Genomic DNA, 72,089 nt, shown 5'->3' with positions numbered 1-72,089 from the left:
TTTGCGATTGTTTATAACCCTGTGTTAGCTAGTTAGTAAATGCCTTGCATGCCGTTTCACTTGACTGATTTGCACATCGGCCCTGCATGTCTTGGATAGGATCAACAAAGGTGTTTATTGTTATTGTTTATTTATTTTACTTATTATAGTGAGTGTATTAAAAGCATCTAAGTCTGAGCTGGAGAGATATTTGGAGGAAACACATACAGATTCAAAAAGGCAGGAGCCTATGTCAATTCCTTCAGACATCCCACCTATCAATCCACCAAATGGAGGACTGTGCACCTAAGTGGAAAGAAGTAGAGCAAGCGATGAAAAAAGCAAGGGCATCATCATCTCCAGGGCCTAATGGAGTTCCATACAGAGTGTACAAGAGTGCTTCAGGAGTTATACGAATCCTTTGGAAATTGATGAAAGTGGCATGGGAAAAACAGATTGTACCAAGAGCATGGCGCCGAGCAGGTGGAGTCTTTATACCAAAAGAAAAAGATTCTACAAGCATCAGTCAGTTTTGCCCTATTTCCCTATTAAACATAGAAGGCAAGATTTTCTTCAGCATTATTGCTCAGAGATTGTCAACCTACCTATTAAAGAACTGCTTCATTGACACTTCTATACAAAAAGCGGGCATTGCAGGTTTCCCAGGATGCTTAGAACACATCAACGTAATCTGGCAACAAATTCAATCTCAGAAAAGGAGAGAAAGGACCTTCATGTGACATTCATGGATTTGGCTAATGCATATGGTTCAGTTCCACATGAATTTCTGGGCAGCATTTGATTTTTTCAGCGTACCAATGATAATAACAAATTTAGTTAAAGTTTCAACTTCAAAATTCAACAGTACATGGCAATACTTGGAATAATGGCAGGATGTATCATTTCTCCACTGGCTTTTACCATGGCAATGGAAGTAATTATTAGGGCATCAAAATGGGTAGTGGGAGGAGAGCGTTTGGCTTCTGAAATGTGACTACCACCAATTCGAGCATACATGGATGACATGACAACACTGACTACAACAGTAGCCTCCACTAATCGGTTATTGCGCAAATTAACCAATAATATTGAATGGGCACAAATGCAATTCAAGCCCACTAAATCAAGGAGCATCTCTATATTTAAAGGTAAAGTAGTAGATAAAAGGTTCTACATTAATGGAGAGGCAATACCAACAGTGTCTGAGAAGCCAGTGAAAAGTCTAGGGAGATGGTACGACAGGGATCTAAGGAACACAGTTCATGTGGGAGAAGTTAGACAACAAGCAGTGGAAGGGTTGAAGAGCATAGACAGCAGTGCTTTACCTGGCAGACTGAAACTCTGGTGCTTTCAGTTTGGTCTACTGCCAAGACTGCTGTGGCCACTGACTGTGTACAAGGTTTCCTTGACAACAGTTGAGAAGCTGGAGGCTTTAATCAGTTCATATAACAGGAAATGGTTGGGAGTTCCACACTGCCTCAGTAGAGTGGGACTTTATGGTAAAGGAATACTGCAGCTACCAGTCTCTGCTCTAACCGAGGAGTTTAAGTCCGCCAAAGTCCGACTGGAAATGACATTTGTAGATTCACGCGACAAATGCATAAGGGAGGCAGCACCTGTGTTGAAAACTGGAAGAAAATGGGCAGCAAAGAAAGCTGTGCAAGATGGTAAGGCTGCCTTTTGGATCAATGATATTGTGGGGCAAGTTCAGCATGGAAGAAGGAATCTTCATCTCAGTTCAGCTCCTCCTACATGGCCCAAGCAACCCCAGCTCAACGGAGGAAGCTGGTCGTCAATGAGGTGCAAAAGCAGAAGGAGAGGATCAGGTGTGTACAGGCCATTTCCCAGGCCAAGCAGGGAGAATGGATGACATGGGAGAGTTGGAACAACGCAAGATCGGTTGGCAAGACCTATGGACAATGAAACAGACCAGGATCAGTTTCCTCATCAGATCAACATATAATGTTCTCCCATCTCCACAGAACCTAAACCTAAAGGTAGGTGAGGATCCCTTATGTCCTTTCTGTTCATCACCTGCAACATTAAGGCACATTTTAACAGGATGTAAGGTGGGTCTTAGCCAAGGACGGTTTACTTGACGCCATGACCAGGTGCTGTGATGTTTGGCCTTAGCAGTGGAAGACAAGTGTAACCTGACCAATAAGTTGCCACCAGTTCCATCAAAGCATTACACACAAAAGACAATATTCCTCCATCCAGGAGAGCAACCACCAAAAAAAGGTGTTAAAACCAAGCCTCGCCCAGGACAACTGGAAGCTGCTAGAGACTGGAAGATGTTGCCAGATGTTGGTCAACGGCTTATTTTACCACCGGAGATTGCAACCAGTAACCTTCGACCAGACATTGTCTCGTGGTCTGGATCAGCACACCTTGTTTATCTGGTAGAGTTAACAGTTCCATGGGAGGAAGCTGTGGATGAGGCTTATGAGAGGAAGAAACTTTGGTATGCTCAACTAGCTGCTGAAGCAGAACCCAGTGTAGGTGAGTTGATGAGGATTTGTGGCACACTCTACAACCTGGTTTCTCAGAGATGTTGGGTTCAGTGGCCAAGAGTGGTGTCGCACAGTGAGAAACTTATCTGAAGCAGAAGAAAGGAGCAGCAACTGGCTGTGGTTGAGACGGAAAGATTCTGGAATGGGATCTCAAGCACAATAGAAAGAAAGCAACGCTGATGTACAGTTAAGTAAGCTGGGCTGAGTTGAGTGGGAGACGGAGGGGGGTGATGCTGGGATGCCAGAGTCACTGTGGAGCCCACTTGAGGTGTCATGGGCTAGTCGACGAAACACAGAGGACAGAAGGTGCCTACTTAAAGACCCCAGAGATGTATCCTACTTAGCTCAATCCAGACGGTTGTCATGCCGATGCGCTGAGGAGACCTCACTTTGGTTGATCCCCGGAGCCAGCATCGCAGCCATTGTGTGGGCTGATGCGCTGGGGAGGCAAAATAAGCTGATCCCTGGAGCCAGCATTACACTTCAGCAATCAACACCAGGCAGAAGGATATCTAAATCAACAGATGGAAAGAAACACAAATGGATGGAGATGCAGATGGATCACATTAGTTTACTATAAAGCTACGTCTTAGTTGGTGCTTATCTTGGCAATAGCCGAATTCAAATCAGTATTAAGTTTTTAACATTTACTCTTATCTAATGGAAATCATTACTTTAGTTGTGCAAACTGTATATTTTACCTTTTTTGTTACGCATTTCATGTATCAATATTAGGTTGGGTGAACAGATTTTCAAAGCTCAAAACCATGACACATGGTTAAATAATTGATAAAACTTATTAAACAATTTAAATATAGATTATTTTAATGATTTTTAAATAGCCACCCTCTTACTCTTAGTACTGTTTTATTTTTAAGCAAATTTCAGTACATTCCTGTGTGTATAATTTGTGGCTGATTCGTTTAAGTAGTCATTTTGTGTTATATACTGCAGTGTTTTGCAAGAGGCAGAAAACAGGAGAGACTCTTGGTTTCTTTTCAATCCCTTATTTGGACGCTGTCTTTGCACCCACCCACCAAATTTCATAGATCTGTCAGCAACACATGCTCCCGGAACAGTGACACAGAATGCTGGGCACAGACCCTTTTTATACACTTGGCTTCACTACCGTATGGAAATCAGGGTGCAGAGCTTACACACATCCCATTGGTTCTCGGCCTCACACTTGGGACCAATGGGAACACACACAGACAGCACCAATCACAGGGGAGACACAGAACACAAACAAGCAGGCTGATTTACACAGACAGAGGTAAACACAGTGACGGCGGGAATACAGAGAAGGAAACCAAATATAGCGTGTAAACACTTTAGAAACAGTGGGAATACATGGAGGGAAACACAAACACAAAGACTGCTACAATACGTATTGCTACTTTTATATTGAGTTAATTAATTAATAATAATAATAATAATAATAATAATATAATAATAATAATAATAATAATAATAATAATAATAATAATAATAATAATAATCATTAAAAAATATATATATATTTTTTTACTCACTGGGACAGGTTCTATTTATTGATGTTGTTGATGTGGTTTAACCAGATGGATTCAGGTGCTTGCAGTCCTGCCAGAACTGAACAGCTATGAAATTATCACTAAAAGTGGTAACTTATGTTATTTTGACAAAAGGTATTTAGGTACTATGAAGTGGTTGAAAACCAGGACTTTTAAAAGATTTTGAGCAAAAGGTCGGGACACCGGGACCTTTGATGGAAAACCAGGATGTCTAGTCACCCTAATACTCACTTGAACAATTACAATAATTCTCACAACTGATACTGTCTGGCTTTACGTGTATATATTATGAATGTGTGTAATGGAAATATTGTACAGCTGTTTTCATAATGTTTTGGTATTTTGGACTGTAGTGAAGTTCAACGGGCAGTCAGCATGTGATTAGGCTTCATAAAGGGAAGGATCCTGAAAAGGTCAAGAAGGAGGGTCATTTGATATCCCCATGCTTCACTATACTTCACACTCACATACAAGCCACAGCCACGACTCACAGCCACTACAGTGTGTCACTTCTACTTTTCATAAGGATTGCAAGGGAAATAAAATACATATCTCAAAATGGCATTGGAAGCTATTTACTCCTACTCTCAACATTAGATATGCTAGGTCATAACTATCTATAGATTTTAAACAGTACCAGTCTTTTAATTACATAACCTAAAACAATGTTTATGTAAAGTGTGATGAAGGATAGAACCTGGTCGGACCTCCTCCTGCTGACCCTCAGCAGGGTAGAGTGAGAGCTTCATCCTTGCCAGCATGCTTTCAGCTACTTAAGCAATTATTTTATGAGGTTTCTACCTTCCTGCTAAGTCCCCTATGGCAGTTTATTCAAGAGCATTCGTCAATAAACAGCTTAAATTTGCTTTCGAAAGGTCAATAAAAATAGCTCTGTTTAGAAGCCCCCAAACCAAGCCTCTCATCGGGTCACTCGGCTTCCAGTAGACTTTTATGATATAATTTTGTCTGATTATATGATGTTAAATAAAAGATCAAAATTATATTCATATAGTTCTTTTTTATTATGTCTCAATCCTGAAATTCTAGCTGATGCAAAACCTTTGGCCATAGCTGTTTATAAATTATACCCCTTTCATTTCTTTTTTCTAACATAATATACCAGCCAGGGGCTTGAGGGAGATCAATCAATCAATATATATTTTATATAGCGCCTTTCATAGTGGATCAACTTCACAAAGTGCTTTGGCTTATTCCCTGGAAACCGCAAATAGATTTCTTCAACAACATAGCACAGTTACATTCACTATCACACAAAGAAGATACTGTATTTGCAATAATTGACAGTTTATGGGTACTACTGGAATAAATGACAAGGCTTTTATTGCTTGTGGTAGAGTGACCAGGTGTCTCTGGAAGTCAGGAGGCAGAAAGGAGACTCAGAACTGCAGGTTTATTTTAGTAAATAAAAATTAACAAAAACACTGCTAAACTAGCCAAAATAAAAAAAAGGTAAACAAAAACAAGTTTTCCTAACAAAAATGAAACAGAAACCCTGTCACCCAAGTCCGTCACTATCACGGTGAGGTCTAAAATAAAACCAGATATTCGATTTGGGAGCAGCCACATTCTCACATGTTTTTAGCAGAGACAGGAATTAACCCCGTCCCTGCCAACCACCACCAAAACACTGCACTTTATTTACAAGCTTTGCTTTTAATTACATTGCTTTTAATCACATTAAACTAATGTAAATATTTCATTGTTTATTTCCTTTAAAAAAAGCCCCTCATCAATTTGGTTTGATGGTGCATTTGTCTTTCTTTTCAGCTTGGATAAGTCCCAGCTAATTTTATGTTTCTTGATCTACTTAGGGCTCCTTCAACTTAAAAGACCCTGCAGCTAAACCCTTCTTTCCAGCCATTTACAAAAGTTAGTCCAGGCTTCAAAAGTACCGCATGAAGCTGGCACACTTATACTGGACCTCCCCACCCATTTATACCTTGGAGGAGATGGTCCAGATGAATTTGAAATCTAGGAGGTCAGATTCTTGGTTTACTTCCCATGTTGCATGAATAGAGGACTTTCAGTTGCAGTCGTCCTCTATGGAATTCTGAGAAGGCTTTCCTGGAGGTGTGTAAAGATGCCGTAGGAGCAATGGGATGCCAATCTTGGAAGTAAACAGGCGCTCTGACCGTCTTGGAGGTCAGGCAGAGGGGAAAATAATATGGGCTTGAGTAGTTCCTTGGGACAGTGACTTGAAGTTGCAAAACCTGAAAGAAAAAATAATATATCTTTTGTTAAGTTTAGGAAGAGGAAGTGTTATCTGTTAACAAAGCAGTGTGATTAATGTAAATTAAGCCTGATGATAAAAACAGGTAGTGTGTTTTTTTAATATAGTGCATTTAGTACATCATCTCTTACAGTGCTTACAAATATGCATGGAAACAGATTTAGAATAGGGTTGCCAATAGGGCCAAATAGAGTGTTACAGGGTATAGATTAGGTAGGGGTAACACAAGATTCATATCATGTGTTTTGAAGGATGCTCTGACCCTCCAAGAGGGGCTTGACTCAAATATGTGACTAATCTGGACATTTAAATTTAGGCCAAATTGTTGTATTTGTTTGGATATTTATCTGGAAGGTTTTTATGTCTTGTTTGCAGTGGAATAAAGGAGTCTTTCTGTAGAAGTCTTCAGGGAGCTGAAAGGTCCATTTTTTTAGGAGAAAAAACTAAAATCCTATCTATGAAAGATGTAAACTGTGCTTGACAGATTGTTTTATGTTTTTGACATCATAAATAGTACAACTGACAACCAATCTTCAGACAAAAACTAGTATTTAAATGAAAATGCTGGTATACAATAGGGTATGAAATTGTTAACCCACCTGCCAAATAGAAAGCCAGAAATGGCCACCAGTCAGTCACCTTTGATCATATTATCTCGAAAACAAATCAGTGCACCTTCATATGAATAGTAATCACCTTGAACATCCCAAATGATTACCAGACAGATAAGAGTTTAAGGTTAAGGTCATCTGACATGTTTTCCCATTTTTGCCTTATCATTAGGAACATTATTAACAGATTTATTCAACATAGTCTAGCAGCCTTTGAAAAAAAAATTGCATCCCAGAGAAAAAAGGTAAGATAAATCCTGCTATCTGCTATGTGCTGCACTGAATAAGGAATTGCCTGTTTTCCCTCTATAACATTGTGACAGGGTAGCGTCACGGCCTAGGCTGTTACCGGCAGAGAAGAGACCCAGAGAAAGTAAGCTGCAGTTTAAACGCTGTGCACACATTTATACACAAAACAGGAACAAAATAATCTGGCACAAAGGCTAAAATAAAAGATTCAAAGAAAATAATAAATCACTTGTAGGCTGGGCATTAGCCTTAACTACAGATACAAACCCAACCCAACCCAACCCAACCCAACCAAAACAAAACAAAAACAAACTCCTCCACCAGACAAAGGATTTCTTCATCCTTATTTATGTGTGGCCACTCCCCAATTAGCACCAAGAACGGGAATCACGCCTGTGATTGATGGCATAGATAGGTTTAACTCTACCCCTGCCAAATTTACATTCCCACACACACCCACTCTTTACAGCAGCAGTGCTTCTGCATGCCACAATAACCAGTGATAATCCATACCCACAATTTAGAATGGGTACAGTTCACTGTCCCAAAGGCACACACATTTAAAAATATATATATATATATATTTTTTATGTTTCATTAGTATAACAACATGTTACCCAGTGCCTTTTTATTAAGGATTTTATTAAATCTCTCACAACATTGTTCCAGACACCCTGAGAATGTGAGATAATATTTCAGCGAATTAAATTATTTTGCAATTTCTTTTTATTCAGCTGTTTTTTTTTTCCCCTATGGGGTTTATTGTTGGTTTCACACATTCATATCATATTACAAACCATGTAATATCTGAAAGTGACGCTTATGAATATAAGGGATGGATCATTGTGGTGTTTCAGGCAGTTCAGTTTTTAAAAGCCATTTCTGAATCAAATCAGACTTTTTCTCCTTGTTGCTCTTCCTCCCTGCACTCTGGCTGTCAGCCGTGGAGCTGAGCTGGGTCTCTGAGGTAGATGCATAAGGATTCTTCTGGCTTCTCTTTTGGAGACTCCGATCCTGCATAACCTTGAGCTTGCAGTAGAACACCCTACAGCTGAAACCCTCTTCCCAGCCTTGCTCAATGTGGGACTGCCGACAAGCCAGGTTTTCAAAATACCGCAGGCATGCAGAGCATTTGTACTTGCTTTCTCCACAGACATACTCCTTGGCAGTGACTGTACGCATGAACATGGGGTCCAGTGGTTCCCTTGCCTGGTGTCCCTTCACTGTGCTGCTAAGAGGAGAATCTGAGCCTGATTTGCTAGAGACACATGTCTCTACCTGGATTGGTTTTGGGGGATGGTGCTGAGAGAAGGTTGCTTCACAAGTCCCAGGAGGGCTTTCAGGTAAGCTGCGGTAAAAGGGAGAGCCCAGCTGGCTTGTTCCTACAGTACAGAGATATTCAGAGTGTCTTGGAGCTATGCCAGGGGTTGAATAATCAATGGTCTTTGATCTACTGGGACTAGTAGAGTAACCTGTCGAGAATTGTAAAAAATAAAATAAAAAATTTGGCAAGTCCCAACTAATTCATTTGAAGATCATTTTTAGTTAGTTCAGTATACGCACTCAAAACAACTGAGTCCCTCCCCCCTCTATAAAAACAGACAGCAATCCCACCCAAAAAGTATCTAGAGCAACAAACTCTTTATCCACATGTTAAATAATATTATATTATATTATAAGTTTTCTGTGGCTACTTGTAATCACGAAGAGAGTGGATTCTCATGTACTCTTTGTAGTAGAGATAGAGTGATCTGATTATACAGCATAAGGACCTTTTTGAGGGTGATTGTTGACACTGAGAATTAAAAAATAAAGCTTACCGTTACTTGCAAAGTCTTTCTCTCTACTAGAAGAGCCTTCCTTAAGTTCTCTTGAATTTAAATTATATGTTGGACAGTCCATTTTTCTTACAGTGAAATTTTCTTCTTCACTTTCTCTGAAAGATGTTATGTGTGCCTGCAAGCCTTATTCCATGTTTGTAAAGGCGAAGGTTTTTGGCAGTTGTAATTGCTTATTTTATTAGAAACCAACATTACAATTATTTACAATTTCACCAAGTGGCCTCTCTGTGGCATCATTGACCAGTACAGTGACATCATAAACATTGCTGCTGACATGGTTGTACTTGTATGAGGTCCATAAATCTGATTGCTAAGCCCAATACTTCATGCACAGGGACGATAACCGGCATCCACACACACCAAAACCAGACACCCACTGCACAAGAGTTACTGTATTGAATAGAAATGTCATGAAAGCAAATGTGTTGCTAATGTAAAACCAGTTTGCTGGAAGTGACTTTGTCATAAGTAGAGTTGCTCAGGTTAATTAAAGTTATCATGATGAGTGATAAAGCATGTGCAGAAATATATGGGAAAGGAAAATATGGTAAACAACCACAGTAACGTATGTTCTGAGCCTACTATAGTATAAATACCAGGCATACTGAAGAGCCATACACAGGCAGAGAAGCTACCAATACCTCTAGGATCATCATGGATCATCACTCTATCAGTCTCTCCAGGGGTTAAGGTAACTTAATCAATTGCCTATCTCTGTTAATACTAGGGACACGTATTGTATCTGAGCAATAAAGTTCAATGTAGAATGCATGACAAAGTAATTAGTTCCATGTTTAATTTATAACCCTTAGAGCAGGTGTGTTTTCTCAAGCGGTTTTAATGTTTTTAAGCTCATCTAACTAGCAGGCATCACAAAAAATTACTGTTACATCAATAATGTCAACTTCTATTTTGTGTTTAATATGCAACTAACATTTTTATCAGTAGCTTAACCCAAAACATCACACAGAGCTCAAGAAGGGAGAGTCTGATGTCTGGAGGGCCATATTGGCTCAAAGCCTGGGTTTTGCTGTTCCAAATGTCATTTCATCATTGATAATAAGCATTACATTTACAAACATGAAAACCAGTTCTTAAAACAAGGGACTTCTCTGAAAACGCACTGGTGTGTGTTTGTGTATAAGGCAGTATCTGGTTTTCCTCCATAGAGCTACAAATGCCATTTAAATAGAATTGTTATGCAGTCCTTATCTTTCAACTCTGATGACTCCAGCTTCTGCACTGGGTGGAGGCAAGAGTTAAAAAGTCACAAAATGATGGCTCTTCATGAAATTCTCTGCAAATCAAATTTTTGAGGAATGTACCTGATGACTAAAGGTGTGTGATTTTTAATGTTATTTATTTTAATTGTGCGTCTGTAACATTGAGTTTGAAAGTGTTAATTAAAAAATAAAACCTAACTGTGATCCTTACAGTAACCCTAATGAATTAGCGGTGCATAGTGGTGTATACCATTAATATGCCTGTCAAAGCATTTGATCATTTTACACATAGACAATGCTGGTAAGGATAACACTACAGCAAGTAAATGGCTCATACGAATGTAAGGTTTGTGTAATAAGTGGGTTAACTGAGAGGGCCTTTATTGGGAGAGCACACGATATTAGTAAGTGCCATGCTGAGTCTGACTTACACTTTCTACCCATGAAACCCTCCTTCTCACTTCCTGTATCCCGTACATAAAGCTCAAGCCTCCCATCAAAATGCGAGAACCCATACAGTGTAAATGCCAACAATCGTTCATTCAAATCCATAATTTAAAGGTGTAGACGCACATTTTAAAATTAGTGTAACTAATGTAAATGACTTGTTTTCTATCCTATATTAATGTCTGGTTCCACAGATCCCAATTAACCCCAACCCTAAACTTAACTCTAACCCTATCCTTAACCCTAACACTACTTTACTTCAAGATTAATAATAATAAAAAAAAATGCGTATGGGTCTATAAAGTAATTTAAACAGAACAACAAACTGTTACTTGTAAGTTGTGATAATACCAGGGGTATGCTTACTTCTGAAAAAAACACCCACTATATCTGTTATTATATATATATATATATATATATATATATATATATATATATATATATATATATAATAAATATTTGGGTGGCCAAATGTGGTTTACAATGCATTTTAAAATTTTAAACTGACGGAACTGAACAAATTTGCCATATATATATATATATATATATATATATATATATATATATATATATATATATATATATATATATATTTTTATATTTTATTGTTCATTAAATACAATCATATCCTACTGTATTTCATAATAATATAATAAAGAAACATTAGAGGGCACCAGTAATCATTGGTATGTGTCAGGTCCTTCCACTTTCAACAGCCATTTCAGAATAAAACCTGCCACGTCCGGCTTTTTTCTGTCTGGTTCCAGTAACTCCACACTGGTTTTGTTCTTCCTTCCTCCACTTTGGGTATCACTTTCATTAGAAAGGGAATGGCTCTGGGTGTCTGTGGTCGACCCCTGGCTACTCTTTTGTGCCCACTTCTTCTCCTGCATTTCCTTGAGTTTGTGGTAGAAAACCCTGCAGCTGAACCCTTCCTTCCAGCCCTGAGCAACGTGGAGCTGGAGGCCCGCCAGGCTTCCATGGAAGCGAAGGCAACTGGAGCACTTATACTGGGTCTCCCCACCCATATATACCTTGGTGGAGACAGCTTGGATGAATCTGGGGTCCAGATGATGAGATTCCTGGTTGGTCACCACTGTGCTGCTGAGCACAGGTGCACAGCTGGACTTGTGTGTCTCCTTAGAGTTGGAAGCTTTCGATTTCCAGCTCTTGGTGGGTGTTTCAGGTGGTCTGTAGATCTGATGTCCACGTGACCCTGTGAGAGTAGAGCACTCTGGCTCTTTTGCAGCCCTCCCAGGGATGGTACAGTCACTAAGGCTAAGGCTTTGTTGGAAATCATGTATGGGAGTTTGAAATCCTGCAGGGAAATTAGAAAATAAAATGATAGCTTTTAAATAAAAATACATTTTTGTACGTTGAATAGGAAGTCTACAAGTGTGAAAAGACATAGCATTGAATGACTATCATATACAATGCAATAGAGTGAACTGTACTGAATCTCATTTTGAAATCTGTCTTGCATTCATTAATTACTGGAATGGTCCCTGAATTCTTCTATTTAATTTAGATTTAAACATACTTTCCATTGTAGTTACAAACAGAATATTTTATTAATGCACACAGAGAGATATGCATATTTTTGTAATGAATGACTGAAAATGACCCACTCATCTCCTTTGAGAGTTTGTTTCTTATTTGACCATCCTCATGTATTTAATTAATACAGTAATTCAAAGGTTCATGGAGTTTCCTGTATTCATATAACAAAAGGAATCACTCAGCCATTCACTGATAACAAATCGTGTTATCCTGTGATAACATGACACAGTACAGTTTGGATAAACAAATGTCACACAGGGTCCCATAGTCAGCACAGCTAAAGCAGCCCACTGCCTTGCCGAATGGCTTATTTGGCTGAAATCACATTCAGACTGGAAGCAGAAAATAAATTAAGCAGACTTAATTTATTAAAATTTAGGACAGACTGAAACATTTGTTTTATAATAGCCATAACAAGATGAAGCAGGAAATGTAGTATCTAACAGCAGTTATCACCTAACTAATAACATTCCAAAGATATTATTTTTGAAAAATCCCAAAGCATTAATAATTTGCTTTTTATTGTTTTAAAACATGTTTGCATTCCTATATTTGTGGGGACTTCTCATTGATTATATTTTAATTTATTATTTCTAACCAGTCAGACAAAACTTCACACAGGTGAAAGTTGACAACAAACTTAAGTATTTTGGCACTTTGCACACACACACACACACTGGTACAAAAATAAAAACCTACCAGCAAAGTCTTTCACAGGAAGAGAGTTCATTTGAAATCATTCATTTGAGGTTTCACTAGCTTTGTCTAAAAAGATCTATGTTATTCTTTAAATTGTTTGGTTTCTTGTTTCCCTGGAAACCAAAGTTCCAAATTGAATTTCTTGTTTTCATGGAGACCAAATGTTCAGAATTCTAAAACCAAACTGTGTCATGGTGGACCAGTGCAGTGACATCATAAACACTGGTGCAGATATAGGATGTGTTAAGTAACACATGTTCAGTTCCGCTCCTCCTGAGCAGCTCAGAGTACTGCTGAGCAGGTTTCATCAGTGATACGAGTGAGCGGTAAAATTTTCACTCTGACCACCCACAGAACACTTATCCCCACAACATAAATAAATAATAATACCACGCATCAATTAAAATCATAGATGCACCTGAAACGTATCTTTACTGTACCTAGTGCCATTCACATGGTTTCTCTGCAACCACCGATAAGAGTATGTAGGGCTTACAGAGTTGAAAGGTCACATTGTCACATGATTTGAATGGAATGAGGAAGATTGTTTATTCTTAGCGCACTTAGGATCTGTAACTCAAGTTTAGAGCAATCAAAGCCAGGTAAAACATTTAAAAAGGATTTATAATAGCTCAATAGAACCCAGAACCTAGAATGATTGCAAAATAGTAATGTTAACCTAGTAAAGAAAGGTAATAGTATTTTAAAGCATATATGGCCAGTTAAGGCACCTACAAAATTAGGCCAAAAGAGGGGGTGGCCTTACTACTTAAGGTATGTGTTTAAAGATGTATTTTAAGTGGATCATTATTACTAAGCAGGTAAATCAAGTAACTGATTCAGACCAGAGGAAAACACAAAATGGGACTACTTTGTTGGTAAGCAAGATTTAACACTTTTACGCAGTTTAAAAAGTTTTAAATCGGGCAATGTTATTAACAGGCCATGTGATAAAAAAATCTGTTTACAAATCAACTGATGTACTGCAAGAGATTAAAAAACTACAATATTATTCCAGGGAATTAGAGATGCACAAACATTCTCTTAATATCGATCATTCTAGTCCATGGTAACTCTTTGATACTTTGCTACTGCCAGTGTCTGATTTCTGACCAAAGAAACAAAGCTGCTGTGTGTCTATTCTATTGTTCATATATATATATATATATATATATATATATATATATATATATATATATATATATATATATATATATATATATGTCTATTCTATTGTTACATTTGGCATTACTGTCATTATACAGCACTGTATTAATGCTTAATATTCCATTTTACGACAATACTCTGCACAGCATACAATTGCTCAGGTAAAAAAATAAAATGTATATATATTTGAACAGTTGATTCTTCAGATGTAAACCCCAGGGATTAGTAATAACAATTCAACGGCTTACCTTGGTCTTCTTTGGGAATTGCCCACTGCACTGCTGAATTGTGTGCTGGTTTTGTGATGTGCACTATTGTACATTCCACGAGATACAAATGAATCTAATTTTATTTGTAACAGCACGATTCAGATTGAGGACTCCATAGAATGGCTTGTGCATTACCTCAGTGAGCCATCCACAGTACTGGCTAATGTCTGGTTAAAACTGTTACTGTTACTGTTACCTTGTCATTATTAGCTCTGATGGGGGAAGTGTTGCTGTCTTCATGTTTCTTTGAAGCAGCGAGTCAGCACTCATTAATATTATGTATTACTGTTAACGTGGGAGAGTTCAATGGAATAAAGAATCATGAATAAAAGGATACTTTTAAAAACAATTTTGCATCACATAAAAGAAGAAAATAACAATGCCATATCGAGTTTCATCACAATTGGAGGAACTGATGTTATACTGATGTCCCAGTTATATGGATGTAGCACACTATGATAATGTGTAGACTTGAATTTTTTTTTATTCAGTAGTACTTCAAATGCACCTACTAAATTGCTCCTGTGCACAAATATATGTTCATGCCATGAGCTCTGTGAGAAAGACAAACAAAATGAAGACAAAAAACTTTTCAGGTGGTTTTATTTTTTTTATTCAAGTTTCAAAATTAGTCTTTTTAAAAATCACCCAATCTACTACCTGGAAGTAAATAAAATCTGTAATTATTTTAGTCTTTGCATGTATTACCCAATAAATTGGGTATAATTTCAGATATTAAAAAAAAATAAATAATAAAAAAAAAATAATATCTAGTTAAGCTTAAATACCTCATATCTGTTAAGGCCACTTCGAAAAACAAAACTATAAATATCACAGCGAAACGGCAACAAATCACACTTGCATTTCCTGTTTGCTTCAGGTCGAGTATCCTCACTTAAACATAGTGCACAGGATTAGTTAAGAAGCATTAAGTTCAGTTGCAGGAGTGTTTTAAAAAAGAAAGAGTAGAAACCAGACCTTTCACATACAAACTCAAGTTCACATTACACCAAACAAGGAGTACACATTCAAAAGCAACAAACGATTGCTGTATTGCAAGAAACATACTTCAAATACTCAACGAGTCTATTTGAAATTATTTAAATACCGTCACCTGTTTATCTCCCACTTATTATCTGCAATATATTAGGTTTAAAGGTTTTAGGATGCTGGTATTTAGATCTGCAACAGGCATTTTATCACCGTATATATACTTTTTATGTTGAGAACTAGACGTCATGATTTTAGAAATGCTTATGGACACTGCATCTGTGTGCATGATTAACAAGATTGATTATCGAAATACATTTGATCTGATTTGAAATGTAGTCAAAAACAATGACAGGCATTGACAATTAATTTTGCCGAGATACAGCTTCAAAAATAGCAAAAAAAAAAAAAAAAAAAAAAAAAAACACAACAAATCAATGCTCTCGCATGGAGTGCAGGATGTGCCCTATACACTGGACGTCGCTGGTTCGAGTCAGCGTAGGGGTGGTAGTGGTGGGAGAAAAATGGGGTCAAAATTAATTGGCAGTTACTAAATTTAAAAAAAATAATTAAGATTGCATCATGGTGGCCATACAGGATATTTAATACACAATTTACAAAGTTACACCCTTTAACAATGCAACCATATTTTGGTGGTCAGGAAACACAGATCTCAATTACACTCAATGTGTTTTTTTTGACAAACTGATGATGTTCAAGAAGTCGTTTTTTTTTTTTTTTTTTACCTCTGTCCCACCTAACTGAACAAATGATAACTGGAAATACCCTGTGAAAACGATGATGAGACAATATAGTATTCTAACAGAATTCATAAATGCAAGGGTACACATAGGAATTATTCCACACCATTCAGACCAGACACCACTACAAAAAAATCATCAACCCTTGGCTGAAACAACTCTTTGTTCAGGTGTTCAAGCTTTGATTCTCCTTAAATGAACCTACTGAGACCCTGCAGTCTGTGTTTGTATTCAGTAAGGGTCAGCTGGGGTCTGTGATGTCACAGAATAGGGATGAGGTGAAGACAGGGATCTCCAACCCTGGTCCTGGAGAGCCACAATTCTGCAGGTTTTATAGGTGGCTACAGATCTGGAACACATGTTAATCCTGACTATTTAAGCCAATAACTGGTCCAATTAAGTAATTGGTTGGAATGAAAACCAAACGATCCTGTGGCTCTCTAGGACCAGGGTTAGAGACCAGTGGGCTAAGATACCTGGAAAGTGCAATTACAAAACTTTTCAGTCAAAATTCAGTAGTGTGTAGTAGTATAACACCAACTAGATCTTTATCTGGGCCCAATTGGAGTGCATTACCTCCCCAAAAATAGCAGTGACAACACAACACAAGAGGAGGAAAAGATGGCCTATTCCATACAGTCCATCACAAAATCTTGTGTTCTTTTTTTAACCAAATGCTTTTAATGTGAACTGATCCTAAAAAAACTTTTTTAATAATAAAAGTTCACACTAATTATTTTTTAAAAATTAGAAGTGCCTGTAACAGGGGCTGGACTGACAGCATAGACGACTTGCATAGAGATTCAACTCTTTCAAAAGGCATTTTCCATAAGATTTGCTCCTCTAAGATAATGCTACGATTCCCGATATTGACAGCTGTTCTGTAAACCTTGCTGGAGATTAGAGTGAGCCTATTATACCCCATTCCCAACCCCAAAATCAGTTACTTCAAAATGAATTGTACTTGCTATCAACATAACTAGCCCTGCTGAAGACAAATACTCCATATCCCTCTACTAATTCATCAATAATCACAGCACCTCTTTTCTTTTGCTAAATAATCAGAGTACAAAAAGGATGTGGCTCCCTACCTTAAACAAACAAATGAGCTAAACATGCACATTCGTAAGCACAATACACTGAATGACAAATGTATTTTAGTATAACTAAATATACTGCCATGGGTGTTTTATAGTTCCGAATGAATTACCCATATTGAACGTACATTCTCACATATACTCTTGGGCTTTTATACCCACAAAGAAGATATGGTAATGAAAAATGTGTAAAAATATGTAAGAACAAAGACTGTAGCTGCCATTTCATGTACACAAACCAAACAGCATTAGGATTTAGCTCCTCTGAGCTTGCATTTGTTTGCAAGGAGGAGTCCTTGTTATGTTCTCTCCTGGAAAAACCATTTCTGCAAGTTGGAATCCGTGCAGGGCTGCAGTACAGGAGTCGGGCTACCTTTGTATGACTTATCAACAGCTTGCAGGCACTTCTTGGTCTGGACGTGGTAGAAGGTGCTATCCTAAAAATAATAAAGGGATATTTCAAACACACACACACACACACACATATATATTAGTGGTGAAGCCCCTCTAGTCAGGACAGCCCGGGGCTCTATCACCGCTTTTGTGTCGGTGCGCCAAGAAAGTCTCAGAGTCAACATTTACATTTAAACGTAGTTTGCACACTTTTATTATTTATAGATATATGTTTTCCCCCACTCAAACAAAATCAAAACAAACATAATCTTAGCTCCTTTGGAGCACTAACTAACACGTTGTTTCTTTTTAACCCTAAATCTAAATCAGGGAAGGCGAACTCTTTTTACTCTGTAAAATCAAACCACATAGCTTAGAGAACACCTTTCTTTGCTTAAGTTTCTCTTTCTCCAGGAAGCACACCAAACCTCACACACATACAGTTCAGTATTTATAGTCACATTGACTTTGACCAGATTTATTTTCAACCTCATTTGTTATTTTTTGTTTATTTTTAAGGGCCAATTTAATATTATTTTGTTGTGTTGTTCATTACATTTGTACATGGTATTCTGAATGCAAGTGTTATTACATGACATGGCTTTAAAACTTCACATAGAATTTATAAACAAAGGAGTAACACTACAACCAATGTTTATAACAGACAAGATATCCCAAGATTGTGATACTGTTAATTTACTCACATTTAAAATGAATGTTACCCACATGGATAGCATATGTTATCCCTACAGTTATGAAGTACTCCCTGATAACATTTTTACATTTATATGTGTAACCAGAGAACCGCTTGTAAAAATTACTGAGAATCTCCAAGTATCACTGCCTCCTCATCAAACCCTCACTTTACTTAAATCACCTATCTTGATCATTGGACCACTTTCTACAACGAGGACTATCTGTATAGACGGGATAGACTGCATTTAAATAACAAGGGAACTAGTCTACTTGGAGAAAAGATCCTCGAGCAGGTTCGGAAGCATTTAAACTAGAAAGGAAGGGGGGAGAAATCAACAAAAAAACAGAAGGGAGACCGCATCAAAACAAGAACAACAACTCAGGTAAGACAACCATTAAATGTATTTATCTAAATGCTAGAAGTATCAGAAACAAAATTCTAGAACTTGAAGCTACTGCACTAACAGGTAACTATGATGTGATAGGTGTTACAGAAACGTGGTTATCTGAGAGTGATGGGGACGAATATAATATTTGTGGGTATACACTGTATAGGAAAGACAGGCAGGACAGACGAGGAGGAGGGGTAGCGCTATACATAAGAAACAGTCTTGAAGCCCAGGTGTTAAACCTGGACAAAGAAAATAAAACCGAATCAATATGGGTCAGAATAACAGACAAAAATTCAAAAGGCATAATAATAGCAGCATGCTATAGACCGCCAGATTCAGACGGTGAGCACAATAATCTGTTATACAATGACATTAGAAATGTGTGTAGCAAAGGAGAAGCCATACTAATGGGGGATTTCAACTTCCCCCAAATAAAATGGGAAAACCCGGTGGGTAGCGCGAAGGATGAAATAGAAATGGTGGAAATGACAAATGACTGCTTCCTAACACAATTTGTGAAGGCACCCACTAGAGGGGAGGCATGCCTTGATTTAGTCTTTTCAAATAACGAAGATAGAATAACTAAAACAGAGGTCAGAGAACCACTGGCAAACTCAGACCACAACATGGTCTCATTTGAAGTGTTTTTTAAATCCTCAAAAGTAAAGACTAAAGCTAAGGTTTACAATTTTAGAAAAGCAAACTATGAAGGCATGAAACAGAGACTAACAGAAGTAGATTGGAGTAAAATAGAGAAAACACCCACAGAAGAAGGATGGTTGTTCTTCAAAAATGTAGTACTAGAGGCGCAAAACAATTACATCCCTAAAGTAGACAAATCTAAATGTAAAACTAAATTGCCAAAATGGTTTAATAGATCAATTAAAAAAAAATATTCAGCGAAAAAAGGCACTTTACAGAGCATTAAAAAAGGACCAAAAAGAAAGTACACAGAAAGAGTACACAGAACTGCAAATGCAAGTCAAAAAGGAAGTTAGAAAGGCCAAGAGAGAAATAGAAATGAACATTGCTAAGGGAGCTAAAACCAATTCCAAAATGTTTTTCCAATATTACAACAGCAAGAGAACATTCAAAGAGGAGATTAAATGTTTAAGAGATACAAATGGCAAAATCGTAGAGGAAGAAAAAAAAATAGCAAATATGTTAAATGATTACTTTTCACAAGTTTTTACAAAGGAAGATACTGACAACATGCCCCACATGTCATCCAGTTCCTATCCAGTTTTAAATAACTTTAGCATAACTGAGGCAGAAGTGTTAAAGGGACTAGGAGCTCTTAAAATAAACAAATCCCCTGGGCCGGATGAGATCCTCCCAGTAGTACTCAAAGAAATGAAAGAAGTAATTTACAAACCGCTAACCAAGATCATGCAGCAGTCTCTTGACACAGGGGTGGTACCGACAGACTGGAAAATTGCAAACGTAATACCGATCCACAAAAAGGGAAACAAAACTGAACCAGGTAACTACAGACCAATAAGCCTGACTTCTATTATATGCAAACTTATGGAAACTATAATAAGATCCAAAATGGAAAATTACCTATATGGTAACAGGGTCCTGGGAGACAGTCAACATGGTTTTAGGAAAGGGAGATCGTGCCTAACTAACTTGCTTGATTTTTTTTGAGGATGCAACATCGATAATGGATAATTGCAAAGCATATGACATGGTTTATTTAGATTTCCAGAAAGCTTTTGACAAAGTCCCGCACAAAAGATTAATTCTCAAACTGAACGCAGTTGGGATTCAAGGAAACACATGTACATGGATTAGGGAGTGGTTAACATGTAGAAAACAGAAAGTACTGATTAGAGGAAAAACCTCAGAATGGAGTGTGGTAACCAGTGGTGTACCACAGGGATCAGTATTAGGTCCTCTGCTATTCCTAATCTACATTAATGATTTAGATTCTGGTATAGTAAGCAAACTTGTTAAATTTGCAGACGACACAAAAGTAGGAGGAGTGGCAAACACTGTTGCAGCAGCAAAGGTCATTCAAAATGATCTAGACAAGATTCAGAACTGGGCAGACACATGGCAAATGACATTTAATAGAGAAAAGTGTAAGGTACTGCACGCAGGAAATAAAAATGTGCATTATAAATATCATATGGGAGATATTGAAATTGGAGAAGGAATCTATGAAAAAGACCTAGGAGTTTTTGTTGACTCAGAAATGTCTTCATCTAGGCAATGTGGGGAAGCTATAAAAAAGGCTAACAAGATACTCGGATACATTGTGAAAAGTGTTGAATTTAAATCAAGGGAAGTAATGTTAAAACTGTACAATGCACTTGTAAGACCTCATCTTGAATATTGTGTGCAGTTCTGGTCACCTCGCTATAAAAAAGATATTGCTGCTCTAGAAAGAGTGCAAAGAAGAGCGACCAGAATTATTCCGGGCTTAAAAGGCATGTCATATGCAGACAGGCTAAAAGAATTGAATCTGTTCAGTCTTGAACAAAGAAGACTACGTGGCGACCTAATTCAAGCATTCAAAATTCTAAAAGGTATTGACAGTGTCGACCCAAGGGACTTTTTCAGCCTGAAAAAAGAAACAAGGACCAGGGGTCACAAATGGAGTTTAGAAAAAGGGGCATTCAGAACAGAAAATAGGAGACACTTTTTTACACAGAGAATTGTGAGGGTCTGGAATCAACTCCCCAGTAATGTTGTTGAAGCTGACACCCTGGGATCCTTCAAGAAGCTGCTTGATGAGATTTTGGGATCAATAAGCTACTAACAACCAAACGAGCAAGATGGGCCGAATGGCCTCCTCTCGTTTGTAAACTTTCTTATGTTCTTATGTTCTTATGTTCTTAACTGGGCCATCAATATCAATATATAAATCTTTAGGTCAATAACTTGCTGGTGTGCAAAAATATATACCATAAACCTTTCTGGAAACATAATTTACAGTCCCCTCTCCCAAGGTCAGACACTCATATCATATGAAGGCCCTGCACATTCGAGTGGGCTTCTCACCTCTCTGAAGATAAACTTCTGATCCTCGGGGACAGCCTGCTGAGTTGTTTTGCACAGCTGCATTGTCAAGTAATCCGTCCCAGAATCCACTGCGACACAACCAGCTGGCTCCCTGGTGTTGTACCGGATCTCATTGTAAGTCGAGTATTCAAAGAACTGTTGAGGGATAAAGAAATAGTTCTGAACCGTTTTCTCTTTGTTCCTTTCACATATGCAACAATGGTAAATCATGTGTGAATTTAGACATGCTGCAGAAATAATTTCACATGCAGTAAACCAAACACCTCCATCATCTTTATACTTCTTAAAGGTAAAAATAGTATGTTTGTTTTTTTAATGTATTATATTATTTTCTTGTTTGGTTTCACATTCAATATATCCCTGTCTTACCACATTCTAGCAACTACATTTCTTATATATTTAAACTATGGTCCTGCTTGTGCAATGGTAAGATGCTATATTAGCAAGCACCAGTTACCAAGTTTGCAACTCTGTCCTCCATGTGAATTGGGTTTTTTCAACCTAGTCCATCACCATGCTGCTCCTCTCCTCTTCACTGCTTGAGTGTCACTTCCTAGGCATGTCTCTGAAGTGAGCACACACCACCTGCCACTCACCTGGTTCTGCCCCATGCCATGACAAGGATACAGGATAACTCTCTGACCAGCAATGTTGTGATCATCAGGGGGGTTATAGTCGAAGCAATAGCTGACCATCCCTTTGTTCTTCAGCTAAAGAGAAATCAAATTTAAAAAACTGCAATTTACAATTTATAGATATTTATGGGTTTTTGACTTAAACTTAAAACAAAATTTTACAAGACTTAAAAACAAAATCTAACCGAACCCTAAAGTAGAATTAAGTTTTTTTTTTTAGTTTTCAGTCAGAAGAATAATATCAGTGCCATGGTAGTTTTTCCATTAGGGTACATGTATGGATGGTGTTCAATTAGCTGCACAGAAATACTCTCCATGAAAGAAGATAAACATAAATTCACACCTACCATGCCAAAAAATCCTGGTCGGTCTTGTGGTACATGGATATCTGGGTAAATATTTTCTAAGTACCACTTAAAATCTTTACATTCAAGTTTCTCTTTGAGTTTTTTTCTCTCGGTTACATCCCCGAACGGCTCCTAAAAAAAATGTAATTTATTTTAAGAAAATAAAGAAATGTTTACTTCACCGTGACATATGGATGGCTATGCTATTCCTTATTTAAATACATTTAAAAAGCAGTACTTTGCTATGTTGGATTGTGAAGTTCATTAGAAGTGATTTAGCTTTTTCACATAATTTCTTTATCTTTAAAGGTTTAACCAATTTTGTGTGCAGGTCCTTTTATTTTATCATACCATACATTATGAAACTGGCTACTTAAAGCTTGCAAGGGTAAATTCCATCAAAGAACCCTTCATGGGAAGTACGTTTTTAGGGCGATGTTTGCAAACCTCCCCCTAACTGAACTTCTCTCCAAGTTGATCAACTCAACCTCAAGCAACTTCGCAAAAATCCCAGAGTTAGACATTTTTTTTTTTTTTTTAAATGTGAAAAAATATCACAAAATTATAACACTGACGACACAGGGGCAGACAGACATGCACATATATTTACAATAGCAACGCACCTTATAGCAGTAGTCAGTCACTCTCCACCTTCTCCCCATCCACACCCAGCAAACACTGCGACAGACAGAACAGATAGAGACAAGATAGATAGACATAGATAGATAGATAGATTATCTGATAGATAGACAGATATATAGAGACAGATAGATGTATTCTGTTACAAAAACCTTAATGCAGAACCTCTCAATCAGGCATGAAAAAGCCCAGAATTACACTTTACCAACTTAATAAACTAAATGTAAGCAGGAACAAATCGTGGACATTCTTTGCTCATGTAAAATGTCAAGTACAGGGCCCTTTATATGCAAGACATCTGCCAATGCGAGACGTTTTGGAGCAAAATTAGTCTATAATAAGAGTTCAGGGATCAGAGGCGAGTTACCTATCCATTGGGCTACTATGTTAGTCGGAAATCAAGACACTGTATACAGCATATCTGCACAGTGCATATATTAGTGGCTAGCCATGGATCTGAATTCATCCTGTCCATATTTCGTTGTGGTATGTTTTTTCAGTAGGACATTCTTTAATGTGTAACAATGTTATAATGCTAAATGAGAATATTAAAATAAGACAGGTTAAGAATGAAAAGGGAAACAAAACAAACTATGGCAACATTAAATAACTCTATTATAACAGCTGCCTTGACAAACAAACGGCTTGTTATTCTGGGGAGTGGTTTTGAGAAAAACCATGCACAACACTTGACTGTTCTACTACCAATCAGCATATCGTTTACTTCGATAAACTTTCCTGATCTTCTCTGTAACTCCCTGGTACTCCCAAGGTTGATTGATTGCATAAGTTAGTACTGGGAGGTCTAAAGGAAGTTAAGGGTGGGATGTTTCAGCGCTATGCTGCAGGGAAGTCAGTTTCATCCACTTGCCCTGTAAGTCTCCCTATGCCAGCCTCTACTACAACAATATCCAAATTACCCATGCAGTTCTATTAGGGACCACAAGGGGACCTCACAGTCACATGGCTGAAAGCATCAACAGCTGTAAGAAATGAACAGTGAAATGTTTCTAAAGTAGATGAAACCCTGCCTAAAATGATATCAAAGGAGACTGCACTTGGTGTCCTAGACAGATTTGTTACATTCCACAGAGTTGCCTTAGACAATTACCGATGGTTTATAAACTGGCACATTCTCCCTTTTCAAACAGCATATTGTACTCATTGAACGTTCTGTATTATTGCCAAATAAGCCTACCCTTTGGGAGTCAAATGCCCAATTTAACAAGCCAAGTATAGACTTGTAATATTCAGCACTGCCATGCACTTACTGAATTAGATTTTTAAAAGGCTGTTAGAGCAAAACTATTCTTGTTATAAAGTATTAAGAGACTTCGTAAGACTAGGAAAAATCATGTGCAATACTTTCCATCTATTTTAAAAGTACCATGGGTACCTAACTTTGTTTACAAAAAAGTGTGTGTGTGTGGGGGGGGGGGGGGGGGGGGGTGGCAAAGGTAAAGAACAACTTTTCTGCCAAGAAGCTCTGGTAAAACACATTTTTACTGTTCAACCTTTTTCAAGTTACTGTTTTTGTAATAGTAAACCCACAAAATTGAACAGGTGTTTCAGCATAAAATACAGACTATTTACTAACTGAGCATTTATTAAGTATAAACTTCAAGTATCACCAAATGGCAGAGTTAGTTCTAGTGGCATATCTGCACAATGCTGTACAGCACCTATCATTCCAACACGCGGCTTATTAAAGAAAAGAGCTAAACAAACAATAACACGTACAACGTTATGTTATAATATGGCTTATTTATTGGTAGATATAGTGACGTATGTATGTCAACAGTTAAAATATTCCTTTGTTTTAAATGTAGTGCTGGATGCCAGTTTTTTACGTTTTTCATCAGACATTACTGAGCTCAATTACCACAGTGAAACCAGTTGCTACGAGACTTTTGGAAAGTAAATGCCCCCTATAGAAGGGCAATGTGGTGCTGATAGGTTGAAACAATATGAACCCGCACTCACATGGCAATGCTTAGTGCTAATTGGTTGAAACACTAAACGCCTGCCCTCACACAGCAATCCTAATTGGTTGAAACAGCTAATTCATGACAGTGCAGATCAACTGTACACTGCTCTTACATTAACAAGTGTACAGTTGTATGTTTTCCCACATCATTAGGCACCCAAATAAACAAATAAATGAAAAACCTGTATGAATGTAAAATGTACTTGCTCCAGACCAAAGAGATTTCATTGTTTAATCATGAGCTACACTGGTAAATACAGAGTCGTCCTTTTTATCAATCAGCATTTATTCCTACATTTTTTAGTCATTCAGGTACATAATATACCGAAATGTTTACTATCAAACGAATGCGAGCTTAAATTATTATTATTTAATTATTATTAAAATTATTATTGAAGTTAAAAAATAAAAGATTTTGGTGGGAATTGAACCTGAACTCGTCCATGGCCCTGCAGGAACATTAACCTACTAACTTCTTATTCCATTTTTAATAACGGTCTCTCTCTCTCTCTCTCTCTCCCTCTCTCTCCTCTCTCTCTCTCTCTCTCTCTCTCTCTCTCTCTCTCTCTCTCTCTCTCTCTCTCTTCTCTCTCTCTCTCTCTCTCTCTCTCTCTCTCTCTCTCTCTCTCTCTCTCTCTCTCAGCTTTTTTCAAGGAGTTTTTGGTAGTAATAAAAACCCTTCATCTCTCTTGACTGCCGTTCCCACCACTCCCTTAATAAACAAAGTTTTTTTTTTTTTTTTTTAATTTGTAATTGTTAGCTGATGGCGCATAGATCTTGGGTCAAACCAATATGTGAGTGTAGGGGGAATTGATTGCGAGTGTTTATAAATTTGGCCCATCCTCTAAACAACTTTTCAATTTTTTGATGTTATTTTAAACCTTTAAAGACAAAAACAATGTTAAACATAGTATAATGTGTATATAATTAATGAAAAAATGTGGAGGGGCAAAATATATAGATTGCCCCCCAATATTCAAAGTGGGTGGCACGTGTCCCTTCTGCCCCATGGGATGGGCACCTATGACAAGTACACCGATTTAACTGATAAATCGACTCAGTATAACACCAACTCTGCACACTGCATATACAGGAGTGTATATATGAGCATGCTTCTTCAATCCCCATGCTGATTCAAAACTTCAGACTCATCTACAAGTAGCTACTGACACAAAGTGAAATTGTAATCTTTTCTTAAAAGCAATTAGCTTCAATGAATGACATTTAAAGTTGCTTGCCCTTGAAATCCAATATAAAGCTTGCAACACAAACATTGGTTAAAAAATAAAAAAAACCTTTATAGACACATCTGTATCCAAACACAACTGTTTGATCCAGTTTTAATGTTACGTCTCCTTTTATTAACGATACCTTTAAAGTTGATTTTTTTAAATGTTTTAAAAAATGTTGTTTTTTATAGTCCATAACTGGTCTATTTATTTGTTTTTAATTAAACTTTCATGAAAAAAAAAACAATCATCATAAGGGCTTACTGGCTATTACTACTTGGATAATACTGACTGAAAACTGTGGCTAGATTATTATTAAAAAATACATTTTATATTTTTCATTATTAGCAAATGTATGTTTATCGGCATTAGGGAAGCCACATCAGTATTAGTGTAATCATTTTCTCTATTTTATAGTTTGTATATTCGTTATTATTTGGTCAAAGAGTCACAAATAGTCTACTGTGTTAAGATATTTTGTTCAGGTGCAATGCATGTTTCCAAGGATCACAAAATAAAACGAAGATTATAATCAAATGGATTCTGGTTAGTGTGAATAAGATCAATCACGTTGCTGCCGGTACACGAAGTCGACAATTTAAAGTGTAAAGCAGTTTCTGTGGCAATGATTATTAGAACTGATCTGGTACAGAGGAAAAGACAAGTATCGTATTCCTTTGAATTTAAGACGCGCCTTTGTTTAAACCATTTTTTGTTTCTCAAAAGTAGCCTGCATCTTTACAGAACAGTGATGCATGTACTCAAAATCGACAACAAAAGATATAACTACCACAGTACACAAATAACACGTGACTGACTGCAGAGAAAAGACAAGACAAGCTTCCAGAGGAACTCCAAGAGAAGTTGTTTTAAATGTAGTGCTGGACAAGTACCAGCTTGGACAGATCGGAAATGCTCATCAGACCCCTGTATTTTTCGACATGCCAAGCAATACCACAATTCCAATCTGTTGCGGTTGCTAGGTTACATGTTGCCTGATGCCGTGGAGTGTCGTGTCCTGTTTGCTGTTACCAGGATGTGTGATGCCATAAATGAGTGGTGGTTTGTGTATTGTGGTTTGAGACGCCATCTATTATTGTATGCAGTTCTGGTCACCTCGCTATAAAAAAGATATTGCTGTTCTAGAAAGAGTGCAAAGAAGAGCAACCAGAATTATTCCGGGCTTAAAAGGCATGTCATATGCAGACAGGCTAAAAGAATTGAATCTGTTCAGTCTTGAACAAAGAAGACTACGTGGCGACCTAATTCAAGCATTCAAAATTCTAAAAGGTATTGACAGTGTCGATCCAAGGGACTTTTTCAGCCTGAAAAAAGAAAGAAGGACCAGGGGTCACAAATGGAGATTAGACAAAGGGCCATTCAGAACAGAAAATAGGAGGCACTTTTTTACACAGAGAATTGTGAGGGTCTGGAATCAACTCCCCAGTAATGTTGTTGAAGCGGACATCCAGGGATCCTTCAAGAAGCTGCTTGATGAAATTCTGGGATCAACAAGCTACTAACAACCACGCAAGGTAACAACTAACAACGAGCAAGATGGGCCGAATAGCCTCCTCTCATTTGTAAACTTTCTTATGTTCTTAAGTATTATACACTGTGCATATTTATTTGATGTTTTATTTTTTCCTCTAATCAAGGGTGGTAAATTTGGGCTGCGTCTTAAAGTCGAAGGAATACGGTACCTTTTTTGAGAAATGACTCCCTCTTTCACACCAACTGCTTCTTCAGATGCTGGCAGGTCAACATGAACTCTAATTTTAAATGTGTTTACGACACATGAATCAGCATTGCTTGTGCAGAGCACTCGTTCCCAGGCTTCACTTGACAGAACAAGAACATAAAGACCTACCAGGCGGGCGTGGGGGTTCCTGTGGTAATAGAGCTCTTTGTAGGAACCCATCCACACCTCCGCAGCGCGGACACTGTTAGCCAAAGCCTTGCTCCGGGAATAGGGGGCTTGTTTGGGGAACACATGGCCCACATGAGAGCAAGGATGGATCTCCAAGCTTCCGCCACACTGCCAGATCTGTAACGAAAAAAAAAAAGTGTGTCACAAACACACTGAAGGACTGCATTCATGAGACGAACATATTTGTTTTTCAAACCTGTTTATTTATTTATTTAACCAGGATAGAACCATTTAAGATATACATCTCACTATCTGGGGAATCCAGGCAAAAAGTTGCAGATGGTAAGATGAGCAATAAACTAAGAACTTGAGTGTGTGTGGTTGACAATCTTAGAAAGGACCACATGACGGTCCTGCATTTAAACATTGCAGGTATTTTATTTATTTTTTTGCTGGCAGTAAATTGATGTGAGCTATCTTACCCTGAAAGAAAATTCCAGGTTCTCTCCTCCCCAGACTTCCATTCCTGTATCGTAGGTACCCAGATACTCAAAATACTTCTTACTGACAGCAAACAAGCCTCCAGCCATAGTTGGAGACCTGAAAATTGAAAAATGTAAATAGATGAATAACCAAAACACAAATAACACTCTCATTACCAGCTTTGTCTGGTCTCAAGCATGATATGAAGTATCTATACTGTATTTGCAATTCTGTAAAAAAAATTTACTAAAATTGATAACCAGGTTTTTCTAAGTGTTCTACCTTTGTATATTTTCATTCTGTACATGTTTTCAGACCACCAATTACTAACCTAATGACATCAATGGGGGATCTTCTTCGTTTCTGCTCACGTTCTGGGACCACATGCCAGGTGAAGACCAGCCTCCAGTCAAACCCTCCAATCTGGGGCTCCCCAGGGTTCCCCAGGTACTGGAAGGTATTCCAGTCAATCACATCGATCACTGGGCACACCACTGCCGTCTCCTCTTCCTTTATTCTGTGAAAAAAAGCAGCAAAAAAAAATTATATATATATAATGATTTAAGTTAAGTTTCTCTTTACACCAAATTGTCAGATTAACTGCACAATTGTAATAATTTACCTGTTCGTAACTGGGGGGCATTTTTATTAAGAACAAATTAACTTAAATGCTGTTGACTCCTTTGGGTGAAAATGTTTCTATTTCTATTACTTTAAGTATATTAACTACTGTACAGGGTGTTTAATTGTGATAAAACACTCCCAAGGTTTTTATTTTCGTTCACGGTCAGGTCATACTATTTAGACATCCTACATAAAAGGAGTTCCTTTAAAGGCTATCCTTTATCCCAGGTCTAAATGTGAGGCAACTTACTCCCAACCACAAGGTTCAGACTTACGTTTTTAGCCATCACCTATAGTGACTTTTCTGCTTAGTGTTCCCTATTAGATTAGACAGGATAAGGACACCACTGAACAATGCTATATGCCCTTAGAGTATACCAGTCTTACCTCTCAAGCAGTGGCTCCAACCAGCCTTCATGACACTCACAATGGCAGTCTAGGAACGTCAACACATCCCCCGTCGCTATTGAAGCGCCTAGCAACCGAGCTCTGACCAGCCCTTCTCTCTTTTGTGCCCGAACCAGACGCACTTTCCTCAGGGAGGAAATGTATTCTTCTAGAGGCTGCTTTAAATGTTCTGTACAGATGTATGACAAAAACATGCTGTGGAAGTTATTTTTTAATTAAAAAAAAAAAAAAAAAAAAGTAAGGACGACTAGCTACACGGTCCCTCTACAGCCAGTGCCTGCAAATAGCTGCTCCTGGAATAGCAGTTGTGGAAAATACAACACATGTATTTCATGTTTACTCTCAAGGGTGCAGATGTCTTTCCTCTCCATGTCTTTCCTGCATGTTCTGCTTCATTCCAATACTTATGCTCTGTGATTTGTTGAAAGAGGGGGTCTTACAGTACTATCAATCATATGCACTCAGTAAAAAAAAAAAAAAAAAAAAAAAAAAAAAACCTTGCAAGAGTTGTCAGCCAGGCAAGTAAAATAATCGGTTCCAAACAGCTGCAATTATCTGACCTGTACCACCATGCAGTTAAAAGGAAATTCATACAGATTTTTTTATGATAGTACATATCCTCCGAATTCTTCATTTCAATTACTGACATCAGGTCGACGACACAAAGTTCCTCTTGCAGGGAAAAACAATTACAAAAAATTATTTATTCCATCTGCAATTTCAATCCTTAATGAGATAATGAAATGGCAGACCCGAGAAGTGTGTGTACACTTTGTGTGCAAGTGTGTGCATGTAAGTGTGTACACTTTGTGTGTAGGTGCTTGTATGTGAGTATGGTATGTAGCTGGTCAACAATAAGCTGCTGCTGTGATATTTATGCTATCATGGATTACTGTTTTATTACTGATTGTTGTTTATTGATGCTGTGTGTACATTGTTGAATGTTTCTTTTGTACTGAGCCATGGTGTAAGCTGAAGGCACACTTCCTTTGTATGCTCTATTTAATGGACAATAAAGCTTTTTTGAATTTTCTGAATAATACAAATTGACATTCTAATTGAATAGGCTGCTGTTGCTTTATTAATTTCAGGGCATTACAAGAACAAATTCAGGTAAAGCTGTGTCTAAACCACCAGTCCTGCACATTAATCCAGCGGTTTCTTGTATGTGAACTTAGTGACAGACAGCATGTAAAAGGCAGTCTAGTGAACTGTAGTTAGTCCACATACTTTCCTTACCTCTATCACTGTAGTCGTCGACCAGGATGACTTCCCTGAGCAGGATATCCGGAGAGGTCTCCAGCACACTGTGCACAGTGCGTAGCAGAGTGGACCAGGCTTCATTGTAAAATGCTATTACAACAGATGTAGTTGGCAGACTACGATAATCATACTGTTTCTGTTTGCACCTGCGAGGTATAAGAGGAATTTCACATTAACAGACAGTGAAATGTGGTTCCTTTTTATATAAAAAAAGCATGTCATTCAAAAAAGCTTTATGTTGGAACCCTAAAGTTATTTGTCAGGACCCCCAATTGGAGCATTATCTTACTAATAAATGGTAGAAATTGCTAAAGCTGGCGTTTCAGAACGCAATGTCTACTGTCTGTAAAATACCTCCTCCTGTAGCCATTATGTACAGTAGTTCTACTGGTGATATAATTATTAACATTGTTCTGTACCCGAACTATTTTCTATCCTGACATAACTAACATAGAAATTACAGACCAAGATTTAAAAACAAAAAACACAAGACTTACAGGGGGTTCCATCTCTCTGGCAACCTGCGGTGCAGAGATATCTTTTCGCTTACATAAATATTAATCTGATGCTTTTTAATGCTCTCCTCCTCTTTCTTTTTTTCCTCTCCTTCTAAGTTCAGTTTTACAGCTGTCCCCATCTCACCCAGGTCATTAAGGTCCAGTGGAGGTTTTTCGTAGACCGTTTTTTTTAATCTCTCGAGTTCGTCTCCTTGAACCAAATGTTCTTTTCCATTTACACCCCTCTTAGCAGCAGCATCCCCCAAGTCCTTAACAGTATTCCTGTGAAATATTATATACCCAATCGCAAACGCTGCGAAAAGGAATAGTATTTTTGTTCGGTTCCTCCTTCCGTACATTACCATTGCCCTTACTCTAACTCTTGTTTAAGCACGTTTCATTAATTCGTTGTTTTCCAGTTAGTCCTCAAATCACCCTTTTCGTATACCTCTGTGTCGTTGTAGTTGGTCTTTCGTCTTCTGTAACGTAATACAACTATGTTCAAAACTAGTAGCACATTTTAAGCTGTAAGCAAGAGTTTTAAAAAAAATGAATACATTAATTGATTTAAATTAAGTTTCTTAGTTGCTCTGGTGCTTTCACTTTATATCAACGCTTCTTAAACGGTACGGACTTCTGCTGGTGAGATAGAAACAGGATTGATCCGATTACATGAAATCCAGGTCAATTCGAAGAAAGTGCTCGGGTTTAAGAGTATCAGCACTAAGACAAACCCACTTTGTGCACTGCCATTCTCCCTTCCCGTTTGTTCAATAATAAACAGGACTCGGTCGCTACAGAGAATCAGGATATAATGTCATAAACTGACGCCCACTCTGTATCGACAGATAAACTTCTCCAGGAAGTCTGTGACCCCGAGAGTCGCTTTTATTCTCTAGTTTTATTATACTTTTTTTTTAAAAAATACAAATATAAAAAAAAAAAAAAAAACGCCACGTAACCGACCTATTGACAAAACAGCCAGGCCATTCAGAAGAAAGATTCATTGTTTTATTTTTTTAATAAAGTTTTTTTCGTCTGTCTAACTCAAGAGCTGGCAACACATGTTGAAAACATATTTCTAAACAGCGACAGTTGTTTTGTGTGTGTTGTTAATCGTGGACAACAATACATAGAACAAATACACAGATGTTTTGCTTTCACGTGTACTTTCTTAACAAACAAAAATAAATGTTTGACGTTAAAGTGTAACTGCATCCGGGTGCGCCACAGGTATGGCCGCAGACACATCACGTGACTATGCTGAGTCTCGAGTTTCAAACAAATTTACAAGTTAAAACCAATGCAATTGAATGTTTTTTTTTTTTTTTTTTTTTTTGTACCTGCAAAGAAATACATATTTTCATTGTCTCTAAGGTGGTCTTCGCTACTGTTTTTTTTTTACAGCTGATTCTATAATTATCGGTATTATGTGTTTTCTGATGTACTGTTGAATGACAAGCAAAGGGTTTCCGAGCTGAAACGACAGGTCAAGGCAGTGCCGCCCGTATAATTGTTTGTTTAATAAAGGTGGTGTTAGGATGAATTGCTGGGACTACATTTTAAAACGGGGGTGCGGGGGTGTGCAAAACTATACATACTGGGCAGGCCCATTAACATATATCATCGTATGTTATTCACAAAAACTTCCTGTTGGCAACTGTTTATTCAAAAGCCTTCTGTAGAGTTGTTCACATACTGGGCAGGCACAGCAGCTGATCCCCATGTCTGCTTCTGACACTCCCAAGAGAGAGCAGGGGTACAGTGAGAGATGTATGAGAATGACCCCTTTAATATGGCAGAGCAGGTAAGGCCATATTTCTGATCTGTACATGATTGTCGAAACAAGCTGGCTGTCTTGCGCAGTTGTTAAAAGACTGGGCTGGCAAATGCAAGGTTCCAAGTTGGTACCTGCTCCTGTGCATCGGGTTTCCACGCTGTTGGTACTCACAACTGCATTAGGAACATCATCCCCTGCCAGACTGCTACTGTACAAAACACGATAAAGTACAAGCACAAGTAAAGTAGTTCAGTTTTAAACCCAATTTAATGCTTTATGGCTAAGAGATAGGGGTTAGTCATGTTACGAGAGGTCTCTGCAGCTGAATAAAATAGTGAGATATCCCTGTCAGAGGAATTGCTGGCAAACCTAGGCTTTCTACACCTGGAAGCTCTGAGACAGTGCCTGACAATTAAAGGCAATCTTAAAAAAATGTTGTTTAAAGAAGGTGCTAAACTATTTATGAGCGGCCGTGGTCTTTTAGTCACTTTTTAGAGTTTTAAAATGTTTGCATACGCCTGACAAGAACTATTATAAATCACATGTAAGAAATCAGCCACTGTTCTGACAAAATTTGCCAGCACATCTTATATCCCGTGTACAGAGGTCATCCTTGTAGAACAGAACATACGGCACAATTATAAAGTAAAATTATATTTAATAGTGTTTCCTGAATAGAATCTTCATATTCAGGAATATATTCTATTTGCTGTTCTCTCACCGAACAAGATGATATCTTTATACTGTAACGATGAGGAGGATGAAGCTGAGAAAAGGTGCCACTTGCTACACACATTTTTTCACAGGCACAGTTCAGTGTCCCCTTCTCGTGGCCAATGGTACTGCAGCCAATCACAAACATGCATTTGCAGGATAGCCCCCACCACACTCACGCATGCACATTGCGCCAGCCCTCGGGAAACGACATGGGGTTCGCCTAAGTGGAACAGCTTGGGCCCCCTGCCGGATCACCATCCTGCCTATCAAGAACCAACCACTGCACAGCCGGGGGAGTGAGGCTCCAATTACTCTAGAAGTAGCTGACAGCACCACCTCACCCTGCACACCGCCGCTGCTGCAGCCACTGCCAGCTGGGGGAGCCTGACAGTACAGCTGGGGGAGTGGGGCTCCACCCTCCCAGAAGTAGCGGACAGCCTGTCAGTTGTCGTGGTGGGGAGAACCATGGTAAGGGACTTCTGCCATGTCCCTATCCGTATTGAAGGTGTCCCCTGCACTGCCCTGGATGACCATCACCCTGGTAAGGCCCAATGTCCTCCAACAGGTGGTGCCGATGTAAGGGAGGAGAATGATGACCATCCTAGTGGATGATCGGATCGTCCACAATCCCGTATGGGTCGCTGCCATCCAGGACCCCTGTATCCTGGGCCTGGGCTTCCTGCGCAGCACCTGTAGTCATCTCGACCTCCAGACAGGGCTCCTGCGCTTCCAGGGAGACTGGCTTTTGACATGACCCAACTGGGTGAACCTGCTCACCCTCTGAGGCAGCCTGGTGGGACTACCTTGCCAGATGTCCAGCTCTTGTGGGGGACCGACCAAGGGCCGGCGAAGTCCTCAGACCAGCACAGCCCGAGCCCAGGGTCCAGCCAGCACAGCCAGGGTCCAAAGCCAAGCAATTAAGCCCCCACAGTGGCTGTGCCAAGAGAACCAGCCTACAGCCCCAGCCAAGCCCCAGTCACCTGTCAGTGAAGGCACTGTCCTGGCAGCAGTGGCTGCTGTCTGGTGCTACAGCTGTTAGAGCAGCAGGCTGTGGGATCTGCTGCTGGAATAGCGGTAGTTTTGCCGCCAGAGCCAAGGAAGCGGACCACATACACCTGGTGCAACAGGACATCGACAAGGGGGAGGAAGCGCCAGTCAAGCTGAGGCCTCTGGCCGGACCGGAGGAGGTAGAGAGAATACTGAGGGAAATGAGGAAGGTGGACCTAATCCAGCCATATCTGCTGTGACTGCAGCCAGTCAGACATGCATTTGCAGGAGAGCCCCCCTGGGGTTTGCTGAACTATGTGGATGCATTGAGATAATGGGTGGTGGGACAGGGATACATGCCTGTGATTGGGGGAGCATGCATGATGGTGTGAATATGGGAGCGGTGTTTAAGCCTGGCAGAGAGGGGGGCTGTGGGAGAGAACCTGTTTTGTTTTTGACTGCTTGTTCTTTGTTCCTCGAGTAATAATACATTTGAGAACAGAATCTCTGCCTGGACTGCTTTCTTTACCTCCATGTTACAATACAATAAGAAACAACTTACACAAAATGTATCAACATCTTAGCAGGCACCTATTCAAATTTTGCTATTTTTTTAAAAAATTATTTAATATATTTGTTGTATTATTTAAAATTTGTACTGTCTTGCAACACTTTGATGAATATGCATCAGGAAGCATCCCTATTCCTTTGTTCAGGAAATGATACTGAAAAAGTAAAATGCAGTTAACTTCAGTTAATCAGGTAAATGGATTAGCAATGTCTCTGCAATACCAAAAGATAGCATAACAATAGTGTCAAAATTAATTCAATGATACACCCACCAAACAGTCCATCCTTATAGAATAGGCCCTACTTTGTCTCTCAAACAACCCTTGGCTAAGGTGGTACACCTTTAAATTCTCCTGACCCATTGCTCTGGTCTTATTCTCACAGCTGATTAACATCACTTTATCTTGTATACATGATATTCACTGATTGTTTTTACTTGTTTTAACTTTAGTGTACTCTGTATAGTGTGTATTAAAATAAAACATGAGACATTGTATTTTAACAAATGTAATTGCCATTATTCAAAAGGCACTTTGATACAACTACAAATTCCTAGACACATTATTGAATCTTTTCAAAAACGTCATTTTCATGTTTTTTTTTTTTTTCTTTATCAAAAATGCAAACACCTGTGCCCAATAAACTGTTTTGCACAATGACTGACATTTTTTGTCCCAGCTAACTAGTCCACATGGAAGAAATCAGTGCGGTTATCAAACTAATCATTGTGGAGTAGAATTATTTCTTATTTTTAAAGAAACCCAGGAAGAACATCTGTGGTTATCATTCATTTAATTTTGAGATTCATACTGTCTTCCACAAACAGTGCAGCTGTGATAAATAGTGCTCAAGCTAGTGAGCAGCCGAGCTGCCATTAAAACCTATAGGCCTATGTTTTCCATTGTATCCAAAGTGCCCACTCCACTGTAAAAATGCATATGAGCAATTTACCCAGAGTGGAAAAACCAAGAGCATAATCACGTTATTATTAGTTTAACCACTGGTTCTTTATGGACACAGGTTTTTCTTTCTGGCCAGTTAAGACACTTCTTTGGCTTTGCCTTGTACCTTTTGCCCATTAACTGAACAGCTCTGTAAAAACGTGCAGTGCATAAAAACAGTGCAAAGTGCACATGTTGCTTCCGCTAGCCACTAGCATACTAAGGGACTGCAATGGGGAAGTTAGCACAAGTTTGCATAGTTTCTGCTTGTAAATACAAGCAGGCAGTGCCCCGACCCCATTGCAGAAACCATGTTATTTAGAGGTGGATTCAATCAAAGCATACGCCACTGCTTTAGTGTGATTCCCCTGGTGCTTTTCAGTCAAATTTCCAGGCAGGGAAATTAGCCCAGGGCTGGCTGTATTTACAGTGTCTGGAGAAAAAGATGGCTATGCTGTTTTAAGAAATGTTATTTCACTATGGAGGCTTCTGGTGCATTACTTTCTGTTAAAAACCCTTGTGACTAACTTTTTTCTGGGAAATATGAAGATTTAGTTTTGCGATTACAGGGTATTGAGACTAATCCAGGTCAACAGTAATCTAGAGTCAATATATCTTATTATACAACATAAAGGTTTACAGCTGGAAATTTGGAGTGAATTTTGCAGTTTTCCTATTGTTATACTACGCATTTACCGTAGTATATCATAGTTTACATTTAATATGCTTTACAGTACTAGCCTATGATTTACAATGCTTTCACTGTCCTGTATTTCACGTCGTTATGCTTTTACTGTCGTAAATTTATTAGGGTAGGGTTGATAAATCTTTTTGTATATGCAATCCTATAGTGAATAAACTATGTAACACAGTTTTTGTTCCTGGGTAGTAAGTGTTATTTCCTAATTGCTTATGCCTCAAAAGTATAGAAAATGGCTATTATTCCCCACAAACTTTGCTTTTGTGACCAGGACAGTGATATTTCAAAATATCACTATTTCCAATGGGAAAACGGGCAAATGTGTGTCTTTTCGTTCACATAAAGTCAGAAAAAAACAACCTATGAATCCAAATTAATATGTAGTTATAGTAAAGTAATACAAAAATGACTACAAAAGATTTAGAAGCGAGTAGTTTTTCGAGATTTACGATTATACTGTAAATACAGTATAATCGTAAATCTCAAAAAACTACTCACTTCTAAAGTCATTCCAAAGTCATTTTTGTATTACTTTAGTATAAATACATGTTAATTTGGATTCATATGTTGTTTTTTTCTGACTTTATGTGAACGAAAAGACACAAAAGCGCCCGTTTTCTCATTGGAAATAGTGATATTTTGAAATATCACTGTCCTGGTCACAAAAGCAAAGTTTGTGGGGAATAATAGCCATTTCCTACACTTCTGAGGCATAAGCAATTAGGAAATAACACTTTAATTTAGTTAGTTAAATAAACTATTTTCCCATACATTGCATTTGTGTGTGTTAATAGAATACACCATGAGCATTCTCAGAGGACTGTCCTTATTTCACTTCTTGTCCTCTTTGGGAGTGTGTCGATATTCAGTCAACACTTATTCATGGGAAAAAGGTAACAGCACTCCATGACCATTCACTCTGTATCCTCTGTATATTGACCGAACACATGGGTTTGTTTGTTAGTCTGCGCTGGGGGGCTGCGTGTTTGTGGTTGGAGAGGTGTACTGAAAGCAGAGTGGTTATGCTGTACTTCTTTGCAGAAGTTGAAGGCAGGCCAGGCGACAGTATTTAAAGTGTTTGTAAGAGTCAAGCACCAATTATTGACATCTCACATCCGAACAGCGTTGAAAACAGAAATAGGGCACCTTTGACTAGAAGACAGGAATATAGGTTGATTTTTAAAAGTAATGTGTAACTGCAATTCCACTGAATTTCTCAAGCATTGCAACTTTTTTTTTGTTAGATCAAGCCCTGGCAATAAATGTTTGCTTAATTCCTGTGTGTAAATCTGTGAGTGAGACATGATGTTGTAAGTAGCACAGTACATGAATATTTTAACATTTGAATTGTGTTAGCTATGAACAAATAACCATGCAAAATGGGTGATTTTGTTTGTGCTTACTAAGGTCCATTCATACAATACATTGGCATAAACTAGAGCGTCATATAAACAAGTGAAGGCTATTTCGTTTGACAGATTTAAACTAATTGTCATCCAAAGTCCCATTGCAAGCCTTTGTCTACATTCCACCCATTATTAATTCTAAAATAATACAGTAGGTGAATGACATGCTTGAACCTTGAAATTAAGCATTCCTATTCAGTCGTATAAACACTACGCTGTGTGAACTTTTTTTGTGGCCAACTGCCATCTATTATGATGGAGGAGTGCTGTCTGCTGGATAAAGCCTCTCAATATTATATTGCTTGACTCAAATAACTTGGCACACTCCACTTAATTACAGTAAACATGCAACTGTATACAAAATTCAAAACCATGAAACTAGCAGTGTACGTGTTCAAACTTCAGTCCAGCTGTGTTGGGAGACGGTGATGGGCAGTCTGCAGAAACAGACCAGGCACAATCTTTTGTTTTCTACCACAGGCACAAAGGTGACGGCACAAAGACATTTTCACAGAAAACTTTCATTAGGAATGTAAGGGCTTTATGCTTGCTGGTTTGCTGGTATAATTTTCATTTCTCGTCAATAGTCTGTCACAATATTTGCACTTCTCTCAGGCGCTTGAGCACAGCAGAATATCCTTTTACTCAAAACTCCAGATCTGATTTGTGTCCCCCGGGTTGCAGAGTCTCATCTCAATGCCTGTCCTTCCATTTGAAGTGCGGTGAGAGGTGATGCACGTGTTGGAGTGAGGGTGATAGATAGTCCCATCCTGGGATGAAATACAGTAACAAATCATTTTGTGCTGCTGTCTGGAGTGTCCACAAGGAAATTATTTTTTTAAAGCATTTGATCAGTATCTTCAAGGACAAATTCATTTCAGAGACACACAATGGAAAAACAAACAAAAAAATAATTCCAGTTTACTTTTCTATGCAGTGTGACATAACACAACTGCTTTGAACTATCAATTAAAATACATGTTGATTATATATGTGTGTGTGTGTGTGTGTGTGTGTTGAAGTTCTGTAGCACTACCTGCTGGTTTCAATCAAGTACGTTTCTCTGCTTTGACTGTTACAGTGGAAGCTCTGTTTTGTGATTGATTCATGGTTTGCATTTTATTCAAATGACCTCTAAAAGGACAGTGCCTCAGTAAGCTACTGTACTGAATAAGACTGACACTACAGTGCAGCCCAGAGCAGTCAGTTGCTTTATGTCATGCACATCAATCTCAAATGTAACCTTAGTATTATTAATATGCTTAATTAAAAAAAAAATAATAATAATCTGAACTTGAAGATGAGAATAAAAACGAAGGCAGAGTTGGATACTTGCATTTCTGAACTCCCAGATGATGCTCTCAGGCACTGTAGTTCCATCTCGTGGACAATACCTCATTGCAATGTATTTCTGTCTGTCTGGTACCTCTGCACAGATCTCCGTCACAGAGTTAAAACGGATTTCCTTCTTCGATGTGTACTCAAAGTACTGCAAAATCAGAAAGAAACTTTCTTTATATATATATATATATATATATATATATATATATATATATATATATATATATATATCTGATAACCGGCACTGCATAGTTCCTATTGATTATAATGTTATATAAAATTATCAAATTCCTAAACATGTTCAGCCTTGGTAGTTTAGCATACAAAATTGTCTAAGGGAGTAATATTTCTGTTTGGTAACAATGGCTTTGTTTTAAGCACCCATTAGAAGTTTTCCACTTCAAAATAAGTATCATTTACCACAGCATAGTCGCTCTGCCAGAATATCACAGGAATAAAAAGGCTATGAAAAAAAAATGAAATACCTGATTGCCTCCTTGCCCGTGGCATCCAAACAGAGACAGGTGTGCTCCTGTGGGGTTGTGGTCTGGAGCATTGTAATCCAGGCACTCTGTGTGAATCCCAGCGCTTCGCACCTACAAACAAACAATAAGAACACCATATCCAGGCAGTTCCTGAATTAGCTCACATGGAAATAAGACAAATTAAACAAAAAAGTGGCAACTCATCGAAGAGATCACTTACTGCTCCATGCCAGCCATGCCGATCCTCAGGAACATGCAGATCAGGGTATATGTTTTTCAAATACCACTCAAAACTCTGGCACTTCAGTCTCTCCCGGATGAGTTTCCTTTCTGAAATATCACCATATTTTTCCTAAAATAGGGAACATTGAAAAAGTAAAATAAATAAATAAATAATCAGTGAACAGGGTGGCAGAAACAAATCTACAGCTATGACCAAAAGTTTTGCATCACCCGATATAAGTAATTCATTTTGTTTCATAAAGTCGAATGAAACCTGCTGAATAATGTTATGTTAATGTTATGTAAAAATGAAATCTAACATGAAATACTGTGCTACTGTTCCGGTACTCTCTTGCAATATCACTTTGTAGTTTCTTTGATTACATGATGTTAAATAAACAGTGTCGTTATCCATCAAATCAACAGTAATCAGGACTTAAAGGATGTGTTGCAGTAAGAATGTTAAGAAAGGGGAACAAGACTAAAAAGCTAAAATATGCACAAGAACACAGAAATTAGACTACGAAACAACGGTCAAAGGTGCTTTGGACTGATGGATGGACAATGACACCTGTGCCTTCTGCCAGTTCTGTTGTCAATTCAATGCTTGTCTTCTTTCTGTTCCTTAAGGATATTATCTTCAAGTATTGCTCATCCTTGTTAGACAGTTTTTGGGTCTTCCAGTCCTGGGTTTTTCAATTACAGATGATGTTTCTCTGTACTTCTTGATTATGCTTTGGATACCACAGCTTGAAAATCGAGCGATGTGAGCTACTTCATTAAATGTTTTTCCTTATTTATGCAAGTCAAGGTTGTTATAATAGTAGAAAATACTAGTAGAGGCTTTGAGCAAACTGTTGATCCTCATAATGCTTCAGAGGAGAAAAATGCAACATGTCTAAAGACTTTTGCACAGCAGTGTGTCTCAATCCTAAAATTCTAGGTGATGAAAACCTTTTGGCCGCAGTTGTACATTTACAGATTTGTTTTCTTTCCACCATCTTCTATTGATTCTACATTGAAAACTACAGAGAAACACAGTCATCGAGGCAAACGGAGGTACGGCAGTGTTCTTGTTACAGTATCAAACAAAATAACATATCTATTTACCCCAGTGATTTTACTTTAGCTAGCTATGTTAGAATACCTTCCGTGCTGGAGGGTTTCGGTTGTAGAAATGTTGTTTGTAATCATCCATCCAAACCTCTGCTGCACGCACGGTGTTCTGGAGGAAGTTAGGCCTGGCGTATGGGGCCTTCTTTGGAAAAACATGGCCTACATGTGAGCAGGGATGAATCTCCAATGATCCTCCACACTGCCATACCTGCCCCAAAACAAACAAACAAAAAACAGCAGAATAAAAATAAGAATTTGAAGTTCAAAAGGATGCGTATTTGCTTTTTTAATTTCCCCATTCTGTTTAACACAGTGAGCACCGATACAGTCAATACAGCCCAATAACCAAATTGACTGGAGGAGCTTTTCATTCTGAGCACAGGGAGCTGCTGTGTTTTATTTCTTTATAGTATGTTGCTCAAAGAGCCTGCTGCCAAAGTTTCAAGTGTGTGTTTGAAAACAGACAGGAAGTACTGGTATGCTTTGTGATGGTGGTCCACTATGAAAGGCACTATATAAAATAAGATTGATTGATACTGTAGGTGCTTGATGTCATAATAACTGAATCTGGATCTGTGTTTCATGCCATTGAGTTATAGATTAAATTTCTACTGGAACATCTGGGCCTTGTACAGCTTTTGAAAAGTTGAACCATGTTTTAAAAGTTCATATTGATTCTTATCACAGTTTCTAACTTGTATACCTATAAAAAAATGGATGGAAGTTTGAAGTCTCTTCATGCAAAACACATGACTCGGATATATTTATTGAAAAGATCCGATGGATGTGTCCCAGCATAAACATATTCATACATCGCTTGAATGAAAGCATTGCTTCATTGAAAACAGAAATAAAACAACCATATGTAGGACAGACAGGAGATTAGAACTGCAGCCTGGGACATATATCTGAAGAAAATGGAGAAGACACAAGCACAGCTGTCAACCAGATTAATCTTATTTGTGCTGCACATTGGCATTTTTGTTCAAAATGTCCTAAATACAATTGTATTTCTATACAATTTAATTTAACCCAGATCTCATTAAAACATTTTTTTTTCTTGTGTATCTCTACAGCAGATGAAATTGTAACAGCTGGAAAACTTTAAAACAACTATTCCTTTACTTTCCTTGAGTAATATATTGAATATTTATTTTTAATTAAAATACTACTGGGATTGTTACAAAAGACACATCACAATGTTGAGAGGCTTACCCTGAATGACAACTCAAGATTCTCGCCCCCCCAGACTTCCATTCCCATATCGTAAGTGCCAAGGTACTGAAAGTACTCCTTGCTTACAGCAAACAAGCCTCCTGCCATCGTCGGAGACCTGGCAGAAAACCAAACAGAAACTAAAACACAGGCACATGCTTTAAAACGGCTTGCTTCTGTTGTACTTACAACGATATGCTTGCATTCAAAATATGTAAACTCACATGTTCTAAACACGTCACTGTAAAAGAAACAACACTCTTTGCTAAACAAATATTACTGAGCTTCAAAAGAAACTTATCACTACTACAACACGTATTTAAAAAAAATAAGGTATATAAAAAACGATGGACAAAATGTTTTTGGTTTCTTTTTATCCTTGACCATTTCACGCTTGAGTGACTATGACTGAAGCACATGCACTTAATCACCTAATTAGTGAGACAGTTGATTGAACACTGGATATGGAGTGATTTCAGCTGCTGAATTGCAAGCTTGAATAAAAGCAATAAAGAAAATCACAGAAAAAAAAAGATATGCCACATCTGTCAAGAGAGCAGCATCTCTTTGTGATGTCAATTGTTAACCAGCACAATCAAAAGTCACCGCACCTGCTCTAAAACAGTTTGCCATTTTTCAATCACATCTAGTGAATTTTATCCAAATATATAGTAATATGTTTCTTTTGATGCTCAAATATAAGTGATATGGTTCTTTTGATGCTCAGTATATCTACAGTACAAGCACGTTCCCCAAGTTTTATCACATCCTACCTGATGGGATCGGTTTTGGATTTCCGTCTCTGGCGCTCCTGCTCAGGCACAGAGTGCCACTGAAAAGTGAGCCGCCAGTCAAATCCACCGATCATGGGCTCGTCTGTCTGCATGTAAAACTCAAAGGTATTCCAGTCAATGGTGTCAATCACAGGGCACACAATAGCCGTCTTATTTTCTCTAATTCTGTAATAAAGAGGGTACAGTAGTCCAGTGAGCTTTTGGTGTCAAATTACATTTTATGGATTTTTTATACCAGACAGCAACGCTTTTCACCCTTTTAAGTAAAAAAAAAAAAAACACAAATCTGGATTTAAAACGCACATTGATTGGTTCTTTGTGAATACTGGTTGGAAGCAGCTATTACAGTGTTTACCAAACAGCAAACTTAAGGCTTTAAAAATGCTTTAAAAAAACAACCGATTAATCCAAAGTTTAAAATGTGAAGCAAAAGGAAGGTCGACACAGACCTACCTCTCCAGCAGTGGTTCAATCCAGCCAGGAACGCACTCACAGTGACAGTCCAGGAAGGTGAGCACGTCTCCAGTTGAATAGGTGGCTCCGATGAGACGGCCGCGGACCAGCCCTTCACGCTTGTTGGTCCTGATGAGCCGAACCCGGTCTAGGTTACTGATGTACTCCTCAAGCTGAGATTTCAGGTAGGCTGCAAGTCAAGTGGGTCAATTAGTTTACTGTCCCAGTTTGTCTTCTCACTCGAAAGAAAATACAGTAATAACTTAAAGCTACTTTCATTTTAAATATATGTTTGGTTATTTTTTTTCTGAGAGGAATGCAGTGATTTTTTTGTTGAAGTGAGAGGTTCATTTGGACTTCGTGAGTCATGATGAGGCTGCACACTGGTCAGTGGTCCTCACTCGTAGCACTTTCTGTCCATTACTTAATTGTACACCTGTCTGGTAACAGTAACACAACTGCTGAATTTCCCTACATACAATTCAGGACTCATCCAAGTGAAGCAGATGCAGACTGTTTCTATGTGGTTCATTTTTCAGTAATATAATGTGCTCCACTATCTGACCAACTGACCCTCAAGAAACTTTCCTTGTACCATTTGGAAAGGGAAACTCAAGCGGTCGCTCTATCCAAACAGTATTAGTGATGTGTGGGTCGACCCAAGACACGTCGGTCAACCCACAGGTCGGGCGGGTTTTGGTTAGATACATTTAAATAAACTTTGGGTCAGGTTGGGGGCGGGTCAACATTAACTTGCAACTATTTATACTGTCATCTATAAAAAGTGTTGACAATTACATTTTGAAATTATGTATTACACTATATATTTCTAAATATTATAACAACAACAATAGTATTTTTCAGTCTACTGGCTTAAATTACTATCTGTAGTTCTCCGATTACTACTGGGCATGTGCGGTAACAAGGAAATGGAATGAACAGATTTCCTGGCGGTGTAGTCAGCAGTTTAACATTGTTAAGTTAAAAAAAATACATCTAGCAAATTCCTTACTAAAATAATGGCTTCTGAAATGGAAAACATTTCAGAAGCCACTGGGACACTATTATGTTCCTCCATAGCGCTGCAAAGTCATCAGCTAAATGAGATACATAACTGCCTAATGATACTGTGTTAATTGACTTTTGACTATGGACTGTTTATGGATGTCGGATAAATTGACGGTTGAAATAGTGTAATTTCATGATACAGCAGCTTTGGGATTCATTATCTTTATTATGCATCGAAAGGTAAGCCTGTATATATTTTCAATATATTTTACACTTGTAAATTAATGATTGGTTATAGCTAAATGCAGGAGTTGTAATATGAGTAGTTATAAAACTGTAGTAATTAAAAGGGTAATGATCACAAAACTGATAGTGGTGTCAGGTTCGGATGAATATTAATATAACCTCAATTGGGGGTCGGGTCGGGTTCGGGTCACAATATGACGCATCAGTAAACAGTAAACATAATCCCTTTACAATAACAACTCCTATAACGCCCTATAAATGCTAAACGTCCAAGAGTTCTTTGTGATATCATTAGTTTTGCTTGTGCTGGTGCCAAATCACATACCTCTATCGCTAAAGTCATCTACTAGAATGATTTCTTTCAGCAGTGCAGCAGGGGTGGTCTCCAGGACGCTGTGTATGGTCCTCAGTAAAGTGGACCAGGCCTCGTTGTAGAAGGAAATGATCACAGAAGTCGTTGGCAGTTTCCGGTAATCAAATACCTTGGATCTACATCTGGAATCAGGGGGTACAGCACAATAATATTATGAGCCAGGACAGCGGTGTTCAACGGGTATAGCTGGTCATTTTGTAAGTTCTGCAGTTCTGGCTCTCCTGTTTTGTGGATTTTGAGTGATACAAGACTTGCTCTTATCTTGTGTCAAGGTTGTATAATTTGCTGTTGAATCATCACTGACTAAGTAAAAGTATACCGAGTTGGTGACTGTACTCTCAGAACAGAGAGTCACTATTATTTTGTATGACATGAATTTATTCTGACACCTCAATATATTACAAAACATGTTTATTTTCTGTTAGACCAATTCAATGAACCTACAGCTATGGCCAAATGTTTTGCATATACCTAGAATTTTTAGGATTGAGACATAAAATAAGATTTAAAACTATATTAACATAATTATATCTTTTACTTAACATCATGTAATCAAAGAAACTACAAAATAATATCACAAAAGTCTACCGGAAGTCATAACTGTAGTACAGTATTTCATGTTACATTTCAAAATGTCACATTTTTCAATTTTTGTTTTTTCACGATGTATATTAAATACTACAAAATGCTACGCAATTCCATATGTTAACGTAACATTACTCAGCAGGTTTAACTCGACTTTATGAAGCAAAATGCATTAATTCTATAGGATGATGCCAAACTTTTGGCCAGAGCGTACACTGCTCTATACAATTTCATACTGTATAGAGCACAGCAGAGTATCATGCTCGAAGCTAAAACAGAGACCTCTATAGAGAAATCAGAACCACGTTCACAAAAATAAGCCCCAGATAGCAAATGCATGCAGTGAAAAAAAAAAACACACTTGTAGGAACACTGAATTAAATAGACGTTCCAAAGGTATTAATTAACCACAAGCTAATACATAGTTTTATGAACGTTGGAATTGTGTGTGGTGTTCTGTGCGTGGTATGACAGCTGTACACAGCACAATATGTTGCCTACTGTACTGGAATTTTATGAAATACTTCACTGTTATTGTTTGGTTTTCTGACATGTATACTACATGTGTAGTAAAGATAAAATATATTGGTGTGTAAAAAAATAAATCACACACTCACACACACACACAAACATTTAGTTTTGATATAGGCCAGAATGTACACCCATTTTCTCAACCAAACACCAAGCTCTATGGATCGGGTTGTTGACAAAGCCATGGTATTTCAACGAGCATGTGAAATCTCACAGGCTCTGCGCTGTGTGCTGTGGAGCAAAGCCAGGTATCTTGTGCATCTATTTCCATTGCCATCCCCACAATCCAAGTTTGACACCAGGCAATACAATTAAAGGATCATAAAACTGCACTGAAAACAGGCTATAGTAGCACAGCTGATTACACCCATGGAGATTCTGTTTATTGTATTACTTCAAAAGACGTTCTTTACAATTTAGCACAGATGCTTACGAAGGATGCTCATCCATTTTGTAAAAGTGCCCCATAATTTTTTCCCCTGTATTTATAATGTGGTAAATAGGAAGGACACTAATCCCTGTGTCTGGAAGCTTAGCTACAGTAACCACAATGTTTGTTGAACAAAGCAAAACATGCACCAAGTCCCTAGACATTGTGCAAGTATGTATTACACAAAAGCATCAAGTCCAATTTCCAAAGTCAACCGCACTGAGTCATAAAACCTCAGATCATGTAAACAGCCATCTGTTACGTAAATAGGGTTAATTTACTTACTTGACCTCTGCTTTATATAGTGTAAGTATTGTGAGCTGCGAGGTCCTTGTCGTTGTTATCATTGTGCAATTTATTTCACTGGTACTGTCTGTAAGCGCTGGTGTCTCTTCACTTGATCTAAACAGTGGTGCTACTTAAAGTTTAAATAAAAAAAAGAGCCCCTGTAGATTTATTACATCAATCGATTGCATTTTAACCCTGTACAGAAAATACAATGTGTGTGTATTACACTAGCATAGGTTTGATTTGTTTAGTATTCTATTTCAGTAGACAGCCAGTCAGGCTGGAGGCTGAAAGAGCCTTATTTTTCTTTTAAAAAAAAAAAAGAGTGGAAATGCCGAGATCACAAACTCCAGTGCCAAATTTAAGCCTTGTTGTTGTAGCAGAAGATAAATCCAAAAGAGAGTCAGACATTCCGCAGCGACGTCAAAAACCTTACAAGCAATGAGAGACACACCGACCAAAATAAAATCTGCACTGCAACGACAAGCAAAAGCTGGAATGGCCTTTGGCTGCTCACCAGACTGCCAACAAACACCCAAACGCCTTTCCTACTGTAACAGTCTAGTCTGATAGGTCTTTCTGCAAAATATTCGAGTCAGAGAGTACTGTGACCACAACGATAAGGGAAGTTATGAACATTGTAGTTTACTCGCAGCAGACAAATAAATGTTGCCCCCTTCTTTTGTACTTCCTTTAACCCACTTGAAACTGTGAACGAAAGAGATTTTGCTCTCATTACCAATGCTGTGCACATGAAGGACTTCTTTGTACTATCGCCGCAATCTAACTGACATACAGCACTGTAGCAGAAAAATAAATAAATAAAAAGATCTACCTTCAAGACTTGTAATGCCTGTGGACTGTAGAAATATACTGTTCTGCACAAATTCTTGTTCATTACATAGTGTAAAGACAAAGTCTGAATGGTATCTATCTGTGTATGAACGGTATCAAATATAAATCACAGAATACTATGGTTGGCTAAATAAATGAGCAAGTTCTGAAAAGAGGCTCTAGCTACATTGTGGCATATATACAGATGTTTATCTCTGTGTGTTTCAGAGCTATGCTCTATTGTTTTAAGACATCTGTTTAGTGCATGGGTGAGGCCTGTGATGTATAAGGTAAATAAAACCAGCAGAACTTTGATCAAACTTTTTTTTTTTTTTGGTATTGTAACTCAGTACATTAACTTGAAGCAACCAGTTAGAAATTGCATGTTAAGAATGTACTTATTTATTGAAGTGTTTCTCATGCCCACCAAAGAAACAAAGGCCTGCAGACCTATAAAATATTTGCACTTATATATGACCACACTGTACAGCTCAAGACTTTTTAACACAAAATAAAGAAGCAATGGCGAGGCTTGGCACAGTAAAGAACTAGTTGTTTCAGTAAGAATGGTAAGACATGTTCTCAGGGGCTGCACTGCTACTGCCCTGCCTTTTTTAATCTCAGCAATCCGATCACTCAGCAGGTTATCATTTACATAGAAAATGCAACTCCATAGCTAGCAGCTCCAAAAAATTAATGGCTCTGCAGCCAACTGCTAGAGAAAGCTACCAAATACCCATAATCAAACTTAACCAAGACAATCACAGAACACAGTTGTGTACGGAGTGTACTGCAGACCACAGCAGGAAATTCGAAGCAACAATCAGCAACCGGAACATCAATGCATTATTAGGCAAGGTCCATGTGCACAATATAGAATTTTTATAAACCACTATATATAAACCACAGGTGTCCAATCACGGTCTTGGAGAGCCATTCCACACCAGATTTAACTGCTAAAATGCTATAATTAATTAATTCAAGGTCTGGATGGAGGTTTAAATGGTTCCATTAAACACCTGAAAACAGATTTGAAACAAAGACCAGGAGTCAAAGTGCCAACTTTGGCCACCGCTGGTCTAAACCATTCCAGTATTAATCAAATAAATGTTTGTTATTTTATTTGAAAACAGAACAAAATGCAGGCCCATTGATATTTTAAGATAACTACTGTGTGTGTGTATATAATTACAGATAGAGGTTGTGGACAAAAAAATGGAAACACCATGTTAACCATAACACCGTGTAACAATTTTCTTTTTTTGTTCCTGGGTAGTAAGTGTTATTTCCTAATTGCTTATGCCTCAAAAGTATAGAAAATGGCTATTATTCCCCACAAACTTTGCTTTTGTGACCAGGACAGTGCTATTTCCAAAATATCACTATTTCCAATGGGAAAACGGGCAAATGTGTGTCTTTTCGTTCACATAAAGTCAGAAAAAAACATGTGAATCCAAATTAACATGTATTTATACTAAAGTAATACAAAAATGACTACAAGAGATTTAGAAGTGAGTAGTTTTTCGAGATTTACAATTATACTGTATTTATTAAAGCATAGAACAAATAAACAATTGGAGATAAAAAATAAATCATTGAATCATTTTGTTTAACAAAATGTAATCTAAATTTTTTACTCAAAGTAGCCACCTTTTGCAGATATAACAGCCGAACACACTCGTGGCATTCTTTCTACAATGGAAATCAAATATTGTTCGGAAAGTTCTTCCCAACACTGTTGCAGAAGTTCCCACAAATGTTTGCAGAAGTTCCCACAAATTCACCCTTCTGTCCAGTTCAGCTCGATGGGGTGCTGGCCATTCCATGATTTGAAGCCTACCGTCTTGTTCTTTTCTTCTAAGGTAGTTATGACAAAGCCTGGAGGTATGTTTTGGGTCATTATCTTACTGTAGGATGAACCCCTGACCAACTAGGCGTATACCAGAGGGTACTGCATGGCACTGCAAAATACAGTGGTAGCCGTTTTGGTTCAGAGTGCTACTCACTCTGTGCAAGTCGCCGACTCTGGATCCAGCAAAAGAGCCCCAGACCACCACGCTTCCTCCTCCATGTTTGACAGTTGGTGTCACACACCGTGGATCCATCCTTTCGCCTACTCGACGGCGTACAAAAATCCTGCGTGATGAACCGAAGATTTCAAATTTTGATTCATCGGTCCATAAGACCTTCCAGTCTTCAGTAGTCCACTGGCGGTGCTTCATGGCCCAGACAAGCCTCTTTCTCTTATTTTGCCATCTTAGCAATAGCTTTCTTACTGCCACTCGACCTGTCAAACCTGTAGCTCCAAGTCTTCTCTTCACAGTTGAAACTGAGACTTGCTTACTTCAACCAGTGTTAAGCTGTGCTTGAAGCTGTTGTCCTGTGAGCTGCCTATCACGCAAGCTGTTGACTCTCAGAAACTTGTCTTCTGATTCTGTTGTGGCTTTGGGTCTGTCAGACCTCTTCCTGTCAGAGTTTCCTCCAGTTTCCAAGTGCCTTTTGATGGTGTAGGAAACTGTCCTCACTGATACCTTGGCTTTCTTTGCAATTTCTCTAAAGGAAAGACCTACACTTTTAAGGGTTATAATGGTCTGTCTGTCTTCGTTTGTTAATTGTCTTTTTCTCTCCATTATGATAACAATATACTACTTCCTGCAGTACAATACTGTCCAAATAATGCTTAAGAGGTTGTAGTAACACAGTCTGTTCCAACACTGCTTTTATACAGGCAGATGGTTTGTAAGTAATCAACAAAAGTTGGGACACCTGTAGGAATTGTTAGCATCAACTTTCAAGGCTTAATTTACTTCCATTGCTGCAGAACAGCTGTAAGTTGTTAACCCATTACTTGTTCCCTCAAAAAGGCCTTTTTGCATAACTCTGAAATGTACATTATTTTCAGTTTCTGGTAACCTAAACTTTTTTTTTTTTTTTAATCTCTGGCAGTTTACCGCTTACCTTTGTACCACTTCAGGTTATTCACTGGACTTGAGCTGCTTAAATTTCAATAAAAACTGGAAAAATCGGGGTGTTCTAAAACTTTGGTTGTGTGTGTGTGTGTGTATATATATATATATATACACACACACACACACACACACACACACACACACATACACACACAGTGCTGTGCAAAAATTTTGGCAAGTGTGAAAAACTGCTGTAAAGTAAGAATGCTTTCAAAAATAGCCATGTTAATAGTTTATATTTATCAATTAACAAAATGCAAAGTGAGTAAACAGAAGAAAAATCTACATCAAATCAATATTTGGTGTGACCACCCTTTGCCTTCAAAACAGCATCAATTCTTCTAGGTACACTTGCACAAAGTCAGGGATTTTGTAGGCGTATAATCAGGTGTATGAGTAAACAATTCTACCAGTTTTTGAAGGAACCCGGCAGGTAGGTTGGCCCGAACATCTTGGAGAACTAACCACAGTTCTTCTGTGGATTTAGGCAGCCTCAGTTGCTTCTCTCTCCATGGAATCCCAGAAACACTCAATGATGTTGAGATCAGGGCTCTGTGGGGGCCATACCATCACTTCCAGGACTCCTTGTTCTTCTTTACGCTGAAGATAGTTCTTAATGCCTTTCGCTGTATGTTTGGGGTCGTTGTCATGCTGCAGAATAAATTTGGGGCCAATCAGATGCCTCCCTGATGGTATTGCATGATGGATAAGTATCTGCCTGTACTTCTCAACATTGAGGAGACCATTAATTCTGACCAAATCCCCAACTCCATTTGCAGAAACGCAGCCCAAAACTTGCAAGGAACCTCCACCATGCTTCACTGTTGCCTGCAGACACTCATTCGTGTACCGCTCTCCAGCCCTTTGGCGAACTAACTGCCTTCTGCTACAGCCAAATATTTCAAATTTTGACTCATCAGTCCAGAGCACCTGCTGCCATTTTTCTGCACCCCAGTTCCTGTGTTTTCGTGCATAGTTAAGTCGCTTGGCCTTGGTTCCACGTCGGAGGTATGGCTTTTTGGTCGCAAGTCTTCCATGAAGGCCACTTCTGACCAGACTTCTCCAGACAGTAGATGGGTGTACCAGGGTGCCACTGTTTTCTGCCAATTCTGAGCTGATGGCATTGCTGGACATCTTCCGATTGCGAAGGGAAGTAAGCATGAGGTGTCTTTCATCTTCTACAGTAAGTTTCCTTGGCCGACCACTGCGTCTACGGTCCTCAACGTTGCCCGTTTCTTTGTGCTTCTTCAAAAGAGCTTGGACAGCACATCTGGAAACCCCTGTCTGCCTTGAAATTTCTGCCTGGGAGAGACCTTGCTGATGGAGTATAACTACCTTGTGTCTTGTTGCTGTGCTCAGTCTTGCCATGGTGTATGACTTTTGACAGTAAACTGTCTTCAGCAACCTCACCTTGTTAGCCGAGTTTGGCTGTTCCTCACCCAGTTTTATTCCTCCTACACAGCTGTTTCTGTTTCAGTTAATGATTGTGTTTCAACCTACAAATTGAATCGACGATCATTAGCACCTGTTTGGTATAATTGTTTAATCATACACCTGACTATATGCCTACAAAATCCCTGACTTTGTGCAAGTGTACCTAGAAGAATTGATGCTGTTTTGAAGGCAAAGGGTGGTCACACCAAATATGGATTTGATGAAGATTTTTCTTCTGTTCACTCATTTTGCATTTAGTTAATTGATAAATATAAACTATTAACATGTCTATGTTTGAAAGCATTCTTACTTTACAGCATTTTTTCACACCTGCCTAAAACTTTTGCACAGTACTGTGTATATATATATACACACACACTATATATATATATATATATATATATATATATATATATATATATATATATATATATATATATATATATATATATATATATATGTAAGGAGCGAATACTTCTGCAAATAATGTCACATTGTGTTGAATTACACATAATGCATGCACAGTTTTTCAAACTTCATTTTTATTCAAAGCTGTAGTGGTTAAACTGAACACTGTTATATGAGGAGGTTAAACGTCAGCAAAACTTGCAAAGAAAATGTACAAAAAGAAATGTACTGGCTGCACAGGTGTTCAGCCCCTTACGCCAGTACTTGGCACCCTTTGCAGCAATTATTGATGAGTATTTTTGGATAGGTCTCTACTAGCTTTGCACAGTAAGATGGTGAAATTTTTGCCCATTCTTCATGGGAAAACTGCTCTAGTTCTGTTAAGTTTGTTGGGGATCGTTGATGGACTGCAATCTTCAAGTCTTGCTATAAATTTTTTATTGGATTCAAGTCAGGACTTTGACTGGGCCACTCAAGAACATTAATTATTTTCTTGTACAACCACTACAGTGTGGCTTTGGCTTTATGCTTCGGGTCATTGTCCTGCTGAAATGCGAATTTCCTCTTGACTGACTCAAACAGGATTTCCTCAAGGATTCGCCTGTAATTTGCATCATCCATTCTCCTCTCTATCCTGACAAGCTTCCCAGTCCCTGATGAAGAGCAGCATCCCCATAACATGATGCTGCCTCCACCATGCTTCACATTTGTTATGGTGTTGACTGGGTGATGTGCAGTGTTGGGCTTGCGCCAGACGTAACGCTTGGAATTTAGAACGAAATGTTCAATTTTTGTTTAGTCTGACCACAAAACCTTTTTCCACATGTCTGCAGTATCATCTCCATACATGCTTTAAGATGAGGCTTTTTGAGTAATGGGTTCTTTCTTGGCACCTGTCCATACAGGCCAGTTTTGTGTATGGACCAGCTTATTGTTGATGTGTGCACTCCCATCTCCGACACAGAACTTTGCAGATCTCTCAAGGTCATTGTTGGTTTCAGAATGACAACCAAACCAGTTTCCTGCTTGCCCGGCTAATCAGTTTGGGGGGGCGACCTGATCTGGGTAGAGTCTGGGTGGTATGAGGCATTTTCCACTTCATAATGCTGGACTTCACCGTGCAGAGAGGGATAATCAGTGCCTTTGAACTTTTCTTGTATCCTTCCCCTGCTCTGTGCCTCTCTACCACTTTATCTCTGACTTGTTTCGAAAACTCCTTAGTCTTCATGGTTGCTTTGTTGGATCAGTATCTCAGTTGCAGCTTGAAAGTTTTATATACCTGAGGAAAATTATCTACAAGTTATACAACTTTGAGTACACACAGACTGAAACCATTTCACTAATTTGGTGACCTTTCAATCAAATAATTTGCACCTGAGTTGATTTAAGGCTGCAGTAGCAAAGGGGTTGAATACCTATGCAACTGAGATGAATCTGGTTTTTTTTTCTGTAAATCGTACTTATTTACATTCTATATGCATTTTTTACCTGTATCAATGTGGAGTAGTTTGTGTAGAATTTGAAAGCATCGTGGGGTACGCTCAGGTGCCAAAACAAAAAACTTTGCAGGGGGGTGAATACTTCTGCAAACCACTGTTTGTGCATGTGTGTGCAAAAGTATGCAGACCCCTGACCAATTCTCTCATATTACTGAATTACAAATGGTACATTGAAATTTCATTCTGTTGGATATTTTATTTTAAAACACTTAAACTCAAAATCAATTATTGTAAGGTGACATTGGTTTTATGTTGGGAAATATTTTTAAGAAAAATAAAAAACTGAAATATCTTGCTTGCATAAGTATTCAACCCCCACACATTAATATTTGGTAGAGCCACCTTTCGCTGCAATAACAGCTTTAAGTCTTTTGGGGTAAGTATGTACCAGCTTTGCACACAGTGTCGGAGTGATTTTGGCCCATTCTTCTTGACAGATTTGCTCCAGGTTGTTCAGGTTGGTTGGACGACGATTGTGGACCGCAATTTTCAAATATTGCCACAGATTCTCAATGGGATTGAGATCAAGTCTTTGACTGGGCCACTGTAGGACATTCACCTTTTTGTTCTTGAGCCACTCCAATGTTGCTTTGGCCTTGTGCTTGGGATCATTGTCCTGCTGAAAGATGAATTTCCTCTCAAGCTTCAGTTTTTTAGTGGACTGAGGCAGATTCTCTTGCAGTATTTTCCTGTATTTTGCTCCATCCATTTTTCCTTCAATTGTAACAATGCTTCACTTCACTCTAGGGATGGTATGTCTTGAGGCATGGGCAGTGTTAGGTTTGTGCCACACATAGCGCTTTGAGTTTTGGCCAAAAAGCTCTATCTTGGTCTCATCTGACCACAAAACCTTTTCCCATATTGCAGCTGGGTCACTCTCATGCTTTCTGGCAAACTCCAGACGTGCTTTCAGATGGTACTTTTTGAGTAACGGCTTCTTTCTTGTCACCCTCCCATACAGGCCAGTGTTATGCAGAGCTCTTGATATGGTTGACTAGTGCACCATTACTCCACTCCCAGCCACTGACCTCTGTAGCTCTTTCAAAGTGATTGTTGCCCTCTCTGTGGCTTCTTTCATAAGTTTCCTTCTTGTTTGGAGCGCTGAGTTTTGAGGGACGGCCTTTTCTTGGCAGTGCCTGGGTGGTGTGATGCAGCTTCCACTTCCTGATTATTGATCCAACTGTGCTCACTGGGACATCCAAACACTTGGATATTATTTTGTACCCTTTCCCTAGTCTACGCATTTGTATTACTTTATCTCTAACTTCTGTAGAATGCTCTTTGGTCTTCATTTTCCTTCAGATTCACAGCATTACCAATGATCCTTCAACAGTGGGGGTTTTATCCAGAAAATGTGATAGCAACTTTAATGGTTCACAGGTGGAGGCCAATGGTAAGGTAATTTTGTCCTTGTTAGGGCAATTTCTTTCATTGGTGCAAACTGGGAGCTTCCACAGCACAGGGGTTGAAAACTTATGCAAGCAAGATATTTCAGTTTTTTATTTTTCTTAAAAATATTTCCCAACATAAAACCAGTGTTACCTTACAATAATTGATTCTGAGTTTCACCTTACAATAATTGAATTCTGAGTTTGGTCAGTCTTTAATAATTGTGTGTGTGTGTGTGTGTGTGTGTGTGTGTGTGTGTGTGTATATATATATATATATATATATATATATATATATATATATAAATTATTAAACTTAGAGGATACCAAAAACATCAACATCTGTCAGTGGCAGAGGAGAATGCCAGGGATTACTCACTCATCCATCCGTCTGTCCACAATGTGCCGATGCAAGGAGATCTTGTCGCTCAGGTGGATATTAATGGCATATCTCTCGATGCTCTCCTCCTCTTGCTTCTTCTGCTCCGGGTCCAACTGCAGCCGGGCAGCCTTGCCCCACTCCCCAGGGGCATTGGAGTCGGGAGGGGGCTTCTGGTAGACAGGCTGGGCAATCTGCTCTTTGCCCTGGGTCTTGCTGGAGAATTGTCTCTCGAGCAGGTTCCTCCCAGCTCCTTCCCCATGCAGGTCCTGATAGGACGATGTCGACATCTCCAGGATGAGGTAGGCCACCCACAAGAGAGACAGAAGCAGGCAGGTCTTAGCCAGCAACCCCAGCTTCCGTGACCAGCGTACCCTCATGGCCTCTGCAGTGATAACGTCCAGTCTGCGTGGAAACAAGAAAGAAACCAAGAAAACCAAGGGTATTTTAAAGGTATTTTTGAAAATACTGTGATAATGTTGCAACTGTATATCAGTTTGCAGTTATGACATGCTACAACAAAGCCCCAAACTTCCATATTAAAGTGTTCCACTGGCAGCCAAGCAAACAATTTGGGAATTCATGCAGACAAATGGCAATGTCATCACAATTAACTCTGTAGGGTCCGTCTAATGTGAAAAATCCCGTCGACAGCCTGGCCCTTTAAATCTTTTTACTCAGGCACTGTAAGACACAGCCCTATTGGCAGTGCACCGTTTGAAAGAGCAGTCAGAGCTTCAAAACGAGGTCCTATTTGTGTATTACCGGCATTGGAGCATGTCAGGAGACAGCCGTGAATGCAAGTGCTTTGCAACGTTGCTGCTGCGCTGTAAGACAGCCCTACCTCGGTGCAGTAAACAAACATTTTCAGTCAAAATTTTTACAAATGAAAAGAAATGGCAACATCGAAGGCACAAGGACCTGCTTTACCAATACATCTATATTAGTCTTTTGTGTTTGTGGATCAGATGCACAAGACAAGTCAGCTTTTACGGTTAGGTTGCCATGCTTACCATGGCTGCCACCTTGCAGGGTCTTTAGCCACGGTAAATAGCTCCATCTTGCACCACATGATCAGGGTCACTGGGACAAATAATTTGAACCGTTTTTTTTTGTTTTTGCAAATTTTTCAGCTATTCAACTTTTTTTTTTTTGGTTGCTTTTGGTCTCTTGTATATATGGCCATAATTCCTTTTTTTATTATCTAATTTGTTCACTTTTTTCTTTGTTCCCTAAAAAAATGTTAAATGTTATGTTTTTTTTTTTTTTCTTTTCTGTGGTTTTTGTTCTCTGTACTAAACAGGGTGTCAGACTATTTAACTTTTTTTTTATTTTTTTTTTATGGAAGACTAGCGTGTTGTTCCCTCAGCTCAGCCCATCTAGGAAGACAGACAGTGGGAGCTCTGCTCGAGAACAGAGAAAGCCGGAATAGACAGAAAAACAAAAACAAAAAAACACACAAATATTTATGCACCCGAGGGGGCTGTGTTATGAGATAGCTGGGGAACCCTGGGCAACCCCACAAATTATTTAAAAAAGGGAATAACTCTGTGTAGGCTGGTGACCCGGGCCGTATGAATACAGACAGTTGGGGACGCTGCATGAAGCAGCACCTTTTATTTTGTAGTTTCATTACTGTGCTTTATTTTCCATTTTCCTTTGTACCTTTTGTTTTCATTATTATTTTGAGCATCTGTGTGCACCATGAGTGAACAGCCAACCTTTTACCACTGCTGGTATTGGGTTGTGCTCTGCAACAGTACCACAGTCTGGAAACAAATCAGTGCACCAAACGGTGTTTCAAATAAAATTCTGTCTGTGTGTCAATGAATTTCCAACACCCTTCCACACCCTTCCATCCTGTAATTTACCAAAATGTGCAATTCAGCATATCTGTCCCTCTTTCACACGATTTTGAGGAGTTGGGACTTGCCCTGAAAACCTGCCAAATTGCCCCTGGATTTTTCGGGTGGGGGTGGGGGGTGGGGGGGGTGAAATCACTGGATCCTGTTTGGATAAATATATAGGATAGGTCCAGCATTGCCTGGTGTGGCAATCTTTTCAATAACACTGAGTTACCCTCTGTGTCTGTACTGTGTATTTAGTGTATGCTACAGTAATTCTACATGCACTAAATAAATAAGATGTTCTTTTAGTCAGCTCCAGGGTGAAATGTTGCATCCGTTGGAAAAGGAGCCAGCTTCTTTGATTCCTGATATTTCAGGTAAAAGCTTGTAAACAAAAGGATTATGTATTAGGATCCTGTGGCAGTAGCATGCTCCATTGTAAATGTGACTGCATGTGGACAGGCTTTCAAATCCCAGTGTCATTTTAGTGATCGCCGCTGTGCAACTACACTGTACTCCCGTACAGTACAGTACCATTATTTCAGTCACAGGACTGCTGTACTCTGCACAACACAAACAATCTCTTCATGTGCTACTCAAAACCACCTCATAGGCATCTTTTCTAGCTGCCCAACATAGAGTGACTAACTGCTGTGACGCAGCAGGGGTTAGGGGAGCTAAACAATGTTGCCATTTGGACAAGAACTAGATGTACAGCTGTGGTTACGGACTGTTTTTAATATGCTGCACCATGAGAGAGGAGTGCTTTCAGATACTGTACTGTAAAAGTCATTAATGTTGGGGGAACAATCCACAGCACTGTCCGATATCTGAAGAGGCTGCTGGCAAGATGTTTTGCAGCACTGACATTAACTCTAGCATGACGGAAGCAGAAACACCCACATCTGGGAAAGATTAGCTTGTTTCTGCACTCTTACATGAACCCACTAGAGCTTGCCATCTACAGTACCACTACACTAACTAAACATGAACCAATTATACAGTCCACATGTACTGTAATTCCACTCGGATTCATCCGGCATGATGATGAGACGCATGACACTATTATAATACAAAGAGAGCAACCAACAATTGAATAAAACTGCTTGTGTTCGTTCTTTAAACCGACTTTTAATCAAGAAATATAGCAACTACTACTCATGTTACAGTATGCATAATATTGTATATACAACTGCTGTTACAGTTTGAAGAGTTTGTCCAAATCAACTCTGCATCAAAGACAAACCTTGTATCTCCTTCATCATATAATGTTCCACCCCAGGGATATACACTTGACAGTAGTAAGGTACAGTACCTCATATGAACCCAAACTTACTATACTGCTTACAGTACATGGTCTCTGACATGCAGATTCATTTTCCATTTACTGTACACCAACCAAGTACTATATTGTCCAGCATTAAACTAGTCTTGCTGTAAACCCAATAACAGTGCACTCAAAGAAAATGTCTTGGTTTCACCACTGGTTCCCTAGAACAGTCCTTCGAATCAAGGACAGCCTGGATTTTGACTTGCCTCCTCTTTGGTCTCTAGGTGAGAAGCAGTTCAGTGAACAGCTAAGCTCAGAAGCCACCAAGTAAAAAGATGCAACCGAGAGACAAGGCTGCTTGGTTGCACACAAATACCTTCACTTTTAATTCACATTTTTCACCAGCCAATATATATATATATATATATATAAATATATATATATATATATATATATATATATATATATATATATAATATATATATATATATATAAAAAGTGTGTATATGGCCATATCCTCTCAGTTTTGTGCAATAATTGTTTATCAAACCAGCTCAAAATGATCATGATAAGCCCAATTATGACCCTAATATAGGTCTACTTCAAGGTTTTTTTTGTTTTTTTTTTACCAACTTCTCATTTAACATTCCAATACATTGATCTTCAAAAGTAAATTGTACCATTGATACTGTACATTACCAATTTTTAATTTTAATTTATTTTGAAAAGTTTCAAACGAAGACAGATCGGCAAGCTTGCTAGCAATGCTGTACAATCAAACTGATACAGTTAAAACAAATGCAGTACAACACTGAAGTAACCTGTTACTGTATATGCAATTAAACTTGCAGTAAACTATCGTCAGCATTACATCTTTATTCAGTCACTGTGACAGAAATGCATTGATCCTTGGTTGTAAATCTCTCTCCCAACCTGTGAGGGCGCTAAGCAGCGATAACAGAGTACCCTGGATGGGCTGGTCTGACAGTTCTTTCCTGGGGTTCAAGGGAAGTCGGCCAACTAGAAAGGGGGCAGGACTCCATTGCATTAATGCATCGACCCAGAAGGGAAACGACGTGGCAGCCGCAGATTGGAGAGACAGTTGCACTCGTTTACCAAGGGGGCATTTGTGACTGCATAAAAGGGGACAGAGAATTGCAATCTGTTTCTTCGCACTTGTGTTCTTGAACCGAGAAGGACTGAGAGAGACCCTGTGAGAAACAGTACTGCGAGTTGTGTTTTGTAAGTCTTGTTTGTTAAATTACCAGACAGCTAACACGGTTCCAGAGCTGCAGCCTAGGGCCAGCACAAAGCCGGAACAGCACCACACCCATTGTCACTAAATAAACTGTATCACGCACCACAAGCACTACTGCATGCACCCAGGACTGGTGACCATGTAAGTGTTATTGTAGGGCGGATATTGTTGTATATTCTTTGGGACTGCAATCCTCTTGTTATTTACCCCGTGCAGTACACATTGGTGTGTATTGCAGGGGGATTAATGTTTGGTCGCCAGACCTGGAAAATATAAATAAAGCATTTTTCAACCGGATAGCAAATCTCTGTCTGTTTTACTCACACACCGCATCACTCCTGCACCTGTATGGACTCAGCCACTTGTTCACAGTCACCTACTGTAATTGTGACAAAGAATCCCTTTGCATTAACCATGCACATTTGCACACAATATTAATCAAAGTGATGTAATCCAGATTTGTCAGTGCTGGTGGATTAGGAAACTCAAGAGCATCAACAGCATTCCCTTCACTGATTAAGGATTATGACTGTAGACTGCAGTAGCCCACAAACCATTAACATGCAACAGTATAAGGTTTGCAAAACTGTGGACTCCACACTGTTGTCAGAAATAGGTTCCTCCAATTAGGATAGAATTAAAAAAAAATGCAAAGGACAGTTTGGAGTAAAAAGCTTAAGGCTGAGAAAGTAGCCCCAAATTTGCCTACAGTATCAGGTAAGTAAGCATTACTTCTGCAACATACATCATGCGTTCTGTAAAATTAGCAGGTGTACAAAAAAACAAAACAAAAAAAGTACAAACCTTGTGGGAAAACTGGCAACATCAGAGCTTGAATGTAGCCTATACTCTCAAAGACTGATATACTGTGATGTAGCTGAAAGAAAGTTTCATGGTGGAGCAAGTTACAGTTGTGTCCTGTACAGATAACATTAATTGCCTTGGAAGGTTGTTGAAAACTGGTCTGACAGGTTTATTGATGAAGCTGTTTGCACAGTTCAGGAAACTGAAATTTCTACAATAAATAACTTAACTGTCACAAATGTAATTGTCAACACAAGATCGGCCCATCTAAAGCAGAATTTTCCCACTGCGAAATAAGAGATGATGCAAAGCTCATCGAGTCAAGTAAACTTAAGCCTTTTATCTAAAATCCCCCCCAATACATTATTCCAGAAAGGAACGCCTGTATGCTGTCAAATGGCATAGTGAAGCCTGAAACATGACATTTCTTACCCAGCATGATGGCTACTGTCAGAACTACATTCTCTGGCACTGCTCAGTGTTTTACACATCAGCAGTTTATAGGCTGTACCATGAAATCTTACTGTAGATATAACTGTGCCTAGTGGTCTGCTACAGTGTGTCACAATATAGCCAGTACTGTAAACGGCAGTAGGAGGCACAGTTGATGTTTTTAATGCTTCCCACCCCCCCCCCAATTAAAATAACTGCACAAAAAAAAAAAAGAATCAGAAAATCCTGGTTTTTCCACAATTACCACAGAATGTGTAAGACGACTCCTACTTCAACTTCTAAAAGCATTCCTTACTGTTGACCGCAGCCTGTGGAAAGGAAGTCAGTTTAAATCAAAAGTAATAGATGATAATATCAAGATGACAACTAACAACTCATTACTGCTTGTCATAATGTGGCAGATCATTTTTAAACTCCAGCCATGTGTACTTAAGTTTTTTACCTGCTACACAAAACACAACAGGTATGTTAACACAGTGAATTGAGTCTGGAACCAACTCCCCAGTAATGCTGTTGAAGCTGACACCTTGGGATCTTTCAAGAAGCTGCTTGATGCGATTCTGGGATCAACACGCTACTAACAACCAAACGAGCTAGATGGGCCGAATGGCCTCCTCTCGTTTGTAAACGTTCTTATGTTAAGCACTCACATCAATTCGACAAATAGTTGTCATTGATTAAACCTCAACAGCTGCAAATACATTAATAGCGTTAAGCCAATACGTAGGGGGAGAGGGAGAGGGGGAGGGGGGGGGACGAATTTAAAGAGTTTAAGTAGTCGCATTGGTTTTAAAAATAAAGTAAGTAAATACATATGCTCCATAGTACTGTGTCACATAAAATAAAAAAAGTCTGAATTTGCCATAGTAGCGTACACAACAAGGGAAACATTTTTTTTTTTTTTTTAAATAAAAAAAATAAATCTCAATGTGCTAACATAAGATTAAACAACATAGCCACTTGATTTCTATCGTTATTGATAAGACAGAACTTCTTATTCACTTGTTTGACAAAGACGCAATATTGTTCTCACACACCTCCTACTTGTTTAAAGCAAATGTTTTGAAAATAATACAGCTGGCTGCACATTTAAACTGCAATTAAACATGTAGTTTGCTCACGTTATTCAAATCAGCGATCACGAAACACGGTATTATATGAAATTACATAATGCCCGGACTCGGCACATAATTTGTTGTCTCCTTACCTGTACACTACATCCCCGATCCTATGTCTTGGAATCGCAGACCTGTCTGTGGTGGGGTGTGTGTGAGTGATTGCTGCTGCTGCCGAAAACACAGACGCTGGAGTCTCGCACTGTCATCAACAGCTACATGCCCATAGCCACGTTGATTTACGAGACAAAACTTTTTTTCTTGTTAATCAAACACTTATTTACAAATAAAAATTAAAAATAACATCTGTCTTTGTCCTCTTTGCTTATCTCACTGATCCCCGTGTCCTGTCCGGGTATTATAACGACAAAGTACTATTGATAAACGAAAGCGTCACCACACTTTCTCTTTACCCATGATTGTCAGGTGGTCTGGCTTTTTCTCTTTTCTTTCCCTCCGCCCCCTGGGTCTCCAGGAAGTTTAGCGTTCCACTAACTTTACCACGTCACTCGAGCATTATGGGATAGCTTAAAAAAAAAAAAAAAAAAGGAAGTTATTTTGCAAAGATGATGAGAGGTTCGTTCATTTTCAGTTAGCGCTTTAGAACATTTACGAATGAGAGTAGGACTTTTAGCAGAGTTGGGTAAGGGCCCTGCAAGTTGTTATGCAATGTCACGCACAAAAGTCGCAACACTTAAGGTTGAGAAACGACACACATTAGTGTCAACCCTTGCACAGCTTTGCACGAAGAAATTAATTTCTAAGTGTGTTTGCAGTTATTTAATTATTATATGGGTAGCTGCAATGCGATGCATAATGTTGTCAGCTGGGGCAAGTCGATCCAAATGAGAGGATTTTCTTTCTACACAGCTGAAGAAGGGTTTTTCACCATAACGCCCTGATAGGCATTAATTTTTAATCATTTGAACTTGTTCAGTGTACATTTATGTTATAGTTGTAAAACCAGACAGAGCATTATGTTAGTTATTTAGTCCTCCTTTGGTTAAGTGGTTAACTAGGATGTTTACAGTAAGTTTTAGCCAAGCATAGCAGTCTTTCCATGTGAAGTGTACAGGAGTGAGGGCTCAACCCTCACTGATCACTGGAAGTACTTACGTGAACTTTTGAAGTGCTTGTTATGAGGTTTGAATTGCTGTCTGATCCACCTCTGTAGCTGTCATGGTTCCTGCAGTAGAGCCGTGCCTCACAGAGTAGGAAGAGGACAAATACTACATTCCTCATTTTGGCAAGGACACCAGCGCTATGTCTAATTTTTCAGATGGTCAGACCACCACTTAAGCACGCTTGACATGGAATGACTCGGCAGGCATTTAGCACTCAGCAAAATACCACCGTGACAGTAAACAGGTTCAATTGTTTGTCAGTGCCATATTGTTTCACAAAATGAAAAGTAAACCTTGGTTTTACGTGATGAATGGCTTTACTGATAAATGCCACTCCATGTATGTAAAATGTAGCTTAGGGTTTTTTTGTTTTGTTTTTTTTTTGGTCAAGGACAGATGCAATACTTATAAAAGTGTACTGTGTAAGACATACTGAGATCATGGTAAAGCATCCTAAATATCCATTGTAAACTGCAAAAATTACATATGTATGTTAAAGGTTGTGTTTAAAGGCATCAAATGCATGAACCTGCACAACCCAACATATATACAACCTGAAACAGAAATCATATTGTGGCTGGTAATGTGCATTCCTCTCATTGTTTAGTTCAGGAAACAAAGAGATTTGCAGTTTCCCAGCCTCCGCAATGTTACGTGGGTGCAGTGACTAGGATCTCATAGATAGGCTGCAGCCGAAGGGCAATGTTGTGTGATACACTGCCGTTACGGATTCTGTTTCTTGTCTGAGATGAGATCAGGTTAAAAGCTCTATAACCACAAATGCTGATGAGCCTGGCTCTTTTTTATAACTGTTACAATGAAGAGAGAGCCTCCCATCCAAGATTGCCAACTCAGAACATACCACTAACGGGTGCATTGCTAGGTAAGGCACTAATGACCACCTTACTGCCAATCTCTCTTGATTATGCAAGCTAAGAATGGCGTGTGGAAACACAAATGAACGATAAACTTGTAGAGAACTAGGTGGATTTCTCACTGTCAGGTCATATAGAGTACAAAAGATTTTTTGTCTTACTAAATATAGTCTGTTTTGGGAGGCACACAAAAAACAGCTTTAGATACTTCAAACCGAAATGCTAAAGACCAATCCATCATCTTCTAACATCTTCACAGAGCTTACATTACTCAATATTGTTTTGCTGTACATTTATTTATATCTGCTCCACAGACACATGGGTCTCACAATGGTACACTGACAATACAGAATCTCTATATAAACTAATTAGTTGAAGCTAAGGGGATTAAGCAGGTGCTTGCATGCCAGCCTTCTCCCAGACTGTGTAAGACACAGCTATCGCACAGACAGTGGAAAATGTGAGGATCTAGTTGATCTGACCCACACAGGATTAGTCAGCCTTTCCAGTTTGTCTAATAATAGGGCTAAGAACAGTTTACCGCTTCGGTGCCAAGTGTCTTGAAATAAGCAGCCCCGCTGGCTTCCTTGGAAGGCGAAGGGGTGCTGGGTTTAGAGGAATTCCCACCGCTGGATTCTAACATCGCAGCCCTGGTGCGAGCCCCTCCGGTAGGAGGTCTGTCTAATGACCCTGCATGCCTAACAGCCAAAGTAGGATAAAAGAGGCCCACCTTAAGAAGGCTTATGCAGCTGAAGCTCAAGTTACACACCTGACCAACACGGCAGATCTCCTCATGGCCAAACTGAATGGCATTTTGCAATCGACACCCCTCCCTGAACCTGTAGCATTGAAGCTGCACTTCAGTTCAGGCATGCTGCTGCTGATGTCAGGCTGATGTCTGAAGCCTGGCAGGCCTTATAGTGGCGAGCAGACAGATTTGGCTGTCCCAGGCAAGGGTCCCGATACTGACAAGTCTGCCTTGCTGGATGTGCCTATCTCCCCCGGCCATACATTTGGGCCAGCAGTGGAGGAGATCCTCCAACGATCCCATCGAGAATGGGAGGTGTCTCGACAGGTGGCCTCAATGCTCCCTTCCTGTACTCCAGTGCAGGAGAGGATGAGACACTGGCATTCACCCGTGACACAAACTGTGACACAGACGATTCTGATCACCACTGCGCCAAGTGGCGACCTGAGGCATCACCTTCAGACTTCCACGGCAGCTAATAACTGGGGCTGCCCGCAAGGACAGGGAAACGCCGGTCATGGGGCCTCAGTGCAATAGGAAAACACCTCCCTAGAAAGACTCCAAAGCAGGTTCCACTCCAGTCTCAACAGCCCCAGTAGGGACCCTGAAGACTTATGGCCTCAGACCCACCCCTTCTCACAACACCAGCTACAATACCAGTGCACTTGCACCTCAGACTCTTGGGTGCTCGCCACCGTACACACTGGTTACACGCTGCAGTTCCATGCGGGCCCTCTTCCCTTTCGAGGGATCACAGTTATATCCGTGAGCAACCCTCTCCATGTCTTCGCCCTAAAGTAAATACATTACTTCTCAAACAAGCTATTTGCCTCTTAGAAACCACCTCTCAAGGAGGGGTTCTACTCAAGGTATTTTCCAGTGCCAAAAAAGGACGATGGCCTTCGCCCCATCCTAGATCTGAGAGACCTCAATGGGTTCTTGAGGGAGAGGAGGTTCCAAATGGTCACCCACTGTAACATTCTCCAGTCTGTCCAGCCGGGTGACTGGTTTACCACTGTGGACTTAAAGAATGCATATTTTCACGTCTCTATTCGTCCTATGCACAGGAAATAACTCTGTTTCACCGTTCGGCCTCTCCTTAGCCCCAGTACATTTTCAAAGTGCATGGGTGCCATCCCAGCCCCCTTGCGGCTGCAGGGGATCAGGGTGCTGAACTACTTGGACTACTGGTTGATCTGCTCCCAGTCGCAGGAAGGACTGGACGCCAAAAAGCCAATTAATACCTCTGCAAATTATGACTTACTTGTGTCTCTGGCTGGGCTCCCTTACAATGCAAGCCTACCTGTCAGATGACAGAGTAGCCACCACTCACAACTGTCTAACCTGTTTCAACAGGAATCAACAGTAAAACTGGTGTTGTGTCAAAAATTACTGGGCCGGGTGGCTGCAGCTTCATCAGTCATCCAGCTGGGGTTAGTCCATATGCACCCGATTCAAGCGTGGCTCATTATCTTCCGGCTACATCCCAAACACGACACATACTGATGGCTGACCATGTCTCGCGTGTGCTGGGAAGCCCTGCGCTGGTGGACTGTAGCATCTCACCGGCGCAAAGGTGTAAGGATGGGAGTGCTCCACAGTTGTCAGGTGGTGACGACAGACTGATCCAACGTGTGAAAATGTAGTAAAACAAAATACAGCTGTACCATACATACAAGTACAGCTCTCGTTGCGCTCAAGCAGCTTCATTTTTTAAGCAACTCTAGAAAAAAACAACAACTATCATAAAACGGGATATCTTTGGCAAATCATATTTTTAGAACCTTCTTTTCTCCTCTTCAACAGAACTAAGTGAAATTTATTAAGTCAATAATATAGGTAAAATCTGTGGATTATAAAGAAATTCCTAAATATATTTACAAAATATAGCAGTACAGATACAGCTGTACCATTGGTCTATTCATTTTTTAACATCATTTGTTTGCGCATCTTTTGGCAAACTGAGTTAATTAATAAGCAGTGGAAAAACAACCCAGGCTCCCCTTAACCGCGCAGTGAGGGCTCAGCACGGCTCTGACGTGGCTTGATTGTACAGTGAAAAAGAGGAATAATTGAACTTGTTGACAGATTTACGAGTCATTGATCCGATTTTAATTGCTAAGTCCTTAGGTACAGGAAGCTCACTAGAATCCCTCAACCTTTTCAAAACATTAATAACATCTGCACGAAATAACCAAATACAATTTGAAGTCTCTTAAAACAAACATGCACACACACACACACACACACACACACACACACACACACACGCAGGTAAGTGAAGATGAGTAAACAATGTGATGCCAGTGTTGTTTGGCCTTGCAGACTGCAGACTACAAGATTGGTATATAAGAAATATAACACACATTTTAATTTAAAATCATCATCTTCCCCCACTACATGATCTTTCAGTAATAATTCTGTCATAAGTTAATGCCTTCAGAAATATTAAGAAATGCATTTTTAAAGCACACAGGCTATAGTGCATCTTTTATGCCAATCAGAGGCAGCTACATCTAGTTGAAATGCTATTTTGATGATATTACAGAGATAGTATTGCTCAATGTCAGTAGAAAGTCTGGTTTTTAGTGATGTCTAGGGGCAGTGGCTGCAACTTAAAACAAAACCCAGAAATAAGACAACAATGTAAAGATCATTATGGAAATCACAGCTGCTGTGTCCTGCTGGTTCTCTAGAGAATGGCATGCTCTTGAAGAGCTGGGGTGTTAAATACTTCAGAGTGTGCAGTTAGAGACTGCACTCCAGTGAATGCGTGCTCCCTACAACCCTATCACTTTCTGGCCCCCAGCTATCCAGCAGTAGCTTGCATTTCTAGCAGTGCTCTGCCATGCATTTATTTATTTATGTATTATTATTATTATTATTATTATTATTATTATTATTATTATTATTATTATTACTATTATTATTTATGCGCTGTACCATTTTTATCTTCCTGGAAGACAGAAGTAAACTTTTTCCATCTTTCTTTTTTCTAAAAACAGAAGATTTAAAAGTAAGAATTGACCAAAATAACAAAAATATTTACTTTTTTCAATGATGCTGTTTTGTTGAGAATTTGGCTACATCATATTTGTGTACATGATCAAGAAATATTAAACATGGCAGTGTTTTGCTTTCTCTTTTGCTGTTCATTACTATGTGTTGACACACATCTTCATGTTTCTTCTGTGAATCCTAAGCATGTTTATTGATAATTAAGGTTGTTGTTATGGAGAAGGGGAGTGGGGCAGAACAGCTATAACTGGGATCTGTAGTAACCACATGTGATTATTGTCTGCCCTATGGGTCTATAAAGTGGGGTTCCCTCTAAAGGGGGGGGGGGGGGTCCCTCTAGTGCTTGCACACTTTATTAAGATTGTTCTTGAAAATAATCCTAAATTATCAGAATTGTATTTCACGTAGACTCACTATGGGAAACAGCATAGTTACGAAGGAGTAACCTTGAGTCTTCAGTCTTTAAAGCAATCACGTTTCAATAGCTCAATTAACACATTCACTGATGACCTATAGTAACTTTATTCCATTATAAATATTGGTTTGAAGGATACATTTGAAATTTAAGTGTGATAATTAGCTTGTATCATCCATGTTATTAAAATTATGTTGTTGCTCAAAACAGTTCAGGACAAATAAACAGTACTTTAGTAACCTGTATATAAGGTGGAATGACACAGCAGGGCACAGCTGTGCTCTTAATGTCCCCTGAGTAACATGTTTGTGGTACAGTTGAAGCTATCAGTGCAAATACTTGCCTATGTAAGTCTCATTTTTTTTAACTTCCTCCATGAATAGCTGTGATCCTGGTCAGACTAGGTACTGCCTACCATTCAAACCAGTTAGTTACAAGACTGAAGGTGACATGCAATTACATTAATGACTCCAATTATACATAAACAATCCCAATCCCAGAGAAAACATGAATGAGGACATGTTTAAAAAAATTGGGCCTCTGTTTTGTCTCACTGAGTAGTTTTATTGTGTTTTGCAACCTTAAAAATGTTTCTGTGGAAAATTCGACAAGGGTTACATGTCTTAATCCAAAAATAGCAAATGCTAAAATGTTGTTTAGCAAGTGACTTACAACGTTGCAACAGTTGACACCTATCTTTGACACCTAGCAAATACATTTCCTATCTTACTTCCACTCTCTTCACTCTTTTCAATTCATTGTTAACATCCTGACAGCTTTTTGTCTGCTTTGTAAAACGCAGACATTGTTTTCTCTCGGTTTCTTTCTTCTTCTTATTCCATGTTTCTGACTGATGTTTGGAACCTATCTCCTGCTAGAGCTTTGAACTGATCAACTCGAAACTTGGCACAACTATTGCACTCTATCTGATTTCAGTTGCTATTTTGGTGCCGATCAGACTTGTGGATTTTGGGGTCACGGGTCATGACCCCCAAAAATTAAACCACGTATAAGCCCTTACGGGGACAAGATAGGGTCATAGTTACTATTGAACATGTATAGGAAACCATTGGTTATCTATAAGACCAACTTTTTCCATTGACTTATGACCTTCCTAGGCCAAGATAATGGACATTTAGCTAATTATACAATGACCACTAAAACTGGGCAGCTCATATAACTCCTGAAAGATGGCAGATAGGCCCATAGTTTGTTCTGAATATGTATAGGAACCAATGTATGCTCTCTAAAAATATGTCCCTGCTGTTTAGTCTGACCTTTGACCTTTCGTTACTGGTCAAACTGGACAAATAATCACTACAATTGCTTAAATCTCCTTAAATACTGCAGATAGACTCATATTTACTATTGAACATGTATAGGAAACCAACTAAGAGCTTTCTAAAAATGTCTTGGACTTTGACCTTTGACCTCTGGTTCAAGGTCAAATGGACAAGTGACTGTTTTGAGAGTTTATAATTCCTTTATAGCGTCCTTTCCTCCATTATGGCCTTTGAATTCACTTGAAATGCACTTTCAAAGCAACATCAAAGCTCACATTTTACAACGCAGACAAAGTTTCCCCAGAAACTTCAATTCCAGTTACACTTATGACTTTAAAGTCTGTTTCAGAGCTCTTTTCAAAATAGCCGCTCTAGTGCACTGGGGTTTGAGATCTGTCCTCTAAATTGCTGCAGGAAGCGCATAACAACAAGAGATCTGGCTTTCCTGTTTCGTACCACATCATGGATCGTTATTGTTGAGTTACCTGTTTGACAATGTGGGCAATAATCCTTAAACTATCAGTGTACTAATGTGGCCTGTAGGAACAATTCAATAATTGATAATTTAATGTTTATCTGGGTTGATTAGTTCTCTTATTAGTAATATTTAATTGACGTGTTACAAAGATCAAGGATTTACTATGAACAAACATACACGTGCAGACACAAGGAATGTTTAATCAATAGTAGTATTTTATTAAGAACACAAATAATAAACAGAAATCAGAAATGTCAGAAAGTAAATCTCTTAGTCTCTAAGAACAAACACAATTCAAAACTCTCACTGCACTCATGCTGGCTAGCATACAATTTAAATATGACACCGCCTGTCTCCTCACACACAAGCAGCAGCTCAAGCAAACTTTGATGTAGCTAGTAGCTTGCTCACATACACACATGCCCACATCCAAGCACACACCCAGCCTAACTGAAATGATGCAGACAATCTTAGAATATATCACATTATGTTTATCAATCATAGATAGATTACGTATATGGCAAGTTTACCTTTAAAGAAATTCTTCATACAAAAATATGAGGTAGATTAGTTACAGTTACTTCATCAAGTTTCACTAAAAG

The 72,089-nt window shown here is 38.9% G+C and overlaps 2 protein-coding genes across 4 annotated transcripts; both read right to left on the bottom strand.

Moving 5' to 3' along the window:
* Positions 1 to 15,935: 15,935 nt before the first annotated feature.
* On the bottom strand, positions 15,936 to 37,626 carry LOC121315142 (polypeptide N-acetylgalactosaminyltransferase 12-like). The gene is made up of 10 exons (XM_041249097.1): positions 31,701 to 37,626; positions 31,180 to 31,349; positions 29,920 to 30,109; positions 29,240 to 29,425; positions 28,908 to 29,025; positions 28,426 to 28,602; positions 22,701 to 22,832; positions 22,315 to 22,428; positions 21,698 to 21,853; positions 15,936 to 17,644 (listed from the first exon to the last, which is right to left on the bottom strand). Exons 1-10 carry the CDS (start codon positions 32,063 to 32,065, stop codon positions 17,507 to 17,509), a joined length of 1,746 nt encoding a protein of 581 aa, XP_041105031.1. The 5' UTR covers positions 32,066 to 37,626; the 3' UTR covers positions 15,936 to 17,506.
* Positions 37,627 to 38,779: 1,153 nt separating this feature from the next.
* LOC121315140 (polypeptide N-acetylgalactosaminyltransferase 4-like) lies at positions 38,780 to 64,004 on the bottom strand. Of its 3 annotated transcripts, XM_041249094.1 has the most exons (13): positions 63,639 to 64,004; positions 62,676 to 62,739; positions 61,979 to 62,051; positions 56,800 to 57,204; positions 46,007 to 46,176; positions 44,428 to 44,617; positions 43,954 to 44,139; positions 43,181 to 43,298; positions 41,997 to 42,173; positions 40,848 to 40,979; positions 40,628 to 40,738; positions 40,138 to 40,290; positions 38,780 to 39,571 (listed from the first exon to the last, which is right to left on the bottom strand). In XM_041249094.1, the coding sequence occupies exons 4-13, from the start codon at positions 57,177 to 57,179 to the stop codon at positions 39,443 to 39,445; spliced, it is 1,746 nt and encodes a 581-aa protein (XP_041105028.1). In that variant the 5' UTR covers positions 57,180 to 57,204; positions 61,979 to 62,051; positions 62,676 to 62,739; positions 63,639 to 64,004; the 3' UTR covers positions 38,780 to 39,442. The 3 variants fall into 3 exon arrangements, with proteins under 3 accessions (XP_041105028.1, XP_041105030.1, XP_041105029.1); XM_041249096.1 differs by lacking the exon at positions 61,979 to 62,051; XM_041249095.1 differs by lacking the exons at positions 61,979 to 62,051; positions 62,676 to 62,739.
* Positions 64,005 to 72,089: the final 8,085 nt, after the last annotated feature.

This window comes from Polyodon spathula, chromosome 4 (genome assembly GCF_017654505.1).
Source record: "Polyodon spathula isolate WHYD16114869_AA chromosome 4, ASM1765450v1, whole genome shotgun sequence".
Taxonomy (NCBI): domain Eukaryota; kingdom Metazoa; phylum Chordata; class Actinopteri; order Acipenseriformes; family Polyodontidae; genus Polyodon; species Polyodon spathula.
This window is presented reverse-complemented; position numbering and strand designations above follow the sequence as displayed.

Coding starts and splice junctions, on each gene's coding strand:
- LOC121315142 (XM_041249097.1), bottom strand. CDS start 32,065: ATGGTAATGTACGGAAGGAGGAACCGAACAAAAATACTATTCCTTTTC. Junction 31,350..31,700: donor CCAGAGAGATGGAACCCCCT/GTAAGTCTTGTG, acceptor TATACCTCGCAG/GTGCAAACAGAAACAGTATG. Junction 28,603..28,907: donor ACCTGGAATTTTCTTTCAGG/GTAAGATAGCTC, acceptor TTTTCGTTACAG/ATCTGGCAGTGTGGCGGAAG.
- LOC121315140 (XM_041249094.1), bottom strand. CDS start 57,179: ATGAGGGTACGCTGGTCACGGAAGCTGGGGTTGCTGGCTAAGACCTGC. Junction 44,618..46,006: donor AGATGACTTTAGCGATAGAG/GTATGTGATTTG, acceptor CTTGACTTGCAG/CCTACCTGAAATCTCAGCTT. Junction 42,174..43,180: donor ATCTTGAGTTGTCATTCAGG/GTAAGCCTCTCA, acceptor GTTTTGGGGCAG/GTATGGCAGTGTGGAGGATC.